This window comes from Callithrix jacchus, chromosome X, assembly GCF_049354715.1.
Source record: "Callithrix jacchus isolate 240 chromosome X, calJac240_pri, whole genome shotgun sequence".
NCBI lineage: Eukaryota > Metazoa > Chordata > Mammalia > Primates > Cebidae > Callithrix > Callithrix jacchus.
In genome coordinates this window covers 54906942-54979030 of record NC_133524.1, presented here as the reverse complement: position 1 = coordinate 54979030, position 72089 = coordinate 54906942, and the positions used below count along the sequence as shown (strand labels likewise).

Genomic DNA, 72089 nt, shown 5'->3' with positions numbered 1-72089 from the left:
ATATTGATTGAACTTATACAGCAGCACTGTTTTAGATCCTCGGAATACAGATGAGGCTTCTGTTCTCATTTTTGAAGAGGAGGCAAACAATAAACAATTACATAAATGAGCAACGCAATTTCCAACAGTGACAAGGGCTATGCAGGGAATAAAAAGGAGTTATATAACAGAAAGCAGTGGGGCAAAGAGTTGAGTGGGCTGTTTCATACTGCGTGGTTTGGCAAAGGCCTCTCTGAAGAAGTGACAATTGAGTGAAGACAATGACAAGAAGTAGCCAGCCACTGGAAAAGCAAGGGGGAAAACATTACAACGAGAAAGGGCTCTCTGTTTAAAGCTGGCAAAGGAAAAATAGAAAATAAATAAATAATTAAAGAGAAGGAACACTCAGTGCAAAGGACCAAAGGTGAGAACAACCTTGGCATGTTCCAGAAACAGAGGCCAATGCAGCTGGGGCTCCATTCCTTTACATTAAAAGGAAGTAAATGAAAGGAAAAGTGGAAGGAGCTGATTGATATTCAGATCAGATTATGTCTGTATTGATTGCTTTTCTTTTGTTTTTTTAATATGACAAGCTTGTGGTCATTTTTTAAAATAAAAATAATGTATTAATGCTTTAAAAATAAGATTAAGAGAATCTGACAGACCAGCTCCATCACTGGCTGTGTCACCTTAGTCAAGTTAATCTCACTAAGCCTCAGTTTCTTCATTTGTAAAATGAGGAAAACCACACTCACCTCAGAGGGCCGAAGTGCAAATTAAATTAAACCTATTTAAAAGGCTGCTTTTGTTAAGACACTTTTGGAGGCAAGGAACAGAAACCCAATGAAGCTGCACCACGAATCAGAAATCCAAGAGCAGGAAGTCAAGTACAGATAAAGCTTATTAAGCCTGGAGCTGCAGGAAATTTCTGGATGAGGCATAGACCTCTGCTCTAGAGCTTTACCATTAATGTAATTAATCTGCACTACATGTCTGCTTCTCTCTGTACATCTGCCCCAGCTTCCTCATTCAACCAACCACCTTGAACTGTTCCCCTAGAATTTTAACAGGCACTTGACCTGGTTCATAATGTGGCACCCACCAACCTAGCATCCAGGTCTACTGGACCTGTCAGCTCAGCTCCCCACAACTAACTGGCAACTCCCCTCTGGATCTCTTATTTCACATTCCCAAGAGAGCAATCTGATTGGCCCATCTCATCTTCTAAAGCTGGGCCATACAACTCACATGTTGTGGGCTGGCCTTGGATTAGATGCTGTATCCTAAGAAAAGAGTGTATGTCATACGTAGCTAATCCTTGCTTGATCATTTGGTAGGAGCTGTAAGCAGAGCCAATACTCCCAGAAGGGGGTGTAAAGACAGCCAGCAAGAAGTGAACATGGTAGGTGTTCAACAAATATTCATAATTATTAACAGTAACATTATGCCACCTCTTGCAGGATGCCTTCCCAAAACTCTCACGCTTCCCAACTTTTTCACCCAGATCAGAACCCTTACTGCAGGAATCATCCAATTAAGAAATCAATGAAATTTCTTTATACAGGACAGACTTTTATGGCCTTCTAGGTATAAAGCACTGTGCTGGGCACCAGGAGGAAGGATACACAAATGAATGAGGCCTTTACCCTGCCCTCAAGGAGCTCTGAGGGTATTAAAAGGTAAAAGGCAACCTGAGCCATGAGAAATCCACAGATAGGGAGCTCAGAGAAGGGCAAAACCTTCTCTGAAGGAAAAGGTTGTTTATCCATATGTATGCCTGTCTCCTGGATACCTCCCTTTAGATGTCCCAAAGGCACCTCGAACTAAATGTATTTAAAACTGATCTCATCTGCTCCCTCCCAAACCTGTCCTTCTTCTCAGATTCCCCATCTTAGCGAGGCAAGTTCATCCAACCCAGTTGCTCAAGTCTGAAACCCGAGCTACACCCGCTCACAATGTCAGCTGTTGCAGTTGCTAAAGTTGTACCCAAACCTTTGGTGTGTGCTTGCCTTGCCCCAAAGGTCAGAACTAATAATAAACTCGAGCATTGCTGCAGGATACGGAAATTAAAACCAGACTGGAAACAGACAAGACCCGGAGTCCACCAGATTTGATTTCGGATTTGGCCTCGGATGTCAACGGGTATGATCCCTTTCAGGAACGTGGGTCTGCAAGAGCCTAAAACCTGTTCATGACATTTTCCCGGTAATTCTGCCCCAAATCAATATTCACCCGCCCCTACACACACAGGAAAACTCTAAGCATAAAATTATTCCTTGCAGAGCTATTTTTTTGATGGTCAAACAGTAGAAAGTAGTTTTAATATCCAAAGAAAAGAAGGCTTAAGTGAATTGCGGCACAGCTGTCTGATGGAACATCCTACAACCATTGCTGAGAGAAGATGGCTGTGGAGATTCTATGGCAACAGAGAAAAATTATTATGTAATACTAGGATACAGGGTTATGTGTACACTCTGCAGCAATGTAAAAACTGCGTGTGCTCAAGCTCTGACGACGGACATTTAAAATTTCTCCCCTATTACTAATTTTTAAAAAGGCCTTAACTTTATTGTCATGTGTGAGTCCCTCTGAGTTTGGGGTTTTGAGTTTGTTTATTGTTTTTGTTTTTTCAGTCTTTCCCTTCCTTCCTTCCATCAATCAACCACCTTAAAAACCAGGCCCTCCACTAGGTGCTGGTGATTCAAAGGTGAATCACCCACAACTCTTTCTCTGGGATGTCAGGGCAGAAGAGGAAACAGATACAAAAATAAACAGTTTCAAAAATATATGGGCCAGACTGTGTGGGCCCACTGGTGGACGGGCGCAGGCACGGTCACCCCCTGGCGGCCACTCGACTACCAGCTCTTGGGTGGCTCTAATCACTGCCTGGACAGAGGCTTCCACTCTCGGTGGCCAGGCCCAGCCTCGTTCTCCGAGAGCGTCTAAAGACTCCTCCCTCTCCCTCTTTCTGGGGCCCTCTAGCCCCTAGCAAGCGTCTCAGCCCCGGCCAGGCCCAGCCTCCTCCGACCCCGTTACTCTCACTGGAGCTCCTCCCTCCCGAAGGCCTCACTCCAGCTCTGAGCTGCAAGATTACGTCATTGTCAACGGTTCGCTTGCGCCCTCACCACTGGCCAACTGGCACACCCCTGCCGCAGGCGGGGCGTAGCTTCTGGCTGCGGGGTTCTCCCTTTTACTTTCCTGATTTTTTGTTTTAAAGTGGAGACACATTACTTGTAAGAGACAGACGTTGGTGGCTTTAGGAGAAAATGGGAGCCAAGAAAAGCTGCAAAGCTCAAGGATCACGACCGCTTTCTCGCCCTTGTCCCACTCACTTCCGAAACAGATAACGCCCCTTTCCGACTCCTTTGACCTTCACACTCCAGGAGTGAGAATCGAAGCCCCGCCCCGTGTGCGTCTAGTCCCAAGATACCCGGCTGCGCTTGCGAGTGCAAGTACACTGGGGCGGGGCTGACGGGAGGCTGATGCAATCGAGTCAGGCGGGCGGGGCACGTCGGATGAAAATGGGTACAGGGAGAGAATTACTTCAGCAGGCTTAGTAACCCTATTCAAAGTGAAACTTGAGTATATAAGAAGTAGTTTGTGCCTGGTTTGGAGAGCTCTTTGTCTATTAAAATTTTTAAATGTAACACCTGTAATCCCAGCACTTTGGGAGGCCAAGGTGGGAGGATAGCTTGAGTCCATGAGTTTCAAACCAGCCTGGACAACATAGTGAGAACCTCCCCCCCCCCCGCCCTCGCCGCTGTCTATTTTATTTGTTAAAAAATTGGCCGGGCGCGGTGGTGCGCCTGTAATCCCAGCACTTTGGGAGGCCAAGGCAGGCAGATCACAAAGTCAATAGATGAAGACCTTCCTGGCCAACATGGTGAAACCCTGTCTCTACTAAAACTACAAAAATTAGCTGGGCGTGGTGGCGCGCGCCTGTAGTCGCACCTACTCGGGAGGCTGAGGCAGGAAAATCACTTGGACCCAGGAGGTAAAGGTTGCAGTAAGCCGAGATCACACCACTGCACTCCAGCCTGGCGACAGAGCAAGACTCCATCTCAAAAAAATTATTTTAAATTTACATATCCTATTGGCTCAGCAATCCCATTTCCATATATACACATCCAAGACTCCTAGAGAAGTGTATCAGGATCACCTAAGGGCTTGTTAAAACACAGATTGTTATGCCCTGCCTACTATCAGATTCTGATTCAGTAGTGTCGGAAAGGGGCCTGAAGAACTTGGGTTTCTAACAACTTCCAGGGTAATGCTGGGGCAAACTGGTTCAAGACCACACTTTAAGAACCTTTGTCGGGAGGACAAAAAACTCCAAGGAGCCTTATGAACAATTGTAAGCCGTGCTGATTTGTTGGCAGTAATGAAAATTTGAAAGTATCAGTGGGGGGGCAGGAGATGGTTGACATGATATGACTTGCCAGTTTAAAATGGGCTATATATAGGCCAGGAGCGATGGCCCTCATTTGTAATCCCAGCCTTTTGGGAGGCCAAGGCGGGTGGATCACCTGAGGTCAGGAGTTCAACACCAGCCTGGCCAACATGGTAAAACCTCGTCTCTACTAAAAATACAAAAATTAGCGGAGTGTGGTGGCATGCACCTGTAATCCCAGCTACTCCAGAGCCTGAAGCAAGAGAATCGCTTGAATCCGGGAAGCGGAGGTTGCAGTGAGCCGAGATCGTGCCACTGCACTACAGCCTGGGCAACAGAGCCAGACTCAATAAATTAAAAATACATACATATGTACATATGTACATACATAAAATGGGCTATATATAAACTGACATGGAAAGATATCGAAGGTGATGATAATAGTAGTGGGGGTGGTGATGGTGATGATGATACTTAACGTTTATTGAGCACTTACACTGTACCAGGCACCGTGTGAAGGATTTTACATTTATTATCTCATTTTCTACATCAATTCTCAGGAGTATGGACTGTGTCTAATTCACTGTATATTTTTAGTCCAGAACAGGGTCTGGCACCCAGGATTTTATCAGTAAATGTTTTTGGCCTCATGTGATCAGATCCAGTCCCAAGAGTTTAGGACTCCACAGGCCAAACAATATTTCAAAAATTGCAAGAGATGGATAAAATATTGCAGAAGAAGGAAACTCAAAACAAACTACTGCCTCCATAACCATCATTTTCAGAAAGAAAAGACAATTATACATAATCCCCAAGTAAGGGACAAACTTTTCAATTTATCTTTAATACAAAAATTTTTAACATATGCAAAAGTAGAAAGAAAAGTGAATGAACCCCCCTACTGCCTTTCACCCAGCTTCTCAATTATCAATTCATGGCCAAGCTTCTTATGTCTTTAACTCCAACACACATCGTATCCCAGATGACTTTGAAGCAAATCCCAGACACCATTTTCTCCATCAATATTTGAGTTCATGTGTTTAAAATACAAGGACTTTTTAATAATAATAACTACAATACCATAGAACATCTAAAAATTTAAGAATAATTTCCTAATATTATAAAACATTCCAAGTATTTAAATTTCCCTGATTTATACATAATATCTTTTGCAGTTTTTGCACAAATTAGCAAGTAAATAAGATAAAGCAGAGGCCTTTAAATAAAATATACACTAAAGTGTCCTTTTTATCTTCATTTTACTGCAGATTGGCAAAAACTATATCAGGCCTTTGCACAAGATCACCGACCAGTATTGGGAACTACTGGCATAGCATTCATTCAAAAGTAGTGAGGTATATATGTGTGTATGTGTGTGTGTGTGTGTGTGTGTGTGTGTGTGTATGTGCATGTATATGTATATGTGTCTATATACATATAAACAAAATATGTGTGTGTGTTTACACACACGCACACATACAGCCTGACACCTCTAGTGGGACACAAGGGTGAATAAGACAGATACAGTTCCTGTACTCCTGGAGCCAACTTTCTAGTGAGAGAAAATAGTAACCAAATCTAGAAATAAATTAAGAATTTAATTTCAGGGTCATAGTATGTACGATGAAAAAAATAAAGAAAGAAGATAAGGCAATAGAAAATGACAGACAGTACATTGGCAAAATGATGAAGTAGGCAGCTCCAAGCTCTTGTTCCCCTACAGAAACTGATAATCAAGCAGAAACTGACAGAACCAACTTTCTCAAAACTCTGCAAACAGAGAAAGGTTTACAGCAACGAAGAAAATGCTGAATAAAGAAAAAGGCAATAACAGATGCCAGTGAGGTTGCAGAGAAAAGGGAACACAGACACTTATGGTGGTGAGGAAGAAACCCCTCTTTCCTGTCTCTTGTCTCGAAGAAGGAGGAAGTAAAAGTTGAGACATAGCAGGCATAAGGTCAGTGGCCTGGAGGTTAAAGATTAATCCCCCCAACACCCTTAAGATCTCAGGCAATCTTAAGGGTGGGGGCAATATGGAAAAATGCTCTCTATTGTTCCCATTCAATCTTGCTCAAACCCCCAGGCTTACTTCATGGATCACAACCCCCTCACATGTACTTTGTAAAACTGTAAACCTTTTCACATGTAATATCTAGAGTTGTAAGCCTATATAAAGGCAGAGGTTTCCTTTGTTAGAGGAGCTTGGCTGTTAGGCAATTAAGCCACCTTGCTCCCAGTGGAATAAATCACCCATTCCTTCCCAGTTCGGTGTTCCAGAGGTCTGTTTCTCGTGGCTGCTCCCTACTACAGTGGGAATGTAAATTAGTTCAGCCACTGAGCAAAGCAGTTTGATTTCTCAAAGAACTTAAAACAGAGCTACCATCTGACTGAGCAATCTCATTACTGGAAATCCCATATACCCAAAGGAAAATAAACCATTCTACCAAAAAGAGGCATGCATGTGTATGCTCATCACCATGCTACTCAGAATAGCAAAGATACAGAATCAACCTAGATGTCCATCAACAGTGGACTGGATAAAGAAAATGTGATACGTACACACTGTGGAATACTGTGCAGCGATAAAAAAGAATGAAATCATGTCTTGCAACAATATGAATGCAGCTTGAGGTCATCATCTAAGCAAATTAACACAAGAACAGGGAAGCAAATACCACATCCCACTTATAAGTGGAAGCTAAACATTGAGTACACGTGGACATAAAGATGGGAACAATAGACACTGGGGACTACTAGTGGTGGGAGGGGGAGGAAGCCAGGGTTGAAAAACTACTTATTGTATACTATACTCACTACCTGGGTGATGGGATCATTTGTACACCAAACCTCAGTGACATGCAATTTACCCGTGTAACAAATTTGCATATGTACTTCTGAACCTAAAGTAAAAGTTGAAAAAAAAAAAGAAAGATAAAGGCAACTTTGAAATGGTAAGAAAGCTTTATGGCATTTTTACTTGCTCTTGCCCCACCCCCTCTCCAGTGCAGTCACGGTCTTGAATAGGAAAGTCCACAGTCTCATGAAGGAAACTTGTCCCTGATTCTGGAGGAAACAGAGCAGACCTTATTTGCAAATTGTTGTGTATGTATAGTCTAACCTGCCTGGGGCTAAAAGACTGACACAATGTATTGATCTGTGTTTCACCTCACTCAGAACTGAGGCTGGAAAATGGCAAGCTCAAAATCAATGCAAGAAAAACTAGCAATATGCAGATGCTCAGGGGGAAAGATTGTGATCAAAACATAAAATAGACCACCTAAGGACTGACAGCAAGAGCTTAGGAGAGTTTATTTTGGAAATTAGGACATTCAAAAGAAGCTACATATATGGGGGAACTTAGAAAGCCATGTGCATACTCTACACAAGACACATTCTCAGAAAAAAACCTGCGAAAACCCTTAACATTTCACCCCGGGCTGAGTCCAATGCTTACTACAAGCCTAGCTAGGTGCTAAAAAAAAATGCCCTTATACAAAGTGATTCTGCGAAGATGGAGGGGGTAATTTTTGTTTGTTTGTATTTTTAGTCCTGACATTCAAGGAAATCCTATCAAAACACTAGCTGAGCACAAACTGAAAAACAAAGATGTCAGTGACTACACATACATAAAAATAGTCTAGCCGGGCGTGGTGGCTCAAGCCTGTAATCTCAGCACTTTGGGAGGCCGAGGTGGATGGATAACGAGATCAAGAGATCGAGACCATCCTGGTCAACATGGTGAAACCACGTCTCTACTAAAAAAAATACAAAAAATTAGCTGGGCATGGTGGTGCGTGCCTGTAGTCCCAGCTACTCAGGAGGCTGAGGTAGGAGAATTGCCTGAACCCAGGAGGCGGAGGTTGCGGTGAGCCGAGATTGCGCCATTGCACTCCAGCCTGGGTAACAAGAGCGAAACTCCATCTCAAAAAAAAAAAAAAAAAAGTCTTTCTAAAAATACTTTGGGAAAGTCACTAAACAAATGGACTACTGTAGTCTTCACATAAATTAAATAAACAGTGAATTCAGATGAAAAAGGAGAATTTAATATATACCATTAACATTTTATGATATTTAAACACATAGCTTTCAAGAAAAAATATCACAGAGCTTACAAAGAAATAGGAAATTATGGCCCATTTACAGAAACAAACTAAATTGACAGAAACTATTCCTGAGGAAGTTCAGACGTCAAATTTAATAGACATACACTTTAAAACAATTGACTTAAATATGCTCACAGAACTAAAGGAAAACATGAACAAATAACTAAAGGAATTCAGGAATGTGATGTATGAGCAAAATTAGAATATCAATTTAAAAGACAGAAAGCATAAAAAAGAACCAAACAAAAATTTTGGAGCTGAAAAATACAATGATTGAAATGAAAAATTTACCAGAGTTATTGAACAGCAGATCTAAGAAGGCACAGTAAAGAATCAGTGAACTTGAGGATAGGACAATCGAAATTATCAAGTCTGAGGAGTAGAAAAGAAAAATAATAGGCTGGGTGCAATCCCAGGGCTTTGGGAGGCAAATGTGGGTGGATCACTTGAGTTCAGGAGTTCAAGACCAGCCTGGCCAACATGGCAAACTCCTGTCTCTACTAAAAATAAAAAAATTAGTCGGGCATACTGGCAGGCACCTGTAATCCCAGCTACTCAGTAGGCTGAGGCAGGAGAATCACTTGAACCCCCAGGAGGTGGAGGTTGTAGTGAGCCAAGATCGTGCCACTGCACTCCAGCCTGGGTAACAGAGCAAGATTCTCTCTTAAAAAAAGAAAGGAGAAAGAATTAATAAAAGTGAACACAGCTTAAGGGACCCATAGGACACCATAAGCTAACCTACATACATATTATTTGAGTCTAAGAAAGAGAAGAGAGAACAAAATAATATTTGAAAAAATAATGGCCAAGGATGTCCCAAATGTGAAGAAAAATAAGAATCTACAAATCCAAGAAGGTGTATAAGCTCCAAGCAGCATACTCTTGGAGAGGCACACACTGAGACACATTAGAGTCAAACTGTTAAATACAAAGACAAAGAGAATCCTGAAAGCAGTAAGAGAAGTGACTCATTACATATGATCCTTGATACAATTGACAGTTGATGTCTCACCAGAAATCATGAGGGCCAAAACACACTAAGATGACATACTTTAATGCTGAAAGAAAAAAAGCTATAAGCCAAGAATTATCTATCCAGCTGCAGCAGGCAGGAAGGAGTGAGGCCTGACAGCCCTGCTTGCTTTCTCAGCTGGAAGATTTGCAGCCAGGGGCAAGATCTCAGCCTGCACACTAAAGGCCTGGATATAAATTTAGCTCTATTGGCTGTTGGAGGAACATGGCGGAAGTGAGATTGGCCTTGTGGGAGCTGAGTGAGGCCTGTCACTGTTGGCTTTTCCCCACTTCCCTGGCAACCTGTATGAAGGAGCAGAGGTACCCATAATCCCCCTTGGGACAGAACTCCATTGGCCTGAGACCCACACCCCTCCTCCATCCCTCACAGCGGCCACAGCAAGTCCCACCCAAGGAGAGTCTGAGCTCAGACATGCCTAACCCTGCCCCCACGTGATGATCTTTCTCTGCAAGCTCTGACAGCTGAAGACAAAAGACATAAAACTCATGGGTGCTCTATGGCCCTGCCCATCAGCTGAGAAACCTGAATACTTATCCAGGTGACCTTAAGGCAAGCTTGTATCCCCCTATACTACCACAGCTGATGCTTTCTTGAAAGCACCATCTGGCTGAAGACCAATCAACTCAAGCCATTACAGCAACTCATAACAGAACAACCCTGCTCCAATGAAGGAGAAAACAATAGCTAATTCCACTGCCTGTAACAGTCTGACTAACCAGAGGTCCAGAATCTGTCCACGTGACAACTTTATGGCTAGCATAAACACCATTTGAGAAAACCAGCACACTAAACAAAACTATAACCAAGGACTCTCACAGAGTCCACTTTACTACCCCACTACCTCCACTGCAGCAGGTGCTGGTATTCATGGCTAAGAGACCTGAAAGATGGATCACATCACAGGACTCTTTGCAGACACTATTGAGTACCAGCCCAGAACCCAGTAGAAGAGGAGCAATAACAGCCACTGCACTCTCAGGAAGCCCCATCCTTAGGAGAAGAAGGATAGCACCCTATCAAGGGACCAACCCATGGGACTAAAGAATTTGAACAGTAGCCCTTGAGTCACTGATCTTCCCTCTGACATAATATACCAAAATGTGAAGAAATCTAGAAAACCAATTCTGGTAATGTGAAAAGAACAAGGTTCTACAGTACACCCAAAAGATCACACTAGCTCACCAGCAATGGATCAAAACCAAGAAGAAATCTCTGAATTGCCAGAAAAATAATTCAGAAGGTTGACTATTAAGCTACTCAAGAAGGCACCAGAGAAAAGTGAAAATGGACTTAAGGAAATTAATAACATAATACGGGATATGGACAGAAAATCTCCATACAAATAGGTAGCATAAATAATAAACAATCACAACTTCTGGAAATGAAAGACACATTCAATGAAATGAAGAATACACTGAAAAGCTTCAACAATAGAATCGAACAAGTAGAAGAAATAATTTTACAGCTCAAAGACTTTTGAATAAACCCAATCCAACAAAGGCAAAGAAAAAAATAATCCAAAAAAGAACAAAGCCTCCAAAAAGGTTGAAATTATGTTAAAAAACCAAACCTAAGAACACTGATTATGTGTTCCTGAGGAAAAAGAGAAATCTAAAATTTGGAAATCTTATTTCAGGGAATAATTAAGAAAAACTTCCCTGACCTTGCTAGAGATCTAGACATCCAAATACAAGAGGCTCAAAGAACACCTGGGAAATTCATCATAAAGAGGTCATCACCTAGATACACAGTCATCAGGTTATCTAAAATCAAGATGAAGAAAAGAATCTTAAGAGCTGTGAGGCAAAAGCATCAGGTAACCAATAAAGGAAAACCTATCAGATTAACAGCAGGGTTTCAGTAGAAATCCCATAAGCAGAAGGGATTGAGGTCCTATTTTTAGCCTCCTTAAACAAAATTATTATCAGCCAAGAATTTAGTATCCAGTGAAACTAAGCTTTATAAATGAAGGACATTTAACATCTTTTTCAGACAAACTGATGCTGAGGGAATTTGCCACTACCAAGCCAGCACTGTAAGAATTGCTATAAAGAGTTTTAAATTTTGAAACCAAACCTCAAAATATACCAAAAATAAAACCTCCTTAAAGCATAAATCTCACAGGGCCTTTAAAACAATAACACACTGGAAAAACAAGATATTCAGGCAATAAGGAACGTGATGAATAGAATAGTACCTCACATCTCAATACTAACATTGAATGAAAATGGCCTAAATGCTCCACTTAAAAGATACAGAATGGCAAAATAGGTAAGAATTCACCACTCAAGTACCTGCTGTCTTCAAGAGACTCAACTAACAAATAAGGATTCACATAAACTTAAGGTAAAGGGGTAGAAAAAGATATTCCATGCAAAAGGACACCAAAAGCTAGCAGGAGTCGCTATTCTTCTATCAGACAAAAGAGACTCTGAAGCAATGAAAGTTAAAAAAGACAGAGGTACCTTACATAATGATAAAAGGACTAGTCCAACAGGAAAATATCACAGTCCTAAATATATATACACTTAACACTGGAGCTCCCAAATTTATGAAACAATTACTACTAGACCTAAGAAATGAGATAGATGGCAACACAGTAATAGTGGGGGACTTCAATATTCCACTGATGGTACTAGACAGGTCATCAAGACAGAAAGTCAACAAAGAAACAATATACTTAAGCTATACCCTTGAACAAATGGACTTAATGGATATTTACAGAACATTCTACCCAACAACTTTAGAAAATACATTCTACTCATCAGCACATGAAACATTCTCCAAGACAGACCATATGATAGGCAACAAAACAAGTCTCAATACATTTCAGAAAATTGAAATTAGGCCAGGAGAGGTGGCTTGTGCCTGTAATCCCAGCACTCTGGGAGGCCAAGGCAGGCAGATCACAAGGTCAGAAGTTCCAGACCAGCCTGGCCAACAAAGTGAAACCCCATCTCTACTAAAAAATAAAAAATTAGCCAGGCATGGTGGCAGGTGCCTGTAATCCCAGCTACTTGGGAGGCTGAGACAGGAGAATCACTTGAACCTGGAAGGCAGAGGTTGCAGTGAGCCAAGATTGTGCCATTGCACTCCAGCTTGGGTGACAGTGCAAGACTCCATTTCAAAAATAAAAATAAAAAATAAAATAAAATAAAAATTAGACACGAGTGGTGATGGACACCTGTAATCTCAGCTACTCGAGAGGCCGAGGCAGGAGAATCACTTGAACCCAGAAGGCAGAGGTTACAGTGAGCCAAGATTGCACTGTTACACTCCAGCCTGGGTGACTAGTGACACTCTGTCCCAAAATAGAAAGAAAGAGAGAAAGGAGGGAAGGAGGGAGGGAGGGAGGGAAGGAGGGAAGGAAGGAAGGAGAAAGAGAGAAAGAAAGGGAGGAAGGGAGGAAGAAAATTGAAATTATACCAAGTACTCTCTCAGACAACAGTGAAACAAAACTGGAAATCAGTTCCAAAAAGAACCCTCAAAACCATGCAAACACATGGATACACACACACACACACACACACACACACACACTCACTCCATGGAATACTACTCAGCCATAAAAAGGAACAAAATAATGGCATTTGAAGCAACCTGGATGGAGCTGGAGACCACTGTTCTATGTGAAGTAACTCAGGAATGGAAAACCAAACATCATATATTCTGACTTAAAAGTGAGAGCTAAGCTATGACAACCAAAAGGCATTATACAAACATTTTGGGGATTTGCGGGAAAGGGAGGGAGGTGGGTGAGGCACAAAAGACTACACATGGGGTACAATGTATACTACTTGGGTGATGGGTGCACCAGAATCTTAGAAATCACCACTAAAGAACGTATCCATATAACCAAACACTACCTGTAACACCATCTGTTCCCAAAAAACTATTGAAATAAAAGTAATAAAATAATAAGAGGAATTTTGGAAAGAGTAAAACACATGAAACAAACAATATGCTAATAAACAATCATTGAGTCTGAATAAATTAAGAAGGAAATTTTTTTTAATTTCTTGAAACAAATGAAAATAGAAATGCAATATATCAAACTTATGGCATAGAGCAAAACACTGCTAAGAGGAAACTTGATAGCAATCAATGCCACATCAAAAAAATTAATTTCAAGTAAGCAATCTAATGACGCATTTCAAGGAACTAGAAAAGTAAAAACAGACCAAAACCATAATTAGTGGAAGGAAAGAAATAATAAAGATCAGAGCAGGACTTCACAAAACAGAGGCTTTAAAAAAGCACCACAAATGATCAACAAGAGAATAAGTTGGTTTTTTGAAAAGATAAACAAAACTGATAAATCACTACCTAGACTAACTGAAAAAAAAGAGAGAGAAGACCCAAATAAAGTCAGAAAAGAAAAACGAGACATTACAACTGATACTTCAGAAATACATGAGGAATTTAATTTTGTCTGGGTGCAGTGGCTCACACCTGTAAACCCAGCATTTTGGGAGGCTGGCGTGGATGGATCACTTGAGGTCAGGAGTTTGAGACCAGCCTGGCCAACATGGTGAAATCTCATCTGTACTAAAAATACAAAAATTAGCTGGGCATGGTGGCACACACCTGTAGTCTCAGCTACTTGGGAGGCTGAGGCAGGAGAATCACTTGAAGCTGGGAGGCAGAGCCAAGATCATGCTACTGCACTCCAGCCTGGGTGAGACTCCATCTCAAAAAAAAAATTACAAAAGATTATTAGATGCTGTAATAAACAACTATGTGCTAACAAATTGGAAAACCTAGAAAAAATGGATAAATTCCTGGACATATATAAACTACCAATAGGGAACCAGGGAAAAATAAAGAATTTGAACAGAACAATAACAAGTAACAAGATTGAATCAGTAATCAAAGTCTCCCAACAAAGAAAAGTCCAGGACCGGGGGAGGATCCAAGATGGTCAAATAGAAACAGCTCTGGATTGCAGTTCCCAGTGAAAACACAGAGGCTGAGTGATCACCACATTTCCAAATGAATTTTTACTGCCCACAGACCAGGAGATTCCCTGGGCAGAAAAGCACCATGAGTCTCCAGCACAGTTGTTTCAGCTGGTGCAGCGGGTCTTCACACAAATCCAGGCACTGTTTCAACTGGCGACTGGAATGCCTGGCAGACAGAGTCACCTGTTCAACTGAAAAAAAAAAGGGGGCTGAAACAGAGAGCCAGGTGATCTGGCTTGGCTGGTCCCAACCCAACAAAGACCAGCAATCTGAAACGCTCTGGATTGAGAGTTCCACAGCAAGCACAGCTGAACCTGGGATGGTCCAGCTCTGTGGGATGAAGGGCATCCACCATTACCGAGGCAGTCCACTACTACCAAGGCAGTATGCCATTACAGAGACAGTCCGCCATTACTGAGGCAGTCCGCCATTGCAGAGATAGTCCACCATTACTGAGGCAGACTGCCATTATTGAGGCAGTTCTAATTATACCCCTATAAACAAAACTGCAAGGAAGTTCACATAGTAGCTGGGCAGAGCCCATGGCAGCTCAGCAATGCTTCATCTGGCAAACTGTGAGAAGGCTACCTCCTCACTGGGCAGGATATCTCTGAAAAAAAAAGCAGCAGAATGACAGGAACTTATAAATAAAAGTCCCACCTTCTTGGGACAAAGCACCTGGAAAAAAAGGTGGTTAAATTCCGTTGCAGCAGACTTAAACGTACCTGCCCAGCAGCTCTGACCAGAACAACAGAGCTGACAGCTCACCACTTGAGCTCCCATAAGGGACACACTGTCTCCTCAAGCAGCTCCCCAACCCCATATAACCAGAGACACCTCATAAAGGAGAGCTCAGGCTGACATCTAACAGGTATCCTTCTGGGACAAAGAGAAGAGAAGAAGAAACTGGCAGCAACCCTTACTGTTCTCCAGCTGCTGCAGGTGATCCCCAGGCAAGCAGGGTTTGGAGTGGACCTCCAGCAGTCCTACAGTAGGGAGGCCTGACAGTTAGAAGGAAAACTAAGAAGCAGAAAGAAATAACTTCATCAGCAACAAAAAGGACGTCCACTCAGAAACCCCATCTGAAAGTCACCAACCACAAACACCACAGGTAGATAAATTCACAAACATGGGAAGAAACTAGTGCAAAAAGGATAAAAATACCCAAAACCAGAACGTCTCTCCTCCTCCAAGGGATCACAACTCCTCTCCAGCAAGGGAACAAGGCTGGATGGAGAACGAGTCTGATGCACTGACAGAAACAGGCTTCAGAAAGAGGGTAATAACAAACTTCTCTGAGCTAAAAGATCATGTTGTAACCCAATGCAAAGAAACTAAGAACCTTGAAAAAAGGTTTGATGAAATGCTAATGAGAATAAACAGCTTAGAGAGGAATATAAATGAATTGATGGAGCTGAAAAACACAACACAAGAACTTCGCAAAGCATACACAAGTTTCAATAGCTGAATCAACCAAGCAGAAGAAAGGATATCAGAGATTGAAGATCAACTCAATGAAATAAAACAAGAAGTCAAGATGAGAGGAAAAAGAGTGAAAAGAAATGAACAAAGCCTCCAAGAAATATGGGATTATGTGAATAGACCTATTCTACGTTTGATAGGTGTACCTGAATGTGACGAAGAGAATGAATCCAAGCTGGAAAATACTCTTCATGATATTATCCAGGAGAAATTCCCCAACCTAGCAAGGCAGGCCAATATTCAAGTCCAGGAAATACAGAGAACACCACAAAGATATTCCTCAAGAAGAGCAACCCCAAGGCATATAATAGTCAGATTCACCAGGGTTTAAATGAAGGAAAAAATGCTAAGAGCAACCAGAGAGAAAGGTTGGATTACCCACGAAGGGAAGCCCATCAGACTCACAGCAGATCTCTCAGCAGAAACGCTACAAGCCAGAAGATAGTGGGGATCAATATTCAACGTCTTTAAAAAAAACAACTTTCAACCTAGAATTTCATATCCAGTCAAACTAAGCTTCATAAGCAAAGGAGAAATAAAATCCTTTATGAACAAGCAATTGCTCAGAGGTTTCATCACCACCAGGCCTTCTTTACAAGAGCTCCTGAAAGAAGCACTAAACATAGAAAGGAACAACCAGTACCAGCCACTCCAAAAATGTACCAAATGGTAAAGAGCATCGACACAATGAAGAAACTGCATCAACTAATGGGCAAAACAGCCAGCTAGCATCAAAATGGCAGCATCAAATTCACACATAACAATATTAACTTTAAATGTAAGTGGGCTAAATGCCCCAATCAAGAGACACAGACTGGCAAATTGGATAAAAAGTCAAAACCCATCAGTGTGCTGTATCCAAGAAACCCATTTCACATGCAAGGATACACATAGGCTCAAAATAAACGGATGCAGAAAGATCTACCAAGCAAATGGAGAGCAAAAAAAAGCAGGAGTTGCAATCCTAGTCTCTGATAAAATAGACTTTAAAGCAACAAAGATCAAAAGAGATAAAGAAGGGCATTACATAATGGTAAAAGGATCAATGCAACAAGAAGAGCTAATGATCCTAAATATATATGCACCCAATACAGGAGCACCCAGATACATAAGGCAAGTTCTTAATGACTTACAAAGAGACTTAGACTCCCACACAATAATAGTGGGAGACTTTAACACCCCACTGTCAATATTAGACAGATCAACCAGACAGAAAATTAACAAGGATATCCAGGACTTGAGCTCAGACCTGGACCAAGCAAACCTAATAGACATCTAAAGAACTCACCTCCCCAAATCCACAGAATATACATTCTTCTCAGCACCACATCATACCTACTCTAAAACTGACCACATATTTGGAAGTAAATCACTCCTCAGCAAATGGAAAAGAACAGAAATCATAACAGTCTCTCATATCACAGTGCAATCAAACCAGAACTTAGAATTCAGAAACTAACTCAGAACTGCACAACTTCATGGAAACTGAACAACTGGTTCTTGAATGTTGACTGGATAAACAACAAAATGAAGGCAAAAATAAAGATGTTCTTCGAAACCAATGAGAATGAAGACATAATGTACTAGAATCTCTGGGACTCATTTAAAACAATGTCTAAAGGAAAATTTATAGCAATAAATTCCCACATGAGAAGCAAGGAAAGATGTAAAATTGACACCCTATCATCAAAATTGAAAGAGCTACAGAAGCAAGATTAAAAAAAACTCAAAAGCTAGCAGAAGACAAGAAATAACTAAGATCAGAGCAGAACTGAAGGAGATAGAGACACAAAAAAAAAAAACCTTCAAAAAATCAATAAATCCAGGAGCTGGATTTTTTAAAAGATCAACAAAATAGACAGACTGCTAGCCAGATTAATAAAAAAAAAAGAGAGAAGCATCAAATAGATGGAATAAAAAACAATAAAGGGGATATCACCACAGATTCCACAGAAATACAAACAACCATCAGAGATTACTACAAACAACTCTGTGCACATAAACTAGTAAACCTGGAAGAAACGGATAAATTCCTGGACACTTACACACTCCCAAGTGTAAACCAGGAAGAGGTTGAAACCCTGAATAGACCAATAACAAGGGCTGAAGTTGAAGCAGCAATTAATAGATTACCAACCAAAAAAAAAAGCCCAGGTCTAGATGGGTTCACAGCCAAAGTCTACCAGGCATACAAAGAGGAGCTCTTTCTGAAACTATTCCAAACAATCTAAAAAGAGGGAATCCTCCCCATATCATCTTATGAGACCAACATCATCCTGATATCAAAACCCAGCAGAGACTCAACAAGAAAAGAAAACTTCAGGCCAATATCCATGATGACAACAGACTCAAAAATCTTCAATAAAATATTGGCAAACCGATTGCAACAGCACATCAAAAAGCTTATCCATCACGATCAAGTAGGCTTCATCCTGGGGATGCAAGGCTGGTTCAACATACACAAGTCTGTAAATGTAATTCACCACATAAACAGAACCAAATACAAAAACCACATGATTATCTCAATAGATGCAGAGAAGACCTTCAACAAAATTCAACAGCCCTTCATGCGAAAAACTCTCAAGAAACTAGGTATCAATGGAATGTATCTCAAAATAATAAAAGCTATTTACGACAAACCCACAGCGAATATCATACCGAATGGGCAAAAACTGGAAGCATTTCCTTTGAAATCTGGCACTAGACAAGGATGCCTTCTCTCACCACTCCTATTCAATATAGTATTGGAAGTTCTAGCCAGAGCAATCAGGCAAGAAAAAGAAATAAAGGGTATTCAAATAGGAAAGGAGGAAGCCAAATTGTCTTTATTTGCAAATGATATGATTGTATATTTAGAAGACCCTATTGTCTCAGCCCCAAATCTCCTGAAGCTGATAAGCAAATTCAGCAAAGTCTCAGGATACAAAATCAATGTGCAAAAATCACAAGCATTCCTTATTATGCAGCCATCAAAAACGATGAGTTCGTGTCCTTTATAGGGACATGGATGAACCTGGAGACCATCATTCTCAGCAAACTGACACAAGAACAGAAAATGAAATACCGCATGTTCTCATTCATAGGTAGGTGTTGAACAATGAGAACACATGGACACAGGGAGGGGAGCACTACACACTGGGGTCTCTTGGGGGGAATAGTGGAGGGACAGTGGGGGTTGGGGAGTTGGGGAGAGATAGCAGTGGGAGAAATGCCAGATACAGGTGAAGGGGAGGAAGGCAGCAAATCACACTGCCACGTGTGTACCTATGCAACTATCTTACATGTTCCTCACATGTACCCCAAAACCTAAAATGCAATAAAAATATCACAAGCATTCCTATACACCAATAACAGACTTAAAGGGAGCCAAATCAAGAATGAACTGCCATTCACAATTGCTACAAAAAGAATAAAATACCTAGGAATACAACTAACAAAGAGAATAAAATACCTAGGAATACAACTAACAAAGGATGTAAAAGGACCTCTTCAGGGAGAACTTCAAATCACTGCTCAAGAAAATAAGAGAGGAAACAAACAGATGGAAAAATATTCCAAGCTCATGGTTAGGAAGAATCAATATTGTGAAAATGGCCATAGTGCCCAAAGTAATTTATAGATTCAATGCTATCCCCATCAAGCTACCAATGACCTTCTTCAAAGAAGTGGAAAAAAACACTTAAACTTCATATGGAACCAAAAGAGAGCCCACATAGCCAAGTCAATTCTAAGCAAAAAGAACAAAGCTGGAGGCATCATGCTACCTGACTTCAAACTATACTACAAGGCTACAGTAATCAAAACAGCATGGTACTGGTACCAAAACAGAGATATAGACCAATGGAACAGAACAGAGGCCTCGGAGGCAACGCCACACATCTACAACCATCTGATCTTTCACGAACCTGACAAAAACAAGCAATGGGGAAAGGATTCGCTGTTTAATAAATGGTGTTGGGAAAACTGGCTAGCCAGGTGCAGAAAGCAGAAACTGGACCCCTTCCTGACACTTTACACTAAAATTAACTCCAGATGGATTAAAGACTTAAACATAAGACCTAACACCATAAAAATCTTAGAAGAAAATCTCGGCAAAACCATTCAGGACATAGGCATAGGCAAGGACTTCATGACTAAAACACCAAAAGCATGGGCAACAAATACCAAAATAGACAAATGGGATCCAATTAAACTCCAGAGATTCTGCACAGCAAAAGAAACAATCATTAAAGTGAACCGGCAACCAACACAATGGGAAAAATTTTTGCAATCTACCCATTTGACAAAGGACAAAGAACTAAAAATCTACAAAGAACTAAAACAGATTTACTAGAAAAAAAAGAACAAACCAAATCAAAAGTGGGCAAAAGATATGAACAGACACTTTTCAAAAGAAGACATAAATGAGGCCAACAAACATGAAAAAATGCTCATCATCACTGGTTATTAGAAAAATGCAAATCAAAACCGCATTGAGATACCATCTCACGCCAGTTAGAATGGTGATCATTAAAAAATCTGGAGACAACAGATGCTAGAGAGGATGTGGAGAAATAGGAACACTTTTACACTGTTGGTGGGAGTTTAATTAGTTCAACCATTGTGGAAGACAGTGTGGCAATTCCTCAAGGACCTAGAAATAGAAATTCCATTTGACCCAGCAATCCCATTACTAGGGATATACTCAAAGGATTATAAATTGTTCTATTATAAGGACCATGCACATGTATGTTCATTGTAGCACTGTTTACAATAGCAAAGACTTGGAACCAACCCAAATGCCCATCGATGATAGACTGGTCAGGGAAAATGTGGCACATATACACCATGGAATGCTATGTAGCCATAAAAAATGATGAGTTTGTGTCCTTTGTAGGAACATGGATGAACCTGGAAACCATCATTCTCAGCAAACTGACACAAGAACAGAAAATCAAACACTGCCTGTTCTGACTCAAAGGCAGGTGTTGAACAATGAGAACACATGGACACAGGGAGGGGAACATCACACACTGAGGTCTGTGGGGGTGGACAAGGGGAGGGACAGTGGGGGGTAGGGAGTTGAGGAGGGATAACATGGGGAGAAATGCCAGATATAGGTGATAGGGATGGAGGCAGCAAATCACATTGCCATGTTTGTACCTATGCAACAATCCTGCATGTTCTTTACATGTACCCCAGAACCTAAAATGCAATAAAATATATATATAATAAAATAAAATAAAACTGGAAAAAAAAAGTCCAGGACCAGGTAGCTTTATTGCTGAGTTATATTAAACTTATAAAGAAGAATTAACAACAATTATTCTCAAACTATTCCAAAAATCCAAAGAGGAGGAAATTCTCCCTAACTCATTCTACAAGGCCAGCATTACCCTGATACTAAAACCAGAAAGACACACACACACACACACACACACACACACACACAGCAAAACTAAGTGCAATATCACCAATAAACATAGACACAAATATCAAAAAATAACAACACATCAAAAAAATACTTCACCATGATCAAGTTGGCTTTATCACAGGGATATAAGGATGGTTAAATGCATGCAAATCAATAAATGTGATATATCACATAAACAGAAAGAAGGACAGAAACCATGTGATGCAGAAAAAGCATTTGATAAAATTCAATATCCCTTCATGATAAAAACTCTCAACAAAATAAGAATACAAAGAACATGCCTCAACATAATAAAGCCCATATATGACACACCCACAGCTAACATCATACAGAATGGAAGAAAACTAAAGGCCTTTCCTCTAAGAACTGAACAAAGCAAGAATACCCATTTTCACCACTCTTATTCAACATAGTACTAGAAGTTCTAGCCATAGCAATCAGACAAGGAAATAAATAAAAGGCATCCAAATGAGAAAAGAGAAAGTCAAGTTGTCCCTCTTTGCAGACAACATGACCTTATATCTAGAAACCCCTAAAGACTCCACCAAAAAACTCTCAGAACTGATAAACTAATTCAGTAAAGTTGTGGGATACAAAATCAATATATATAAATCAGTAGCTTTTCTATACACCAATAACAAGCAATGTGAAAAAGAAATCAAGAAAGCAATCCCATTTACAAACACTGTAGAAAAATTAAATACCTAGGAATAAATTTAACTAAAGAGATAAAAGAGCTCTACAAGAAAAACTACAAAACCCTGATGAATGAAATTGAAGAGGACATAAACAAATGGAAAAACACCTCATGCTCATGGATCAGAAGAATCACTATTGTTAACATGACCATACTACTCAAAGCAATATAAAGATTCAATGCAATCCCTATCAAAATACCAATAACATTTTTCACAGAATTTTTTAAAAATCCTAAAATTCATATGGAAGCACAAAAACCCACGAATAAATAAAGCAATCCTGAGCAAAAAGAACAAAGCTGAAGGCATCACACCACCTGTCTTTAAATTATACTACAAAGCTATAGTAATGAAAACAGCACAGTGATGGTATAAAAACAGACACATAGACGAACAGAACAGAATAGAGAACCCAGAAATAAATCCACATATTTACAGTCAACAGATGTTTTACAAAGTTATCAAGTACATACATTGGGAAAAGGGCACCCTCTTCAATAAATTATGCTGGAAAATCTGGATATTCATATGCAGCAGAATGAAAATAGACCACCATCTCTTGCCATATACGAAAACCAATTCAAATGGATCAAAGACTCAAACATAATGCCCAAAAGTATAAAAGTACTAGAAGTAAACACAGGGGAAACACTTCATGACATTGGTCTAGACAAAGATTTTATAGCTAAGATTTCAAAAGCACAGGCAACAAAAATAGACAAATGGAACTACATTAAACTGAAAAGTTTCTGCACATCAAAGGAAAACAACCAACAGAGTGAAGAGACAGTCTGTAGAACAGGAGAAAATATTTGCAAACTATTCATCCAACAAGAGATGAAAATTCAAAATATACAAGGAAATCAAACAACTCAAAAGCAAAAAATAATAGTAACCCAATTTTTAAATGGGTAAAAGAACTGAAGAGATATTTCTCAAAAGAAGACATACAAATGGCAACAAACGTGAAATAAAATGCTCAACATCACGAATCATCAGGTAAATGCAAATCAAAACCACAATGAGATACCATATCACCTCAGAATGGCTATTTTCAAAAAGACAAAAATAACAAATGCTGGCGAGGATGTTAGTGGAAGTGTAAATTAGTGCAGCCATTATTTTTAAAAAATCATACGGAGCTTCCTCAAAAAACTAAAAATAGAACTATCATATGATTCAGCAACTCTGGATTATTTAACCAAAGGAAATGAAACCAGCACATCAAAAAGATACCTGCATGTCTATGTTTATTGCAGCATTATTCACAATAGTCAAGATGGAATCAACTTAAGTTTCCATCAGTGGATGACTGGATAAAGAAAATATGGTATATATACACACAATTGAATACTACTCAACCTTAAAAAGAATGAAATCCTGTCATTCGTGGCAACATGGGTAAGCCTACATAATAAGTCAAGTGAAATAAGTCAGGCATATAAAGATAAATACTGCACATTTTCACTCATATGTGAGAGCTAAAAAAAATTTGAGTTAATGGAAGTAGAGAATAGAATTGTGAGTATTAGAGACTGGGAGGGGGAGGGGAGGCTGGGGAGGGTTTGGTAAACAGATACGAAATTACAGCTAGAAATGAGGAATGAGTTCTATCGTTTTGCAGCACTGTAGAATTAATATGGTTAAACTACAATTTATTGTATATTTTCAAAAAGCCAGAAAAGGCAATTTTGAATGTTTCCAAGACATATTTAAGGTGATGAGTATTTTAATCACCCTGATTTGATCATTATACATTGTATATATGTATATGTTGTATACAAGTGCTGGAAAGGACATCCTCTTCAATGTTCCATTGTATACATATGCTGAAACATACATGTGTATATGTATATAAGCGAGACTCCATCTCATTAAAAAACTCCTGCAACTGAACTACGAAAAGACAACCCAATTTTAAAAGGACTTAAATAGATACTTCTCAACAAAAAGACATACAAATAAACAATAAGCGCATGAAAAAATGCCCAACATTATTAGTCATTAGAGAAATGCAAATCCAAACCAAATCACTATATACCTAGTAAAATGTGTGTAATTTTTTAAGAAACAGGCGTCACTCTGTCAAATATGATAAGCACTCTAAAAGTAAGGTAGAATAATAATCTCCTTGTGTGCTTTGTATGTTGAAATTATATTAGGCAATTAAAGTAAAAATGTGTATGTGCACCACAAGAGAAACTGCTGAAAAAGGAACCAGAGAAGACTGAAAGAATTTTTTCCATGGTTCCTGTCATTTTACACCACAGAAGATAACCTGTGTTCATGTGATGAAAACTGTTGTGCATGTGCTGAAAACTGAGATGTGGATGGAAATCTAAAGATTATTTTCCTACAATTTTTTATTTATTTAATTTTATTAAGAGAGGGCCTCTCAGCCGGGTGTGGTGGCTCACACCTGCAATCCCAGCACTTTGGGAGGCCGAGGCAGGCAGATTACAAGGTCAGGAGACCAAGACTACCCTGGCCAACATGGTGAAACCCCATCTCTACTAAAAATACAAAAAAAATTGCTGGGTGTGGTGGCACACGCCTGTGGTCCCAACTACTTGGGAGGCTGAGGCAGGAGAATTGCTTGAACCCAGGAGACAGAGATTGCAGTGAGCCGAGATCGCGCCACTGCATTACAGCCAGGGCAACAATGAGAGACTCCATCTCAAAAAAAAAAAAGAGAGAAGACCTCTTTCTGTTGCCCAGGCTGGTGTGCAGTAGCATGAGCAGGACTGACTGCAGCCCCAACCTCCTGGGCTCAAGCAATTCTCCCTCCTCAGCCTCCCAAGTAGCTGGAACTACGGGTTCAGGCCACCGTGCCTGGCTAATTTTTGTACAGATGGGATTTCACCATGTTGCTCAGGCTGTGTGTTCCAATTACTAGTGATGTGTAACAAATTACCCCAAAACTTAGTGGCTTAAAACAACAATTTTACTTTTCTCACAATTTTTGAGTCAGGAATTTGGGAAGGGCTCAAGTGGAAAATGTTCTCTTTGGGTCTTTCTTGCAGTTGTAGTCAGATGTCAGCTTGGGCTACAGTCATCTGAAAACTTAACTGTACTGGATGTCCAAGATGGCGCACTCAAATGGTTTACAGTCAATACTGCTTGTCAGCTAAGAGCTCAACTGAGCTGTTGACCAGAGTTTCTACATTTGGTCTCTACAGCATTGCTGTCTCAGTTGGACTTCTTAATGGCAGCTCAGGGCTACAAGTGTGAGTGTTCCAACTAATCAGGCAAAAGCTGCATCATTTTATATGACTTAGCCTAAAAGGTCACACAGCCATCATTTCTGCTATATACTAGCTACTGATAAATTCACAAGCCCACTCATATTCAAAAAGAGGAGAATTTGACTTCACCTCTTAATGGGGGAATGGTAAGGTCTCACTGTAGAAAAGTATATCGGATGAGAGAGACTGCTGCAGCCATTTATTAAAAAGATAATCTGCCATTGTGTGGCTGTTTCCTGCCAGGACTTTGACTAATAAAGTTTTTCTTCCAGAAAAATCTTTCTTGATCTTTAAAAGAAACATAGAAAAAGGAAGGTCCACTTTATGCCCTTGGACACAGCTTTCTTCATGTGTTGTCTGGAACTGTGACAGCCATTGTGAAACCATGAGGAAGCTCACCTACAAAAAAGGCAGACAGGCTTTTAACCAAAAGACAGGCAATAACAAATGCTGGAGAGGATATGGAGAAAAGCAAAACTCACATGCTGTTGATGGGACTGTAAACTCGTACAACCAATATGGAGAACAGTTTGGAAGTTCCTTTAAAAACTAAACACAGAGCTACTATATGATCCAGCAATCCCGCTGCTGGGTATACATTCACAAGAAAGGAAATCAGTATAAGGAAGAGATATCTGCACTCCCATGTGTGTTGCAGCTCTGTTCATAATAGCTAAGATTCGGAAGGAGCCTAAGTGTCCATCAACAGATGAATGGATAAAGAAAATGTGGTACATATGCACAATGGAGTACTATTCAACCATAAAAAAGAATGCGATCCAGCCATTTGCAACAACATGAATGGAACTGAAGGCCATTATGTTAAGCAAAATTAGTTAGGCACAGAAATACAAACATTACATGTTCTCACTTATTTGTGGGAGCTAAAAATGTTTAAAATTGAACCCATGGAGATATAGAGTAGAATGATGGTCACCAGAAGCTGGGAAGGGTAATAGGGCTGGGGGGTGAGACAGAAGTGGGGATGGTTAATGGGCACAAAATAAAAATAGGAAGAATGCATAAGATCTAGCATTTGATAGCACACCAGGGTGACTATAGTCAATAATCATTTAGTTGTACATTTTAACTAAAGCAGCCAAGCGTGAGGGCTCACACCTGTAATCTCAGCACTTTGGGAGGCCGAGGCGAGTGGATCGGCTGAGGTCAGGAGTTCGAAACCAGCCTGGTTAACATGGTGAAACCCCGTTTCTACTAAAAATACAAAAAATTAGCCAGGCGCTGTGGCGCATGCCTGTAATCCCAGCTACTCGGGTGGCTGAAGTAGAATTGCTTGAACCTTCTGAATGAATTGAGCTGAGATTGTGCCATTGCACTCCAGCCTGGACAACAAGAGTGAAAACTGACAAAGGAATAGAGATTCAAGCACCACATGTTCTCACTCATAGGCAGGTGTCGAACAATGAGAACACATGGACACAGGGAGGGGAGCATCACACACTGAGGTCTGTGGGGGTGGACTAGGGGAAGGACAGAGGTGGGTAGGGAGTTGGGGAGGGATAACATGGGAAGAAATGCCAGATATAGGTGATGGGGATGGAGGCAGCAAACCACATTGCCATATAGGTACCTATGCAACAATCCTGCATGTTCTTTACATGTACCCCAGAACCTAAAATGCAATAATATATATATAATAAATAAATAATTTAAAAATTAAATAACCAAAAGAGTATAATTGGATCGTTTGTAACACGAAGGATAAATGCATGAATGGATGGATACCCCATTTTCCCTGACGTGATTAATACACATTGCATGCCTGTATCAACAAATTTTATGCACCCCATTAGTATATACACCTACTATGTACCCACAAAAATTAAAATAAATAAATAAAACAGGCAGACACATTTCAAATAGCCAAGTGGAAAGGTGGAAACAACCTGGGACCTTAATGGCCTCAGTAAGCCTCAAGATTCATTAACCCTGAAGCTGCACTGCCTCAGATTTCTTGTTTTGTGAGATAGTGTCCTTATTGCTAAACCCACTATGTTAGGGGTTTTCTGTTTCTGCTAGCCAACAGCACCCAAAAAAATCTAACATCTTTGTACCAGTGCCTGGTTCACTATAACCTGCATCATCCTCTAGCAATGCTAATGGCTGCCTCAGTTTTTCTGTGGACTTCCCAGATTATAATCAGCACCAGGTAACATCCATATCCCTAGACCTGTTTCCCATTGAACTCCATCCCCATATCATTATTTATACCTCAGGAAACAAAGCATCCTCAATCGAGGGTATAGAATTGTGTAAAACAGGCTGGGCACAGCAGTTTGGAAGGCTGAGGCAAGAGGATTGCTTGAGCTCAGGAGTTCAAGACCAGCCTGGGCAATATAATATGACCTTGTCTCTCAAAATTAAAAAAAAAATTAAAAACTGTGTAAAACAGAATGTATAAGCCCCTTTCTTCCCTACTCCTGTAACTCCTACTCCCAAAGTTAATGTTTGTACCTATATTTTCTTTTCTTTTGAGACGGAGTTTCACTCTAGTTACCCAGGCTGGAGTGCAATGGCGTGATCTCGGCTCACCGCAACCTCCGCCTCCTGGGTTCAGGCAATTCTGCTCCCTCATCCTCCTGAGTACCTGGGATTATAGGCACGCGCCACCATGCCCAGTTAATATTTTGTATTTTTAGTAGAGACGGGGTTTCACCATGTTGACCAGGATGTTCTCGATCTCTTGACCTCGTTATCCACCCGCCTCGGCCTCCCAAAGTACCGGGATTACAGGCGTGAGCCACCATGCCTAGCTGTACCTATATTTTCAAAAGTTTTTATATATATACAAAAAATAATTTCTTTACAGAAATGAGATTAACACAGTTGTGAAACTTTCTCTTTTTGTCATCAGCGGGGCGTGGTGGCTCATACCTGTAATCCCAGCACTTTGGGAGGCCAAGGTAGGTGGATCACAAGGTCTGGAGTTTGAGACCAGCCTGGCCAATATAGTGAAACCCCGTCTCTACTAAAAAAAAAAAAAAAAAATAGCCGGGTGTGGTAGCACATGCCTGTAATCCCAGCTACTCGGGAGGTTGACGCAGGAGAATCACTTGAACCATTGTACTCCAGCCTGGGTGAAAGAGCAAGACTCTGTCTCAAAAATAAATAAATAAAATAAATTGTCATCTTTCCATGTCATCTTATACAGATACTTTATTCTTTTTAGAGGCAGCTTAGTAATCCTTTATGTGTATACTGTATATACCATTACTTACTTAATAATTTCATTGTTGACAGACATTTAGATTGTTTCCAATTCCTTATTATGACAATAATGTAGTAAGTGTATTTGTATATGTACTTGTGTATTTCTGTAGAATAAAATCTAAAAGTGCATCAAAGGGTGTGCAAACTTAGTATTTTGATACCTGCTGCCAAATTGCCTCCTAAAGGTTCTGCCAGTTTACACTCCCACCATCTCTGTATGGATGTCCATTTCCCTTCACTAAAACCCTAGGTTTTAGCAAATCCGTTATGTGAAAACTGGTATCATGGTGCTGTAATTTGCATTGTAATTATAAGTGAGATTGAGCCCCTTCTTAGATATTTATTGGCCATTTGTGGGTTTTTTTTTAAACAGGGTCTCACTCTGCCACCCAGGCTGGAGTGCAATGGCACAATCATAGCTCACTATGGACTTGAACTCCTGGGCTCAAGGGATCCTCCTGCCTTGGCCTCCCAAGTAGCTGGAATGACAGGTATATGCCACCATGCTTGGCAATTTTTTTTAATTTTTTCGTGGAGATGGCATCTCACTATGTTGCCCAGCCTGGTCTCCAACTCCTGGGCTGCAGAGATCCTCCTGCCTCAGCCTCTCAGTGTGCTGGGATTACAAGCATGAGCCATCATGCCCAGTCCAGTCCATTTGTGTTTCTTCTGGGAATCACCTATTTGTGTTCTTTAGTCATTTTTCTATTCTGATCTAGTGCTTATTCTTGAGCATGGAAGTCATGTGATCAGAACTAGGCTCCAAGAAGATCAATCTTATTGCAGGGAAAATGACTAGAGGCAAGATTACCACATCACCTAGAACATGGAAAAGAGAGAATTAATAAGCCTTGAAAGGAAAAGGCTGAGTTTAGGCTGATGCTCAAGCTTTTGTTTGGATAACTGAGCAGCTATTTGCTGACTTGGGAAAGTCAGGAGGAAGAGCAAGTTTAGGAGGACTGGGGGATGAAGATAAGTAGAGTTTAATATATGCTGAGTTTCAGATACTTGCAAGACAGCAGGAGCAGATAATCAGGAGGTCTTCATATATAAATGTGTAGAGGTCAAGAGGGAGAAATGAGCAAGAGGAAGAGATATAGGAGCCATCAGCATAAAGAGGAAAACTGAAGCCAGCTCCCACATGAGGCCTCTCCAGCATGGGAAAGCAGGGGGAAAAATAAAATTTTTAAACTGAGAACTAATTTTTTTTTTTTGAGACACTCTCAACTCTGTCGCCCAGGCTGGAGTGCAATGGCACGATGGCAACCTCCACCTCCTGGGTTCAAGCGATTCTCCTGCCTCAGCCTCCTGAGTAGCTGGGATTACAGGTAGGATCCACCACACCCAGCTAATTTTGTATTTTTAGTAGAGATGGGGTTTCACGATGTTGGTCAGGCTGGTCTCAAACTCCTGACCTTGTGATCCACCTGCCTTGGCCTCCCAAAGTGCTGGGATTACAGGCATGAGCCACTGCGCCCAGCCTAAAATTTTTTAAAGTACTCAAATTTAGAGAATAGGAAGGAAAAGAACATATAAAAGAGACTGAGAAGGACCCATGAAGAAGACTGAAAGAGACCCACTGGAGTAGTGGGAGAACCAGTGTCTTAGTCTGTTGGGCTGCTACAACAAAATACCATAAACTGGATAGCTTATAAATAACAGAAATGTATTTCTTACATCTCTGAAGATGTAGAAATCCAAGATCCAAGTGCTGGCAATTTCAGTATCTGGTGGGGGCTCATTCCCCATAGATGGTGATTTCTAGCTGTGTTCTCACACAGTGAAAGGGACAAACAAAATCCCTCAGGCCTCTTTAATAAAGGTACTAATCCCTCATGATTTAATCGCCTCCCAAAGGCTCCACCTCTCAATTCCATCACCTTAAAGGTTAGGTTTCAACATAAGAATTTGGGGGCAGTGGGGATACATTCAGTCCCCAGCAACCAGAGAAGTTTCTGAAAGCCAGAGTAAGCTTCTGGTGGGGCAGCAGGAGCAGAATTGTTAACAGAGATAAATGTGATGACAAATTAAGGAGAGAGAAAACATAGCTAAAAGCCACTGAATTTAACAAGTAAGAGATAGTTGGTTGATGGTGGTACATCCAATTATAGTAGAAGAGCAGAGGGAAAAGCCAAATCACAGTAGGTTGATGAGTGGGTAAAGGGTGAGGAAATACAAGTGTGGACAACTCATTCAAGAAGTTGTTTTGTGTAAAGGAAAAAGGACATGGGGAACTAGCCAAAGGAATGTGGGTTTCCTTTTTGCAAAGGAAAAATACTGAACATCTTCCAATGCTAATAAAAGCTTGCCAAGAGATAGACAGGTTGAAACTTCTGAAAAGAAAGGGATAATTGGTGAAGCAGCTAAAAAAACAGAAGAGGATGGGATCCAGGCACAAGTGGAGAAGTTTTCTCTTTCCCCAGATTCTTTGCACATGGATTTGAGATCTAAAGAACAGCCTTCTTCTTGGTTAAGAATAACCTTTTCCAGGAGACCAACTCAAGATGGCGCGGTGAGAACAACCCAGGATTGAAGCTCTCGGTGAACGCGCGGAGGGAGAGTCAGGTCCGCATTTCCAGATGGATCTTTGTTGCCCACAGAACGGGGAAATTCCCAGGTATAAAAGATACGTGGGACGCCAGTGCAGCGGTTTTGGCTGGTGCAGCCAGCGGCCGGTGCAGCCAGCAGCTGGCACTGTAGCGCAGCGGAGCTCCACAGCACTCCGCAGAAAGTGCACTGGTCCGGGTGTCCTGTTGAACCGGCAATCTGAGACTTGAGAGGGCAGACTGGCATATCCATCTGATTGAACGAGACTTGGACAGTGAGCCAGGCCAGAAGTTTCCAGGGAAACAGCGTTTGGGCCAGGGCAGTGGGACAAACAAAACGGTGATTCCAAACGCTCCGGGTGGAGAGTTTCACTGCAGGCACAGCTGAACTGAGGACGGTGCAGCTCAGTGGGGGAGAGGCATTTGCCATTACCGAGGCAACCCGCCCCTATGAGGTACACTCCCATTGCTGACAGAGCCTGCCATTGCCGAGGCAACCCACCACAACAGAGAGACTCTGCCCCAGAGTGTAGCCCGTGGCAGCAGGGCGGAGACGGCAGCAGCAGGGCAGAGCCTGACACAACAGGGCAGACCTCACACCAGCAGGGCGGAGCCTCGGCAGGCAAATAGTGACTAGACTGCCTCCTAGCTGGGCAGGACAGCACAACGGACACTCATAAAGAAAACCCCAACCCCCGAGACAGAGCATCTGAGAAAAAAAGGGGTTTTATTATGAGTTCTGCTGCAGCACAATTAAATGTAGCAGCCTAACAGCCCTGAATGAACAACAGAGCTCACAGATCAGCACTTGAGCTCCTATAAAGTACAGACTGTTTCCTCAAGCAGCTCCCTGACCCCTCTATATCCAAAAGACTGACATTTGGCAGGCATCATTCTGGGACAAAGATAGCATAAAAAGAAACTGGTAGCATCCCTCACTGTGCCACAGCTGCTATAGGTGCACCCCAGACTAGCAGGGCCCGGAGTGGACTTCAGCAGTCGTACAGTGGAGGGGCTAGACTGGTAGAAGGAAAACCAAGTAACAGAAATACTTCATCATCAACAATCTGGGCGTCCACTCAGAGACCCAATCAAAAAGTCAGCAACTACTCAGACGACAGGTGGATAAATCCACAAAGATGGGAAGAAACCAGCACAAAAAGGAGGAAAACACCCAAACCAAGAACACCTCGACTCCCAGAAAGGACCAAAACTCCTCACCAGCAAGGGAACAAAGCTGGACGGAGAATGACTGTGACGAAATGACGGAATTAGACTTCAGAAGGTGGATAATGAGAAACTTTTGTGAGCTAAAAGAACATGTTGTAAATCAATGCAAATAAACTAAGAACCTTGAAAAAAGATTTGAAAAAAGATTTGAGGAAATGATAACAAGAATGGATAACTTAGAGAGGAATATGAATGAATTGAAGGAGCTGAAAAACACAATACGAGAACTTCGCGAAGCACGCACAAGTTTCAACAGCCGAATTGACCAAGCAGAAGAAAGAATATCAGAAGTCGAAGATCAACTCAATGAAATAAAATGAGAAACCAAGATCAGAGAAAAAAGCGCAAAAAGGAATGTACAAAGTCTCCAAGAAATGTGGGACTATGTGAAGAGACCTAACCTACGTTTGATAGGTGTACCAGAATGTGACGAAGAGAATGAATCCAAGCTGGAAAATACTCTTCAGGACATTATCCAGGAAAATTTCCCCCACCTAGCGAGGCAGGCCAACACTCAAATGCAGAAAATACAGAGCACACCACAAAGATATTCCACAAGAAGAGCAACCCCAAGGCACATAATCATCAGATTCACCAGGGTTGAAATAAAGGAGAAAATACTAAGGGCAGCCAGAGAGAAAGGTCGGGTCACCCACAAAGGGAAGCCCATCAGACTCACAGCAGATCTCTTGGCAGAAACTCTACAAGCCAGAAGAGAGTTGGGGCCAATATTCAACATCCTTAAAGAAAAGAACTTTCAACCCAGAATTTCATATCCAGCCAAACTGAGCTTCATAAGTGAAGGAAAAATAAAATCCTTTGCGAACAAGCAAGTACTGAGATTTTGTCACCACCAGGCCTGCTTTACAAGAGCTCCTGAAAGAGGCCTACACATAGAAAGGAACAACCAGTACCAGCCATTCCAAAATCACACTAAATGCTAAAGAGCATCAACATAATGAAGAATCTACATCAACTAACGGGCAAAACTGCCAGCTAGCATCAAAATGGCAGTATCAAATTCACACATAACAATATTAACCCTAAATGTAAATGGACTAAATGCACCAATCAAAAGACACAGACTGGCAAATTGGATAAAAAACAAAAACCCATCGGTGTGCTGTATCCAGGAAACCCATCTCACATACAAGGATACACAAAGGCTCAAAATAAAGGGATGGAGGAAGATTTACCAAGCAAATGGAGAGCAAAAAAGAGCAGGAGTTGCAATTCTCATCTCTGATAAAATAAACTTTAAAGCAACAAAGATCAAAAGAGACAAAAAAGGCCATTACATAATGGTAAAAGGATCGATACAACAAGAAGAGCTAACAATCCTAAACATATATGGACCCAATACAGGAGCACCCAGGTACATAAGGCAAGTTCTTAATGACTTACAAAGAGACTTAGACTCCCACACAATGGTAGTGGGAGACCTTAACACTCCACTGTCAATAATAGACAGATCAACCAGACAGAAAATCAACAAGGATATCCAGGGCTTGAACTCAGACCTGGAACAAGCAAACCTGATAGACATTTACAGAAGTCTCCACCCCAAATCCACAGAATACACATTCTTCTCAGCACCACATCACACCTACTCTAAAATTGACCACATAATTGGAAGTAAAGCACTCCTCAGCAAATGCAAAATAACTGAAATCATAACAAACAGTCTCTGAGACCATAGTGCAATCAAGTTAGAACTCAGAATTCAGAAACCAACCCAGAACCGCACAGTTTCATGGAAACTGAACAACCTGGCTCTTGAATGTCGACTGGATGAACAATGAAATGAAGGCAGAAATAAAGAAGTTCTTCAAAACCAATGAGAACGAAGACACGACATGCCAGAATCTCTGGGATACATTTAAAGCAGTCTCTAGAGGAAAATATATAGCAATAAGTGCCCATATGAGGAGAATGGAGAGATCCAAAATTGACACCCTATCGTCAAAATTGAAAGAGCTAGAGGAGCAAGATGCAAGATCAAAAAAACTCAAAACCTAGCAGAAGACAAGAAATAACTAAGATCAGAGCTGAACTGAAGGAGATAGAGACACAAAAAACCCTTCAAAAAATCAATAAATCCAAGAGCTGGTTTTTTGAAAAGATCAACAAAATAGACAAACCACTAGCCAGACTGATAAAAAAGAAAACAGAGAACAACCAAATAGATGCAATAAAAAATTATAAAGAGGAAATCGCCACAGATTCCACAGAAATTTAAGCCATCATCAGAGAATATTACAAACAACTCTATGCACATAAACTAGTAAACCTAGAAGAAATGGATAAATTCCTGGACACTTGTGTCCTCCCAAGCCTAAACCAGGAGGAAGCTGAAACTATGAATAGACCAATAACAAGGTCAGAAGTCGAGGCAGCAATTAAGAGCCTACCACACAAAAAAAGCCCAGGTCTAGATGGGTTCACAGCCGAATTCTACCAGACACACAAAGAGGAGCTGGTACCATTCCTTCTGAAACTATTCCAAATAATCCAAAAAGAGGGAATCCTTCCCAAATCATTTTATGAGACCAACATCATCCTAATACCAAAACCCGGCAGAGACCCAACAACAAAAGAAAACTTCAGGCCAATATCCATGATGAACATAGATGCAAAAATCTTCAATAAAATATTGGCAAGCCGATTGCAACAGCAAATCAAAAAACTTATCCATCATGATCAAGTAGGATTCATCCCGGGGATGCAAGGCTGGTTCAGCATACACAAGTCTATAAACATAATTCACCACATAAACAGAACCAAAAACAAAAACCACATGATTATCTCAATTGACGCAGAGAAGGCATTCAACAAAATTCAACAGTCCTTTATGCTAAAAACCCTCAATAAACTCAGTATCGATGGAACGTATCTCAAAGTAATAAAAGCTATTTACGACAAACCCACAGCCAATATCATACTAAATGGGCAAAAACTGGAAGCATTCCCTTTGAAATCCAGCACTAGACAAGGATGCCCTCTCACCACTCCTATTCAATATAGTACTGGAAGTTCTAGCCAGAGCAATCAGGCAAGAAAAAGAAACAAAGGGCATTCAAATAGGAAAGTAGGAAGCCAAATTGTCTCTATTTGCAGACGATATGATAGTATACCTAGAAGACCCCATCGTCTCAGCCCAAAAACTCCTGAAACTGATAAGCAACTTCAGCAAAGTCTCAGGATATAAAATCAGTGTGCAAAAATCACACGCATTCCTATACACCAATAATAGACTTAAAGAAAGCCAAATCAAGAACGAACTGCCATTCACAGTTGCTACAAAAAGAATAAAATACCTAGGAATACAACTCACAAGGAACGTAAGGGACCTCTTCAAGGAAAACTACAAACCACTGCTCAACGAAATAAGAGAGGACACAAACAGATGGAGAAACATTCCATGTTCGTGGTTAGGAAGAATCAATATCGTGAAAATGGCTATATGGCCCAAAGTAATTTACAGAATCAACACTATCCCCATCAAGCTACCATTGACTTTCTTCACAGAACTGGAAAAAAACACCATGAACTTCATATGGAACCAAAAGAGAGCCCGCATAGCCAAGTCAATTCTAAGCAAAAAGAACACAGCGGGGGGCATCACACTACCGGATTTCAAACTATACTACAAGGCTACAGTAATCAAAACAGCATGGTACTGGTACCAAAACAGAGATCTAGACCAATGGAACAGAACAGAGGCATCAGAGGCAACACAACATATCCACAACTATACAATCTTTGATAAACCTGACAAAAACAAGCAATGGGGAAAGGATTCCCTGTTGAATAAATGGTGTTGGGAAAACTGGCTAGCCATGTGCAGAAAGCAGAAACTGGACCCCTTCCTGACACCTTACACTAAAATTAACTCCAGATGGATTAAAGACTTACACATAAGACCTGGCACCATAAAAACCCTAGAAGGAAATCTAGGCAAAACCATCCAGGACATAGGAGTAGGCAAGGACTTCATGAACAAAACACCAAAAGCACTGGCAACAGAAGCCAAAATAGACAAATGGGACCTAATCAAACTCCACAGCTTCTGCATGGCAAAAGAAACAGTCAATAGAGTGAATCGGCAACCAACAGAATGGGAAAAAATATTTGCAGTTTACCCATCTGACAAAGGGCTGATATCCAGAATTTACAAAGAACTCAAACAGATTTGCAAGAAAAAAACAAACAAGCCCATTCAAAAATGGGCAAAGGATATGAACAGACACTTTACAAAAGAAGACATATATGAGGCCAACAATCATATGAAAAAATGCTCATCATCACTGGTCATTAGAGAGATGCAAATCAATACCACATTGAGACACCATCTCATGCCAGTTAGATTGACAATCATTAAAAAATCTGGAGACAACAGATGCTGGAGAGGATGTGGAGAGAAAGGAACACTTTTACACTGCTGGTGGGAGTGTAAATTAGTTCAAGCATTGTGGAAGACAGTGTGGCGATTCCTCAAGGCCTTAGAAATAGAAATTCCATTTGACCCAGCAATCCCATTACTGGGTATATATCCAAAGGACTATAAATCGTTCTACTATAAGGGCACATGCACACGAATGTTCATTGCAGCACTGTTTACAATAGCAAAGACCTGGAACCAACCCAAATGCCCATCGATGATAGACTGGTCAGGGAAAATGTGGCAAATATACACCATGGAATATTATGCAGCAATCAGAAATGATGAGTTCGTGTCGTTTATAGGGACATGGACGAACCTGGAAAACAGCATTCTCAGCAAACTGACACAAGAACAGAAAATGAAATACGGCATGTTCTCACTCAAAGGCGGGCGATGAACAATGAGAACACAGGGACACGGAGGGGAGCACTACACACTGGGGTCTATTGGGGGGAATAGGGGAGGGACGGGGGGAGCTGAGGAGGGATAGCATGGGGAGAAATGCCAGATGTGGGTGAAGGGGAAGAAGGCAGCAAATCACACTGCCACGTGTGTACCTATGCAACTATCTTGCATGTTCTGCACATGTACCTCAAAACCTCAAATGCAATTTAAAAAAAAGAAACTGTGGTGTATATATATATATATATATATATATATATACCCACACACACGATGGAATACTACACAGCTATAAAAAGGAATGAATTAATAGCATTTGCAGTGACCTGGATGAGATTGGAGACTGTTATTCTAAGTGAAGTAACTCAGGAATGGAAAACCAAACATCATATGTTCTCACTGATATGTGGGAGTTAAGCTATGAGGATGCAAAGGCATAAGAATGATACAATGGACTTTGGGGACTTGTGGGGAAGAGTAAGAGGGGGATGAGGGATAAAAGACTAAAATATGGTGCAGGATATACTGCTCAGACGATGAGTGCACCAGAGTCTCACAAATCACCATTAAACAACTTACTCATGTAACCAAATATCACCTATACCCCAATAATGTAAGGAAAAGTAAAAAATAATAAATGAAATTGTTAGTTTTATTTATAAATTTATAAATGAATGTTTATGTTACATAAATTCCATCTCAATAAAAAATTTAAAATTAAAAACCTGAAGTGTGATACATATAAAGGGAATTAAAATAATGACATGTATCTCCACATGGCTACTGTCAGGGAAAAAAAGAATGACATGACTACCCAGGTACTCAATATCATATTACCCTAGAAGCCCTCCCCAATACACACAGCACTCCCTCTATGCAAAAATAACCACTACCCTAAATTCTGTAGTTTCTTGCTTCTGTTAGCTATGTTTGTATCCTTATATAATATCTTGTTTTACCTGTTTCTTAATTTTATATAAAAGATTATTTTGTTTTCTTTTATGATTTGCTTTTATTTATTTTTTAATTTTTATTTATTCATTTTTTTAATAGCGCTTTGTTGCCCAGGCTGGAGTGCAGTGGCGCGATCTTAACTCACTGTAACCTCCACCTCCTGGGTTCAAGTGATTCTCTTGCCTCAGCCTCCCAAGTAGCTGGGACTACAGGCATGTGCCACCATGCCCAGTTAATTTTTTGTACTAGTAGAGATGAGGTTTCACTGTGTAAGCCAGGGTGGTCTTGATCTCCTGACCTCATGATCCACCCACCTCAGCCTCCCATAGTGCTGGGATTACAGGCATCAGCCACCGCACCCGGCCATGACTTGCTTTTTCAGTTAACATTATGTTTCTGAGATTCATCCACATTAGCCCATGTAGCAGTAAATTATTCATTTCACTGCTATGTGCTTCATTGTTTAAATAAACCACAATTTATTTATTCATTCTACTTCTGATGGACTTTTATAGTGCTTCTACTTTTCTATTACAATGTTACAATAGGCATTTTTTTAAATTGTACTTTAGGTTCTGGGGTACATGTGCAGGTCATGCAGCGTTGCTGTATACGTGCATACAAAACCAGGTGGTTTGCTGCTTCCATTCCCCCTTCATCTATATCCGGCATTTCTCCCCATGCTATCCCTCCCCACTCTCTCCACCCCCCGCTGTCCCTCCCCTAACCCCCCCCACCAACTGCCCCCCAGTGTGTGATGCTCCTCTCCCTGAGTCTACGTGTTTCTCATTGTTCAACACCCACCACAATAGGCATTTTTATACATGATCCCTCATGTAAATAGGTGACAGATTCTCTAGAGCTGTGTTGTTCAATAAGGTAGCCACCAGCTACATGTGACTATTGAATACTTGCCTTTATTTATTTATTGAAACAGACTCATAGATTCCTATTTTTTTCAATGGTTATAATCTGTTAACATTTTTATTTATTATGATTATTAAATGCCTCAGATCTGGCCACTGCAGACTCCTTCAAGGTGACTCCTATGTCCTCATGACATGCCCCTATCATCTGGAGAACATTTCCTTACTTTCTGACACTACAAGATGTTCCAGCCTTATAACTTCCCTGATCCAGCCCTGGAATCTACTATTACTCCAAGGGATTCTGAGCTCCTTTTTAGTCAGAAGTGATACTTAAAATCTAAGATCTGGGTTTGGTGTGCCTGTTGCTGCTATAGGGAATTTTTTTCTTTCAATTCAGCAAGGAAGTCAAAATGAGCGAGTTTTCTTTCTGTCCTTCTGCTTGGCAGGGTTTATTTCTCCTTTACCCTTACACTAAGGTGCAGTCTTTGCATATTTCATCTTTTTTCTGCTTAGTGGTTCTCCTATTAGATTTCCCACTGTGGGTAGGCTCCAAGCACAAATAATAACAGCTGTATGAATTTGCAAAAATATAAGTATCTTCATCACTAAGAACAAGATACATAGAACAGTCAGGCATAGGGACTTATGCCTATAATCCCAGCACTTTAGGAAGCCAAGGCCAGAGAATCACTTAAACCAGGAGTTTGAACCAGCCTGGGCAACAAAGCAAAACCCTATCTCTTCAAAAAGTAAAAAAAATTAGCCAGGCATGGTGGCATGCACCTGAAGTCCCAGCTACCTGGGAGGCTGAAGCAGGAGGATTGCTTAAGCCTGGGAGGCAGAGGCTGCAGTGAGCTGAGATTGCACCACTGCATTCCATCCTGGGCAACAAGAGTGAGACTCCGCCTCAAAAAAAAAAAAAAAATGACCTGGCATAGTAGCACACACCTGTAGTCCCAGCTACTTGAGAGGCTGAGGTGGGAGAGTTGCTAGAGCCTACGAGTTTCAGGATACAATGAGCTATGATCAAACCACTGCACTCCAGGCAGCAGGCTCAGACCCTGTCTTTTAAAAAAAGAGAGAGAGAGAGAGAGAAGATTTCTCTCACGAATTTCCCTCATGCCCCTTCCCAGTCCTATTCCCTAAGTGTAGACACTCTCTTCTTTTTTTTGCTTTTTCTTCTGTTTTAGTCTGTTTTCATACTATCTTGACTTCTAATATCATAGGTTAGTTTTTCTTGTTCTTAAAGTTCATTTAGATGGAACCATATACTATATACTCGTCTGTGCCTGCCTTCTTTCACCTAGCACTACGATGCATCCATGTTACAGCATATTCCCATCATTTGTCCTCTTTTAATTCTCAGTAGTATCTCATTGTATGAATACACTCTACCTTGTTTTGAGGATTTATCTGCTTCTTAATCTAATGGTGGTTCAATACAGCATTTTAAACTATCCAATTTTCTTTACATTCTATTAAAAATTTTAGTTGTTCAAATCAGGCAGGTCATTCAGGTTATCATGCAACCCAAAATGGAAGCCCATCTGAAATTATTTGATTTAGAAAATTTGTTTCCTCAATTTCTGGTAAATTGCTGTGCAAATGCAGTTTAAAGACCCAATTCACCTAGAACGCCAATGATCAGCCCCTCCTATATAGAAATTTTCTACTGAAAATCAGGATGTAAAACTAAGTGCAAGTGCAAGTCTAAAAGGCATGGGTATAGAATCCACTGGCCCAGCAACAAGTCCTAAGGGAAGTATAGTATCACTAAATATAGTATCAAGAGTTGATCATTAAAGGATATGGGGAGGTGATGAGGAGCAGAGGGGGCATTGCAGTTAAAGAGAGGAACACGGGCAAAGGCAAAAAGGAATAGCACACTGAGGGTTAATAATAAGTAAGTGAAAGATCAGGCCTGAATAAATTATGGGAGTAGCATCTCATCACCCAAGCTAATTTCATTCACCCCAATACTATGGTTCCCCTAAAAATGTTAGGAATAAAAGGCAGGAATTGAGTGCCTCATAAGAAATGTTTCTAAGATCAGCACACTTATCTAGTATAGCACCAATATTGAGACTGGAGCTGTGATGGGGCCTGAGTCAAGGCCAGTAACAGATTAAGTGAAGATAGGAGGCCGAAGATGGGGCCATGTTTGGGCCTCCGGGAGTGAAAGGCAGAGCTAGGCCAGATTTGGAGCCAGCAGCAGACCTCGGACTGGAGAAGTGGTCAGGATTTGGTTGGATGGACAAAGGGTCAGGACTTCATTTGTATATGGGACAGAGATTAGGAGTGGCTTTTATCTAGAAGAGTTCAAACATGAGTTGAATTTGGGTCTAGGTTAAGTATAAAAAATTAGAATTGGCTGAGCACTGTGGCTCATGCCTGTAATCCCAACACTTTGGAGACCGAGACGGGCAGATCATCTGAGGTCGGGAGTCCGAGACCAGCCTGGCCAACATGGAGAAACTCCATCTCTACTAAAAATACAAAATTAGCCGGGCATGGTGACATATGCCTGTAATCCCAGCTACTTGGGAGGCTGAGACAGGAGAATCACTTGAACCTGGGAGGCAGAGGTTGCAGTGAGCCAAGATCATGCCATTGCACTCTAGCCTGAGCAACAAGAGAAAAACTTGGTCTCAAAAAAAAAATTAGAATTAGGCTTCGATAAGGGATTTTGACTGTGTCTTTATTCATTTATGTAAACGTGAATTCATAGTTTCCTATTTTATTCAATAGGTCACACCTGCTAGAATCCCTTTCACAGGATGTGGTTCTGGTAGGAGGTAGGAATGAGCAGGAAGTAGCCCTCATCCCTCACTGTGCAGGGTCACATTTCTCAGGCCTGGGCTCCTCTGTTCCCCACCAGACACATACAGCCAGACAAGCTATACTTCCTGGGATCCTGCCGCACACACACCAACCAGGCAGTGAATAAGCCCAGGCCAAATCAACTAAGATAATTTCTAACATATATTGGGTTAGCATGCTGGACACTGTCCTAAGCATTTTACATGCACCCATCTGTTTAATTCTCAAAGTAACCTATTTAGGTTGGAACTATTATTAGTTCTCATTTACAAATGAGGTTAAGAAAGGTTAAGGCATTTTCTCAGTCATGTGGCTGGTAGAAGAAACTGGATTTGAACCCAGAAGTCAAATTTCAGAGTTCTGCTGTTCATACTACATAGCTTTAAAAAGTTGGAGTCAATGTTAAACAACCTTCATAATCCCAACAGACACACACACACACACACACACACACACACACACACACACACACCTGCACAACTGGTCTACCTTCTGCCATGCCTAATCTATTATCCTACCACTTCACTGGCTTTTCGGAGACTCCTAAAAATTCCAAGCTCATTCCCACTTCAGGTCCTTCAAACTTGCTGGCCCCTATGCCTGGAGTGCTCTTTCCCCAGACCTTTTTATAACTGAATCTTTATCTGTTAGGTCTCCATTCAAGCATTACCTCTCAAAGAGACCTCTGCTGACTAGCCTAATTTAAACAGAGTGCCTACCAGTCCACATAGCTAGATCCTAGAGTCACTCTCTTATGCTCTTCCTCTGGTTTATTAATCAATGCACTTATTCCCAACTGACTTGATATAATAATCTTTTAGATGTTTTTTCTTACCCACACTACAGTATAATGATTTATTTAGTCTTTACTTCCTCCCACTAAAATGTAAAACCCATGAGAGCAGGAATTTTTATCTGTTTTTATTGCCAGAATTATTCTACTACCTGGGACAGTGCCTGGCACATATTTCCTTTTTATATTTATTCTTCTGTTTGTTTTCTTGAAAGGTGGTCTAGCTCTGTCACCCAGGCTGAGGTGCAGGGGTGCAATCACAGCTTACTTGCAGCTTTGACCTCCCCAGACTCAGGTGATCATCCCACCTCAACCTCCCAAGTAGCTGGGACTACAGGCATGCGCCACCACATCTGGCTAATTTTTGTATCTTTAGTAGAGACAGTTTCGCCATGTTGCCCAGGCCTCGAAATCCTGGGCTCAACAGATCTGCCTCCCTTGGCCTCCCAAAGTGCTAGGTTTATAGATGTGAGCCACCACTCCTCGCCCCTTTTTAAATCTTTTATTTGGAAACAATTTTAAACTTACAAAGGGAAAACTGCAAGATAAATACAGAGACTCCCATGTATTCTTCACTCAGAGAGGACATTCAAGTTTCACCGACTATTGCAATAATGGCAAAAGGGCAAAATGTTAAGATCTGTCTGGTGCTTCCCCATGATTAGATGCAGGTAAAGCATGTTTGGCAGGAATACTATGAAAGTGATGTTGTACGCTTCACAGTGCATCATATCAGGAAGTACATATGTCAATATGTCCAACTGCTGATAATGTTAAGCTTGATTTCTTGGCGGTATTTGCCAGATTTTCCACTATAAATTTATTCTTTTACCTAATTAATTTGTTTGTAGAAAGATACTTCGAAGCTATGCAAATATTCATTTATCATCCCACTTTCACCCTTGTTTTAGCAATTATTGATGTTTCTGCCTGAATTAACTATTACTATGATGGTTACAAAATAGATATTTTCAATTGTATTATTTCTTCTACACTAATTAGTTGTCCTTATAGTAGCAAGGAAGAGCTTTCTCTTCTTTCCAATGACTTACTGTTTATTTATTTATATGAATGTGAACTCATTGTTTTCCATTTTATATTACATTAATATATTAACTATATCAATGTTATATTATTAATATATTAATATATTTATACTATTATTTATTTTGAATCTCATATTATCCCAGGTATGTCTAGTGAGAGCACCTTCAAATTTACTTCAGGGTCCTTTTGTCATAGCTTACAGTTATTTGAGTCCCTTCTTATTTTCTGGCAGAGCAAGATGTTCTAGGCTTATATTATTATTGTCACATAGCACATTAATTACCACAAAATTAGCAGCTTAAAATATTACACACTTATTCCTCACAATTTCTGTAGGTCAGGATTCCAGGAACAGTTTTTTGTTTTGTTTTTAGTAGAGACGGGGTTTCACCATGTTGGCCAGGCTGGTCTTGAACTCCTGACCTCATGATCCACTTGCCTCGACCTCCCAAAGTACTGGGATTACAGGCATGTGCCACTGCACCCAGCCAAGTCCAGGAACAGTTTATCTGAATCCTCTGCTTAGGCTTTAGCAAGGTTGAAATCAAGATGTCAGCCAAGCTGCCTTATCATCTGGAGGCATGAGTGGAAAGAATTCACTTCCAAGTTTTCTAAGATTGTAGGCAGGCTTTGTTTTCTTGTGTCAATAGGACTGAGGACCCCGGCTTCTTGCTGACTCTTGGCTATTAGCAACCAGAGGCCTCCTGCAGTTCCTAAAAGCCACCTGCAGAGACTACCTGAAGTACCTTGTCACATAGGCTTTTCCAACATGGCCACTTATTTCATCAAAACCAGAAAAGTCTCTAGAGTCTCCATCCTAGCAAGAGTTTTATATAATATAACCTAATGGTGTGAGTGACATCCCATCACTATTGTCATATTCTATTAGTTAGAAACAAGTTATGGGTCCTGTTTGCACTAAAAAGTGGAGGTGGTATCATGGTACCAGCAGGCAGGTATCATGGAGGAGGTGCTTTAGAGATTGTGAGTCTGTCCACCACGAGGCTCATTTTGCATTTTTCCCAGTGCTAGCCTTAGAATAAGCCATTTCTCCAATGATCTTTGGTTCCTTTTAGTGGAGAATGGTATTGAGAAGTCAAGATCTGGGCACTAGATACGTTCATTGCTACTAGAGTGTTGCTGCTTCCAGACTCCTTCCAGATAGAGCTAGAAAACAGATAGCTAATATGTAGGTAAGTAGATAGACTGTTTATAGATATACATATGTGTGTATTCTGTATACACATAAACATTCATATTTATATTAATTTATATCTATATTTCTACATGTAGAAAACCATGAGTTCACACTGTTTCCAATCCCTATATTATATACCAGGGTTAATTCTAGTTATGACCCTTTCCATATTTTTAACTCCCTTCTCTGACGAGAAACATAGATTTTATTATCCTCAAAATATTTTCCTGTTTTTCAACCCCCCTGTAGGTAACCAATCTCCTGAGCCAAGTGGGCTGGCACCCTGCTTTGCTCCCTCCCTCAATCACGCCCCCATCCTCCAGGGCCACCACTCACTGTTACTTTCTTTGCTTCGGTCACAAAGCCTGCCAGGCTGCCAGCCCACTCTGCAGCTGCCACTCAGGCCCTGATCTCCAATGCACCACTGTCAATCTCTTAATATTTCTAGAATAAGTAAATAAGTAAATCAAAAAATACAGCATATTCTCTTTGCTACCTCAGCCATACGGCTGCCAATTCCATTCAATTCTAGCTCTGCCAGTAAAAACTTATCTCCATTTTTGCAGCCTAGTTCACGTCCCATCATTCCCAACTGAGGTTAATGTCCACCTGCCACTTTTCCCCTGCCACTTTTCCCCTTCTTATCTATCCTACCTACCAAATCAAGTCTGAATTTCAGCTTTAATCATATCCCACTCCTCTATTCCAGAATATTCAGTGACTCACCAAGGCTCACTGGAGAAATGGTAGAGCCCCCAATCATTGTGTTAAACCTTCCTAAACCTGGCACTCTTGGCATCCTCTTCTACCTTTCCTATGCTCAGGTTAGACTGGTTTACACAACAAAAATAGAAGCCATCAGAAGAAAATTCCCAGTTTCTCACCATATTTGCCCACCTACTCACACATATGCCAATCCTATTACTGTGGATTATAGGTTGCTGCTCCTAAGGCCCACCTTTCTACTTGGACACCTGATCCCACCCCCTTTTACTTCATCCACACATCACTCCAGCAATTCTCCTATCTCTCCTTAATTACATTTAGCAATATATAAAAAGAATAAAACTTCACAAGCAAATGAGGTATGTCTTGGGAATGCAGAACTGGTTCAATCAAAAATGTAACCCACCATATGAGACCGATTAAATTTAAAAGACATAAATTATTTTATCAATTGATGCAGAGAATCAACTGAAAAAGTTCAACATCCATTCATGACTTTAAAAAAAAAACAACACTCAAGGCTGGGCGCGGTGGCTCACGCCTGTAATCCCAGCACTTTGGGAGGCCGAGGCAGGTGGATCACGTGAGGTCAGGAGTTCGAGACCAGCCTGGCCAACACGACAAAACCCGTCTCTACTAAAAAGTACAAAAATTAGCCTGGCATGGTGGTGGGCGCCTGTGATCCCTGCTACTTGGGAGGCTGAGGCAGGAGAATCACTTGAACTGGGGAGGCGGAGGTTGCAGTAAACTGAGATCACACCACTGCACTCCAGCCTCAGCAACAGAGCAAGGCTCTGTCTCAAAAAAAAAAAATCCCACATACACACTCAGCAAACAGGAATAGAAGGGGATTTCTTCAACTTGATAAAGAGAATCTATGGGCTGGGAGCACAGGCTCATGCCTGTAATCCCAAAACTTTGGAAGGCCAAGGCAGGCAGATCACTTAAGGTCAGCAGTTCAAGACGAGCCTGGCCAACAACCTGGTGAAGCCTCAACTTTACTAAAAATACAAAAATTACCTGGGCATAGTGGCACATACCTGTAATCCCAGCTCCTCAGGAGGCTGAGGCAAGAGAATCGCTTGAATCCAGGAGATAAGAGTTTGCAGCGAGCCAAGATTATACCAGCTCATTCCAGCCTGGGCTACAGAGTAAGTGAGATACCGTTTCAAAAAAATAAAAAAAGAAGACATGGAAGAAAATCTTTATAGCATGGGCATAAGTAGAGAGTTATTAGACAAAAAAAAAAGTAAAAAAAAAAACAAAAAAAGAGTTATTAAACAAAAAGGCACAATCTAAGTAAGATATAATTGATAAACTGGAATTCCTCAAATTGTAAAACCTTTGTTCTTAGAAAATCACTGCTGAAAGAAGAAGATATACTACCAAGTGAGAAATAATATTTGCAAATCACATATTCAACACAAAACTTGTAGCCAGAGTCCACAAAAATCAATAATACAAAAACAAATAATCCAATTTAAATATGGGCAAAAGACCCAAGCAGACACTTGACCAAAAAGGATACAGTATGGCAAATAAGCAAAAGAAAAGATATTCACCATAATTAGCCATTACGGAAATAAAAGTTAAAAGTACAATAACTACTGCCACATACTATGACAATACCTAAAATTTAAAAATACAATATCAAGTGCTGGTGAGGATGCAGGAGAAATCTCAAACCTTGCTGGCAGCTATGCAAAATGGTAGAACTGCTCTGGAACACAGTTTGGCAGTTCCTTATAAAGTTAAACATATACTTAACATATGACCCAGAAATCCCATACCAAGTATTTACCCTAGAGAAATTAAAACTATGTAAATAAAATCCTGTATACAGATGTTTTTAAAAACTCCATTCCTCATCATCAAAAATGGAAACAATGTAAATATCCTTTAATGACTGAATGTATAGACAAGCTGTGGTATGTATACCCATATAATGGAATATTAATCCAGAAGATAAAGAAACAAGTTACTGATACACAGACCAACTTCAATGAATCTCAAAGGCTGAACACTGAACAAACAAAGCTATTCCCAAAAATCACTTCTTTTTATAATTCCATTTATATAGTAACAGAAAACAGACCAGTAGTTGTCAGAATTTAGAAATGAGGAAAGGGTATGACTACAGAGAAATAGCACACAGCAGTTTGGGGGTTAATAGCACTGTTCTGTATCCTGGTTATGGTAACCAGTATTAACATGTATGTGTTAACCTATCTACATGTGTGTGAAAGTTTATAGGACAATAAACAAAAAAAATTATAAGCTAATTTTAAAAATAAAAGTTAAAAGGTAATTTTGAAAACAAATGACTTCTGCTAACAGGACAAGAAGAATTAAATTAAATGCAATTTTCTCTATTTATCCACTATAAACCCTAGATCTTATACATAAAACAAAGAAGGCTCTGAAAGGTGGAGAGAAATAAGCATACTGGCTAGAGATGTTGGAACCTCAGGAAATATAAGATGTTAAGTTCTCTGGATTTTCTTTTCTTATTTGTAAACTCTTACTGAAATATAAATCACATAGCATATAATTCACCCATTTAAAGTGTACACATCATTGGTTTTTAGTATATTTACAAGTTTGTATAACCACTATCACAATTAATTTTAAAACACTTTTATGAGCCCCAAAAAACTCCATACCATTAGCAGTCATTTCACATATGCCCACAACTTACCCCCCAGGTCTAGAGAGCTATGAATCTATTTTATGTCCCCATATATTTACCTATTCTGGACATTTCATATAAATGGAATCATACAGTATTTAGTCCTCTGTGACTGCCTTCTTTCAATTGGCATAATGTTTCAAGGTTCATCCATGTCGTAGCATGATCAATACCTCATTTCCTATTACTGCTGAATAATATTCCATTGTATGGATATACATTTGGTTTGCCCATTCTTCAGTTGACAGACTAAACTGTTTCATTTTTTAGCTACAATAAATAATGCTGGTACAAACACTGGTGTACAAATTATTGTCTGGACATCTGTTTTTATTTTTCTTGGGCTTATCCTTAGTAGTGGCATTGCTGGGACTTACAGTACCTCTTTTTGAAGAACTGCCCAACTGTTTTCTAAAGTGGCCACGTCATTTCACATGTGGGTAGCAATAACAAGGAAATCCAACGTCTCCCACTAGAGAGGTATAAGTGAAAGCCTAAGCAGGGAGACAGAAGTGCCCTCCTTGCCCAGCAATAATAAGAGCCTCCCCCTGGGAGTCATGGAAGGCTAAGTGAAGAACCTAGACTTCTTCTCACACCTGGCAGTCATGAGGCAAAGCATCCCCACCCACTTCACCCAGCAGAGCAGTGTCACAGGAATCCAGATAAAGCAGATTGGAATAAAATCTAGAGTCTCACAACCTAATTCCCAAAATGTCCAGAGTTTAATAAAAAGTACTCATCATAACAAGAACCAGAAATAATTCAAACTGAATGCAAAAGACAACCACTAGATGCCAACACCAAGATGAGAGATTTTTTAATTATCTAAGATTTTAAATTAGCCATCATAAAATTGCTTCAACAAGCAATTATGAATGTGCTTGAAACAAATGAAAAAATAGAAAGTCTCATCAAAGAAATATAAAGCCTCTACAAATAAATAGAAGATAAGAAGAAAAAAATGGAAATTTTAGAATGGAAAAATATATTAACCAAAATTTTAAAATTCAGTGAATGGTCTCAACAGAAAAATGGAGGGGACAGAGGAAAAAAACCAGGGAACTCAAACATTGAACAGTAGAATTATCCCATCAGAGAAACAGAGAGAAAATAGAGTCAGAAAAATGAACAGAGCCTCAGGAACTATAGCAAGAGAGAATAATATATAACATTAATGCCATCAGATTCCTGAAAGGACAAAAGAATGAAGAGAGAGCTAAAAAAAAAAAAAAAAAAAAAAAAAAAAAAGGCCAGGCATGGTGGCTCACGCCAGTAATCCAAGCACTTTGGAGGCCAAGGTGGGCGGATCACCTGAGGTCGGGAGTTCAAGACCAGCCTGACCAACATGGTGAAACCCTGTCTTAATAAAAAAATAAAAATAAAAAAAAGAGTAGGCCAGGCACAGTGGCTCATGCCTGTAATCCCAGCACTTTGGGAAGCCGAGGCGGCTGGATCACAAAGTCAGGAGATGGAGACCATCCTGGTGAAATGGTGAAAGCCCATCTCTACTAAAAATACAAACAATTAGCTGGGCATGGTGGCCTGTGCCTGTAGTCCTAGCTACTTGGGAGGCTGAGGCAGGAGAATCGCTTGAACCTGGGCGGCGGAGGTTGCAGTGAGCCGAGATCATGCCACTGCACTACAGCCTGGGCGACAGATGGAGATTCTGCCTCAAAAAAAAAAAAAAAAAGAATATTCAGAAATAATGGATATATATTTCCCAAATTTGAAAACAAATAAATTTACAAATTCAAGAATTCACAAGAACCCCAAACTTATCATAGTCAAACTGCTGAAACCAAAGGCAAAGTCTTGAAAGCAGCAAAAGAGAAACCAAACTTACCTATGGGGAAAAACTATTATAACACACAGATTTCTCATACATAGATAATTTTCTGTATATGTATACTCAAGATTCAGATTTATATCCATTTTACTTCCCCCTAAAGAAAATAGTTTAACATTTCTTGAAGGGTATGTTGCTGCTGATAAATTTCTATATTCCTGTGTTTCTGAGAAAATATATCTTCTTCACTTTGGGAGGATAATTTCACTGGATATAAAATTCTAGGTTGGTGGGTTTTTCACCTCAATACTTTAAATATTTCACTCCATACTCTTCTTGCTTGCATCATTTCTGTCAAGACATCTGCTGTAATTTTTATTCTTGTTCCCTATAGAAAACATTTTTTGGTCCTCTGGTTTGAGATTTTCTCCTTGTATTTAGTTTCCTTCAGTTTGAATGTGATACATCCTTGGTTAAGTTTTGGTATTTATTCTGCTTGCTATTCCCTGAGAATTATGGATCTCTGGTTTGGTGTCCATCATCAACACTGGAAATTTCTCAGCCATTGTTACTTCAAATATTTATTCTGCTCCATTCTCTTTCTTCTCTGCATATTCCAGTTACGTTCATGCTACATCTTTTTTTTTTTTTTTTTTTAATTTTTTATTGGATTATAGGTTCTGGGGTACATGAGCAGAGCATGCAAGACAGTTGCGTTGGTACACACATGGCAGTGTGCTTTGCTTTTCTTCTCCCCTTCACCCCATGCTACATCTTTTTGAGGTAGTCTACAGCTACTGAATGTTCTGAATTTCTAAAATCCTTTTATACCTAGCAATTAATATTAGAATTGCCTATTGATATCTCTTTAACCTGAGTCCTACCCCAGCCATAATGAATTTACTGATAAGCCTACCTAAAATATTCTTCATTTCTGTTAGATTCTTGGCATTTCATTTTCATCCCTTTGAAGAATTTATATGTCTCTATTTATATTATCAATCTATTCTTTCATGTTTTCTAATTTTTCCACTATAGCCCTCAATATGGTAATCATAAATATTTTAAGCTCCTGTCTGAAATTCCATTATCTGAGTTTGGGTCTGATATTTGCCTGGTCCTTTGAACCTGCTTTCTGATGTGCCTTCCAATTTTCCATTAAAAGACAAACATATGGTATCAAGTTATACATGCTGAGGTAACATACCTTTAGTATAAGAATGTATATTCTGGCCGGGCGCAGTGGCTCACGTCTATAATCCAAGCACTTTGGAGGCCAAGGCGGGCGGATCGCCTGAGGTCAGGAGTTCAAGACCAGCCTGACCAACATGGTGAAACCCTATCTTAGAAAAAAAAAAATAATTTATGTTTGTCTGGTTACAAGTTGGGCTCTTTTACGTTTCCTGTAACTATTGGTGCCAGAGGCTTCATATACCTCAAATGACCCTTGTTTTTGTCACTCCTCTCATCTTGACTTTGTGCCTCCCTAAATACTCCTCCTCAGAGAAAATCTGTTTCAGATAAAGGAAAACTAAGAGGATTTGTCAACAGAGGAAGGCAGAGAAAAAGAAAACAAAGAAAATAGATAGAAAATTAAAAGTTAAGTAAGGAACTTATGACCTAATATAGCAATAATTATAGTAAGGTGGTGGAGCAAGATGGTAGAATAAAAGCCTCCACCAATTGTCCCCCTTGCAAGAACACCAATTTAACAACTAACTACACACGACAGAATACCTTCGTAAGAACAAAACGTCACGTAAGCACTCACAGTACCTGGTCTTAACTTCATATCGCTGAAACAGGAATTGAAAAGGGAGCAGAAACAGTCCTGAAGCACCAGCACCACCCCTCCAGCATACCCTGGCAGTGGCAGCAGGGTACAGAAGGCATTCCTGTGTGCTGGCGGTAGGGAGAGTGCAGCAATTGTGAAGCACTGAACTCAGTGCTACCCTATTGGAGCAGAAAACAAAACCAGACCAGACTCAGCTGATGCCCACCTATGGAGGGATCAATGAAACCAGCCCTCGCCAGAGGGCAATCAACGATCCCAGCAGTCGGAATGAGTTCCTGCAAGCCTAGCCATCATGGGCTAAAGTGCTCTGGGCCACAGATAAATTCGAAAGGCAGTCTAGGCCACAAGGACTGCAATACCTGGGCAAGTCCTAGTGCTGAACTGGACCCAAGGCCAGGGAATTAGGGGAGCACATGACCCACTAAGATGCTACCCTGGGTGGCTAAGGGAGTGCTGGCATCACTCCGCCCCTCACCACAGGCTGCACAGCTTGCAGCTCCAAAAAAGATGCCTTCCTTCCACTTGAGGACAGGAGACAGAAGAGGGGGAAGGATTTTACCTTGCATCTTGGAAACCAGCCAGCCACACAAGATAGGGCACCAGTCAGAGTTGTGAGGCCCCTTTCCAGGTCCTAGTGCCCATACAACAGTTCTGGACACACCCGGGCCAGAAAGGAAGCCACTGCCTTGAAGAGAAGGGCCCAGTGTTGGCAGTATTAATCACCTGCTAACAGAAGAGCCCTTAGGCCCTGAATAACCAGGTGCCTTGGGTGAGACTCTGAGACTTGCTGGCTTCAGTTGAGACTCGGCACATTACCAGCTGTGATAGCTGTGGTGCAAGACTTCTCTTGAGAAAAGTGGAGGGAAAAATAAAGGGGACTTGCCTTGCACCTTAGATACCACTCCACCACAGGGAGGTAGAGTACCAACCAGGCTCTTGGGGTTTTCAGTTCCAGGAGGATATGACTCTTGGATGGCATTTCTGGACCTGCCCTTTGCCAGAGGGGAACTCAATGCCCTAAAGGGTGAATCCCAGGCCAGGAAGAATTTACCACAAACTGACCTAAGAGACCTTGGGCCATTAACGGAACATAGGCAGTAGGCTGGCAGTACCTTCCAGTTTCCAGATGACAACCAGGTATACTTCTAGGATTTTTGACTCTAGTCCCTGGCTCCCCTATGGCAACACTGGACCTGCCCAGGGTGTGGGGTAACTCACTGCCCTGAAGAGAAGGACACAAGCCTGGTTGGCTCTGCGCCAACTGCTGGGTGCAGTGGCACAATCTTGGCTCGCTGTGACCTCTGCCTCCCAGGTTCAAATAATTCTCCTGCCTCAGCCTTCTGAGTAACTAGAATTACAGGTGTGCACCACTATGACCAGCTAATTCTTGTATTTTTAGCACAGACAGGGTTTCCTCACATTGGCCAGTATGGTCTCGAACTCCTGACCTCAAGTAATCCACCCGCCTCAGTCTTCCAAAGTGCTGGGATTACAGACATAAACCACCATGCCCAGCCTGGTTCCATATTTGTAATCCATCAGTGGAACCCACCACGTCAACAGACTAAACAAGAAAAATCATATAATCATATCAACTGATGCAGAAAAGCACTTGAGAAAATTGAATACCTATGAATGAGAATTTTTAAACTCTCAGAAAAAATAGTAATAGATGGATATTTTCTTAATTTGACAAAGAGCAACTAAAAACAAACATACAACTAACATTCCAAAAAATGGTAAAAGACTGAATGCTTTTCCCTAAGATATAGAACAAAGCAAAGATGTCTCCTCATACCACTTCTATTCAACATTGTACTGGAAGTTCTATGCAATAGGCAAGAAAAAGAAATGGGAGACATACAGATTGAAAAGAAAGACAAAACGCCGTCCAGATTTGCAGAGGACATGGTAATCTACATAGAAAATCCCAAAATAGCTACCAAAAAAACCTCCTAGTACAAATCAGTGAGTTTAGCAAAATCACAGATTATAAGATAAACATACAGAAATCAATTATATTTCTGTATAAAAGCAACAACCATGTGGAAACTGAAATTAAAAGTACAACCCTGGCTGGGTGCAGTGACTCATGCCTGTAATCCTAGTACTTTGGGAGGCCGAGGCAGGAGGATCACCTCAGTTTAGGAGTTTAAGACCAGCCTGGCCAACGTGGTGAAACCCTGTCTCTACCAATGATACAAAACTTAGCCGAGCATGATGGTAGGCGCCTGTAATCCCAGCTACTCGGGAAGCTGAGGCAGGAGAAGCGCTTGAACCCGAGGCGGAGGTTGCAGTGAGCTGAGATCACGCCACTGTACTCCAGCCTGGGTGACAGAGTGAGACTCTGTCTAAAAAAAGAAAAAAGATAGAAAAAGAAAAAAAAAAAAAAACCTTATTACAATTGTTCCAAAAATTGACACACTCAGATGTAAATCTAACAGAACATGTATAGGAATTATGTTCTGAAAACCATAAAACACTGAAGAATAAAATCGAAAAAGACCTAAATTAGTGGAGCAATACTATGTTCAAGTTTTGGAGTGCCTATTATAGTTTATAAAATAAACGTAATTATCTCAAATTAATACATGACTTTAATAAAATTGCTATCAAAACCCAAAACACAACATTGGAGCTCCCATATATATAAAGCAAATACTATTAGGCATAAAGTGAGAAACAGACTCCAATAAAAAATAGGAAGAAAATTCAATGCCACATCCTCAGCATTGGACAGATCATCCAGACGGAAAAACCAACAAAGAAATATTGGATTTAAACTTCACTCTGTAACAAAGGTACCTAACAAACATTTATAAAACATTTCATGGCTGTCCTTGGGCCCCATGGCAGTATATGCTGCCACTAGTGTTAGTGGGTCCAAGAAGGCTGATTCTTGACCTTCAGATGGCTTGCTCAGGTACCAGAAATGGCAGCAGTGGACCAGGTGGATGGGTAGGTCCTCGAACCCTTGGGCGGTGTTCATGGCATGGGTGATAGTAATCACAGTAGTGGGAAAACCCTCTGAAATTCAAGTGGTCAGTGAGCACTAGCGTTGGAACTAGCTGCGATGGGTTGGTTGGCCTCGTCCTCAAACCTACAGGTGGGGTGTGTAGGTGGGTGCCAGCAATGGCTGTAGCAGCAGGTTGAGTGCGCCTGATCTCAAACACCAGGAGGAATGCTTAGGTGCCACTGGTGGTGGACTGGGCCGGGCCACCCTCAGACTCCTGGATGGTGTGCTCAGGTGCAACGAGGCTGGATCCAGGCTGAGCTGTGCCTTCAGGCGACTCAATGGTGCTACAGATACCGTCTGTGGTATGCAGAAGTGAAATGAGGCCCAGGCTGTTGGCAGAATGCTCAGGTAGAGGCGGCAGCAGCTGCACTGTGGCCCTGCTACTGGGGAGGACAAGGTTGCTTTCCCTAGGAGTTCCCATTGGTAAGAAGCTGAGGGGTGCGGGTGTCTTGGCCCACAGCAGTTTGCAGCCATAGAGGTTGCAGGAAGTAGAATTTGTCCTTGGGGCAAGTGAGAACACACAGGCACCCCTCTCCAGGGAGTGCAGGATTGCTGCCTCAGCCCTGGTTACAGAGCAGGATGCAGTCCACTGTGGGCTGGGCTCTTAAAATGGCACAGTGCCGCCACCACTGCTTAGGACTCAGGGGCTTGTGGGACCTCCCATGAGTGCTTCCTCTGGAGCAATACCTTCATGAAGTTTCCAAGGAGCTCCCTATGTTAGTCTCAGGGCTCATAAGGGTCAAGGGGCTCTCCTATAGCTAGGATTGTAGGAGTCCATGGTGGGAATGTGGACTCCTGGGGTCTCTCACTTATCCCTTTCCTGCATTGGAGAGTCTCCCCCAGCTCCCAAGTGAGCTTGGCCCAGTAGGATGCTTCGTTTCCTTCTCCTTCCTAGCTTTAGGTGTTTCCTGTCACTTCTCTGTTAAATTCCTGTGTTCTCTCTTGGATAATCTATTTGAAGTGTGATTATCTCCTCAGTATTTTGGTTCTACTTAGTGGAGAAGGCTAGTAGGAGATGCCTCTAATCAGCCATCTTGAAACCCGTGACCCAAAAAAAAATCTTGAAAGAAACAAAAATGGAAATACAACATACCAAAACGTATGGCATGCATCAAAAGCAGTTCTAGCCAGCGCGGTGGCTCACGCCTGTAATCCGACCACTTTGGGAGGCTGAGGTGGGTGGATCACCTGAGGTCAGGAGTTCAAAACCAGCCTGGCCATCAAGGTGAAACCCCATCTTAAAAAAAAAAAAGAAAAGAATCCCAGCACTTTGGGAGGCCGAGGCAGGTGGATCATGAGGTCAAGAGATCGAGACCATCCTGGTCAAAATGGTGAAACCCCATCTCTACTAAAGATACAAAAAATTAGCTGGGCATGGTGGCGTGTGCCTGTAGTCCCAGCTACTTGGGAGGCTGAGGCAGGAGAATTGCCTGAACCCAGGAGGCGGAGGTTGCGGTGAGCCGAGATCATGCCATTGAACTCCAGCCTGGGTAACAAAAGCGAAACTCCGTCTCAAAAAAAAAAAAAAAAAAAGAAAACAAAACAAAAGCAGTTCTAAAAAGAAAGTTTACAGCAATAAATACCTACATTGACAAAAAAGAAAGATCTCAAATAAACAATCTAACTTTACACCTCGAGGAAACAGAAAAAGAAGAAACTGAGGCCAAAGAAAGTAAAGATTAGAGCAGAAATAAAAATGAAACAAAGATTAGAAAAACAATAGAAACAATGAACAAAATTGAGTTGGTTTTTTAAAAACATAAGCAAAATTGATAAACTTTTAGCTAGACTAAGAAAAAGCATGAAGACTTAAATAAGATCAGAAATGAAAGGATATGATATTACAACTGATATTGCATAAATATAAAAGATTGGAAGAGACTACAATGAACAATTACATGCCAACAAACTGGATAACTTAGAAGAAATGGATACATTTCTAGAAACATAAACCTAATATGACTAGATTATGAAGAGGTTGAATATCTGACCAGACCCATAGTTAGTAAGAATATTGAAGGCCGGGCGCGGTGGCTCACGCCTGTAATCCCAGCACTTTGGGAGGCCAAGGCGGGTGGATCACAAGGTCAAGAGATGGAGACCATCCTGGTCAACATGGTGAAACCCCGTCTCTACTAAAAATCCAAAAAATTAGCTGGGCATGGTGGCGTGTGCCTGTAAGCCCAGCTACTCAGGAGGCTGAGGCAGGAGAATTGCCTGAACCCAGGAGGTGGAGGTTGCGGTGAGCCGAGATCGCTCCATTGCACTCCAGCCTGGGTAATAAGAGCGAAACTCCATCTCAAAAAAAAAAAAAAAGAATATTGAATCCGTAATCAAAAAAATATCTGAACAAAGAAAAGACCAGGGCCATATGGTCTCGCTAGTGAATTATACTAAGCATTTAAAAAGACTTAAGACAATTTTTTCTCAAAATCTTCTAAAAAAATAAAGAAGGGAGAATACTTCCAAACTCATTTTATGAGGCCACAATTACCCCAATAAAAAGCCAAATAAGGATCCTACAAGAAAAGAAAATTGCAAGGCAATATCCTCAATGAACATAGATGCAAAATTCTCAACAAAATGTTAGCAATTCTCAAAAAGACAAAAAATAACAAGTTTTGGTGAAGATTGGTAAAAAAAGAACCCTGGTACACTGTTGTTGAAATGGAGGCCAAGTATGGTGGCTCACATCTGTAATCCCAACACTTTGGGAGGCCAAGGCGGGTAGATCACCTGAGGTCAGGAGTTTGACACCAGCCTGACCAACATGGTGAAACCCCATCTCTACCAAAAATACAAAAATCAGCTGGGCGTGGTAGTCCACGCCTGTAGTCCCAGCTATTCGGCAGGCTGAGGCAGGAGAATCACTTGAACCTGGGAGGCAGAAGATGCGTTGAGCCAAGATCTCACCCCTGTACCCCAGCCTGGATGACAGAGCAAGACTCCATCTCAAATTAAAAAAAAAAAAAAAAAGTATTACCATTTGACCCAGGAATCCCACCACTGGATATATATTCAAAGGAAATTAAATCGGTATATTGAAGAGCTATCTGCACTACCATGTTCATTGCATATTATTCACAATAGCCAATATACATTAACAACCTGAGCAATCAACAGATAAAGAAATAAAATATATGTACAATCATGTCTGCATAACATTTCAGTCAACATAGACCACATATATAATGGTAATCTCATAAGATTATAATTGGAATGTTCCTAACACAAATAAATGATAAATGCTCGAGGTGACAGATATTCCAATTACCCTGATTTGATCTTTACAAATAATATGCTTGCATCAAAAATTACATGTACCCCATAAATATGTGCAACTATCATATATCCATAAAAATTAAAAAAGATATAAACATGGCTGGGAGCAGGGGCTCATGCCTGTTAACCTCAGCACTTTGGAAGGCTGAGGCGGGTGGATCAGCCCAGGAATTTGTAACCAGCCTGACTACCTGGTGAAACCCCGTCTCCAATAAAAGTACTAAAATTTAGCTGGACGTGCTCGCTTGAACCCAGGAAGCAGAGGCTGCAGTGAGCCAAGATTGTGCCACTGCAATCCAGCCTGGGTGACAGAGACTCTCTCTCAAAAAAAAAAAAAAAAATCTGTAGAAGAAAATACTGTAGTTCCATGATACTAGCTGTGGACCTGTTGCATATGGCTTTTATTATGTTGAGGTATGTGTTTCCATACCCAATTTTGTAGAGTTTTTTTCATGAAAAGATGTCGAATTTTGGCTGGCTGCGGTGGCTCACATCTGTAATCCTAGCACTTTGGGAGGCTGAAGCAGGCAGATCACTTAAGCCCATAAGTTAGAGACCAGCCTGGGCAACATGAGAAAAAACCCATCTCTATAAAAAAAAAAACAGAAAAATTAGCTGGGAGTGGTGGCAGGCAACTGTAGTCCCAGCTACATGGGAGGCTGACATTGGAGGATCACCTGAGCCTGGGGAGTTCGACGCTGCAGTGAACTATGATCGCACCACTGCACTCCAGCCTGAGTGACAGAGTGAAACCCTGTCTCAAAAAAAAAATTATATAAACATCAACCCAAAATGGATACAAACTTAAATGTAAAACCTAAAATCATAAAGCTTATAGAAAATATAGGGCAAAATCTTCAGAATCTAGACCCAGGCAAAGAATTCTTAGACTTGACATCAATGATCTATAAAGAAAAAAATCAATGGCCGGGCATGGTGGCTTACATCTGTAATCCCAGCACTTTAGAAGGCCGAGGTGGGTGGATCACCTGAGGTCAGGAGTTTGAGACCAGCCTGGCTAACATGGTAAAACCCCATTTCTACTAAAAATACAAAAAATTAGCTGGACATGTTGGCACACGCCTGTAATCCCAGCTACTTAAGAGGCTGACATAGAAGAATCGCTTGAATCCCGGGAGGCAGAGGTTGCAGTGAGATGAGATCATGCCATTGCACTCCAGCTTGGGCAACAAGAGTGAAACTCCATCTGAAAAAAAAAAAATCAATAAATAGGACCTCATCAAATTTTAAAACTTTGGCTCTGTGACTCTATTAGAAAGATGAAAAGACAAGCTATAGGCTGAGAGAAATTATTTGCAAACCACATATTCAACAAATGACTATTATCTAGAATACATAAAGAACTCTCAAGACTCCAGAGTAAATAATAACAATAAATCCAATTAGAAAATGTGCAGAAGATATGAATACACATTTCACTGAAGAGAAAATACAGGTGACAGATAAATACATAAAAGATGTCCAATATCATTAGCCATTAGAGAAATGCAAACTAGAGGCCGGATGCAGTGGCTCACGCCTGTAGTCCCAGCACTTTGGGAGGGCAAGGAGGGTGATCATTTGAGGCCAGGAGTTTGAGACCAGCCTGGCCAACATGGCAAAACCCCATTTCTACTAAAAATACAAAAATTAGCCGGGCATGGTGGTGCATGCACTTGTAATCCTAGCTACTCGGGAGGCTGAGGCAGGAGAACTGCTTCAACCTAGGAGGTGGAGGTTGCAGTGAGCCAAGACGGCACCACTGCACTCCAGCCTGGGTGACAAAGCAAGACTCCATCTCAAAAAAAATAAAAAAGAAATGCAAACTAGTACCACAATAAAGTATCACTACACATCTAACAGAATGGCTATAATAAAAACTAATAACACCACCAAATGCTGGTGAGGATGCAAAGAAACTATCACTTATAGATTGTCAGTGAAAATGTAAAATGGTACACCTACTGTCTATTTGCATTATAAAGGAATACCTGAGGCTAGGTAATTGATAAAGAAAAGAGGTTTATTTGGCTCATGCTTCTGCAGGCTGTACAAGAAGCATGACACCAACATCTAATTCTGATGAAGGCCATCAAGCTGCTTCCACCCATGGTGGGAGGCAAAGGGGAACCAGCATGTACAGAAATCACACGGCAAGAGAGTAAGCAACAGAGAAGGGAGGTTCCAGACTCTTGTCGACAGCTCTCCTGGGAACTAATACAGTGAGAACTCATTCAGCAACCCCCAACAGAGAGAGATTTAATCTATTTATGACGGAAATGCTCCCATAACCCAGACACCTCTCATTAGGCACCACCTCCAACTCTGGGGATCAAATTTCAACATGATTTTTGGGGAACAAACATCCAAATTATAGCACCTATTCTGGAAAACAGTTTGGCAGTTTCTTCAAACAATAAATATAAAAGTACTCCTGGCTGAGCGCAGTGGCTCACGCCTGTAATCCCAGCACTTTAGGAGGCCAAGGTGGGTGGATCACCTGAGGTCGGAAATTCGAGACCATCCTGAGCAACATGGAGAAACCCCGTCTGTACTAAAAATACAAAATTAGCTGGGCGTGGTGGCGCTTGCCTGTAATCCCAGCTACTCTGATGGTTGAGGCAGGAGAATTGCTTGAACCTGGGAGGCGGAGGTTGTGGTGAGCCGAGATCTCAACATTGCACTCCATCCTGGGCAAAAAGAGTGAAACTCTGTCTCAAAACAAAACAAAAGCAAAAAGCACTACTACTCCTATTGAACTCAGAAATTGCACTCTTGGGCACTTATCCCAGAGAAACTAAAACAAGTTCACACCAAAATCTGCACCAAAAAAATGTTCATAAATGTTCATCCTACCTTTATTGATAAAATTGGAATGAGCCCTAATGTCCTTCAACAGATGAATGGTTAAGCAAACTAGTACATCTATACCTGAATGATATTCAGTAATGAAAAGGAACAAACTATTATTTGTTGCAACAACTTGGACAAATCTACAAGTAGACTAGTAGCTGCCAGGGTTTAAGGAGGGAGTAACGACAGCAGAGAGGTGGGCGGCTATAAAAGGGTGACACTGACGGAGAATACCAGCTCATGCCTATGATCCCAACACTTTGAGAGCCCGACAGGAGGATCACTTGAGGCCAGGAGTTTGAGACCAGCCTGAGCAACAGCAAGACTCAGTCTCTACAAAAAGTAATTTAAAAATTTTAGCCAGGTGTGGTGGCATGGACCTGTAGTCCCAGCTACTCCAGAGGCTGAGGTGGGATGATCACTTGAGCCCAGCAGTTCAAAGCTGCAGTGAGCCAAGATGGTGCCTCCGCATTCCAGCCTGGGTTACAGAGTGAAATCCTGTCTCTAAAATAAAAATAAAATCAAAATGTTTTGTATTTTGACTTTAACAATATCAATAATCTGTTAGTTATATGGTATTATAGTTTTGCAAGATATTACCATTGGGGGAAAATGGGTAAAGGTTACAGGGAATCTCTCAGTATTGTTTTGTACAACTGCATCTAAAAATAAGAAGTTTAGGCTGCACGCTGTGGCTCCTATAATCCCAGCACTTTGGGATGCTGAGGCTGGTGGATCACCCAAGATCAAGAGTTGAAGACCAGCCCGGCCAACATGGTGAAACTCCATCTCTACTAAAAATACAAAAATTAGCCGGGCATTGTGGCGCACACCTATAATTCCACCTATTCGGGAGGCTGAAGCAGGAGAATCGCTCAAATCCAGGAGGCAGAGGCTGCAGTGAGCTGAGATTGTGCCACTGCACTCTAGCCTGGGCAACAGAGTGAGACTCCATCTCAAAAATGAAAATAAAAATGAAAAGTTTAATTAACAAATACATAGGAGTTAGCCAGGTGAAAAGGTACCAGAGTCGGAGAAAAGATGTATGGTAGACTGATTCCAGAAATGGTCTCCATAGTTCATGCCTCTCTCCAACCACACTCCCTGCAATGTGACTTCACAGCTCCTCCCATCAAAAAGTGGTATCTATTTCCCCACTTCTTAAATCTAGGCTGGTCTTATGAATTGCTTTAGCTAGTACAGCACTGAACTTGCACCAGTTCTAAGCCCAGGCTCAGGGGACCTTTCGCCAACTCACCATCTTGGACCCTTGCAACAAATATGGAAACAAATCCAGGTTTACATGCTGGAAGATGAAAGACACATGGCTCAGCTGTTCTCCAGGACTATGGCTGTCAGCTAGCCTACTACCAAACAGTGAGTGAGGTTATCCTAAACCAGTTAGCCCCTAGATGACCTGCCAGCTAACCACAGGTGCTTGAAGCAGCCTATCTGAGGTCACGTGGGCCTGCCCAGGCCAGAAGAACTGATCAGGCGACCTGCAAACTCGTAAGCTAAATAAATACTTATTGATTCATTAAAAAAAAAAAAACCTCCCAGGCTAAATGTTTTTGTTTATATAAGATTCTCAAAATGTCAAAATTTTAAGGATGAAAAACAGGGAAGTGGTCTCTCAGGGTGAGGAATGGTAGGGGAGAAGGTGCACATAACTGTAAAGGGATAGCATATCTGTATGGTGATGAACAGTGGCAGTAATTACACCAATCTATATATGTAGGAAAATAACATATAAATATATATACACACCCCATCAAAATCAATTTTCTAGGTTTGATAATGTATTGTAAGTACATAAAATTTAACCATTTGGGGAAATTGGATGCAAGTAACATGGTACTTCTATATTACTTTTACAATTGCCTATGATTCTATAATTACTTTAAAATTAAAAATTAAACTACTGATTCATGCAACGGTACAGATGAATCTAAAATACATTTTGCTAAGTGAAACAGGCAGATCCAAAAGGATCCATGTATTGCCATATACTAGCAATGCAAAATTAGAAATTAAAAAAAATTTTTTTTGAGAAATTAAAACCCTTTTTTTTTTTTTTTAATAAGATGGGGTTTCACCATTATGGCCAGGCTGGTCTTGAACTCCTGACCTCAGGTGATCCACCCACCTCGGCCTCCCAAAGTGCTAGGATTATAGGCGTAAGGCACCGCACCAGGCCGAGAAATTAAAAACTTTTAAGGGACAATTTACAATAGCACAAAAGCTAGTTATAAATCTAACGAAGTGCGTGTAGAATCTCCTGAAAACTACAAAAGATTTATGACAGATATCAGAGATATAAATAAATGGAGAAGCTGAGAGCAATGTCTCACATCTGTAATCCCAGCACTGTGGGAGGCTGAGGCAGGTGGATCACATGAGGACAGGAATTTGAGAACAGCCTGGACAACATAGTGAGACCTCATCTCTACAAAAAATTTTAAAGTGTGGTGACACATGCCTATAGTCCTATCTACTTAGAAGGCTAAAGCAAGTTTGAGGTTACAGAGCTGTGATCACATCACTGCACTCCACTCCAGACTGGGCAACAGAGCAAGACTTTCTCCCTAAAAATATTTTTTAAATAAAAATGGATGGACAGGCATGGTGGGTCACACCTGTAATCCCAGCACTTTGGGAGGCCAAAGCAGGCAAATCACTTGAGGCCATGAGTTCGAGATCAGCCTGGCCAACATGGTGAAACCCTGTCTCTACCAAAAATACAAAAATTAACCAGGCATGGTTGCAGGCGCCTGTAATCTCAGCTACTCAGGAGGCCGAGGCACAATAATTACCTGAACCTGGGAGGCAGAGGCTGCAGTGAGCTGAGATTGCACCACTGCACTCCAGCCTGGGTAGCAGAGTGAGACTCTGTCTCAAAAATAAATAAATAAATAAATGCTAAAACAAAAAATAAAGGGAGAGATACATGTTTATTGGTTAAAAGACTTGATGTTGTTAAGATGGCAGGTCCCCCCAGTTTGGAGTTTCAACAAAAATCTCAATAAAAATTCCAGCAGAATTTTTTGTAGATATCCTCAAACTGATTCTAAAATGTATACGGAAAAAAAACAGAATAGCCAAAACGATTTTGAATCAAAATAACAAAGTTGATGAATTCACACTATTTAATATCATGACTTACCAAAAAGTATAGTGTGGTATTGATGAAAGGACAGATGATACAATAGAGATATTTCAGAATCAGAAAGAACAATGATAAAATAGAGATTTCAGAAATAGACCCACATGAATATAGTCAATTGATTTTTCAGAAAAGTGAAAAGGCAATTCAATGGAGAAAGGATAGTCTTTTTTTAAATAGTGCTGAAAAAATTGGGATTGCAAACAAACACATTTTATAAGAAATTTTTTTTTTGAGACAGAGTCTCGCTCTGTTGCCCAGGCTGGAGTGCAGTGGTGCAATCTCAGCTCACCACAACCTCCACCTCCTGGGTTTAAGCAATTCTCCTGCCTCAGCTTCCCGAGTAGCTGGGACTACAGGCACAGGCCACCATGTCCAGCTAATGTTTCCGTTTTTAGGAGAGACGGGGTTTCACCACGTTGACCATGCTGGTCTCGACCTCCTGACCTCGCGATCCGCCCACCTTGGTCTCCCAAAGTGCTGAAATTACAGGCATGAGCCACCACACCCACCTAAAAGAAAAATCTTTAACCTAAACCTCACCATTCAGCTATGTATGGAGGCTTATGCCTATACTCCCAGCACTTTGGGAGGCCGGGGCAGGAGGATCTCCTGAGCCCAAGAGTTCAGGACCAAGACCAGCCGGTGCTACATAGCAACACCTCATCTCCACAAAAATAAAAATACAAATAAATTAGCCAGGTGTGGTTGTGCATGCCTGTGGTCCCAACTACTTGGGAGGGAGATAGGAGGATAGCTGGAGCCCAGGAGGTCAATTGCACCACTTCACTCCAGCCTGGGCGGCAGAGCAAGACGCTAACTCAAAAACTTACACTAAATTAATTTAATACCTCGCAATTTATGTAAGAAATCAAAATGGTAATAGACTTGACTTTAAATTATAACGTTATAGAACTTTAGGGAAAAAATAGGAGACTATCATTGTAACTTTAGGTAAAGCAAAGACAGATCTCTGAGACAGAACACCAGAAACACAATTCATATAAAAATGATAAAGTTCAACAAAATTTAAAACCTTTGCTCCATGAAAGACATAGTTAAGAGAATAAAAAGCAAGCCACAGACTATGCAAATCACATATAAGGCAAAGGACATATATGTAGAATATATAAAGAATTCACAAAACTCAGTAACAAAACAACCTATGTTTTAAAAACAAGCCAAATATTTAATCAGATCCTTCTTTATAGAAGATATATGAATATCAAATAAGAACATGAAAAGCCAAACATCATTAGTCATGAGAGAACTGCATATTCAAACCACAATAAGATACTATTACAGAACTATTAAAATGGGTAAAGTTAAAAATAAATAAATTAACACCAGTTAGTGCTGGAGAAGATGCAAACTGGAACTCCATACATTTTTGCAGTTTCCAATAACAGAGAATATATACTTACTATATAACCCCAGAAATCCAAATTATAGGCATTTATCCAATGGAATACAAATTCCACCATCTGTGACATCATAGGTAACCCTGGAGGACGTGATGCTAAGTAAAACCGTTTAGACACAGAAAGACAATTACTGCTTGATCTCACTTCTAAGTGAAATCTTAAAAGTCAAACTCTTAGAAACCATACAAAGGTGGTTACTAGAAGCTGGAGGTGGTGAAGAAAATGGAAAGATGTTGGTCAAAAGGTACAAACTTGCAGTTATAATATGAATAATTTCTGGAAACATATGGTACAGCATGATGACTATAGTTAATAATAATGTATTGTGTATTTTAAATTTGCTATGAGAGACCTTGAGTATTCTCAGCAAACAAAAAAACAGTTCCTATGTGAGATGATGGTGTTAATTAGCTGGATTGCGATAATCATTTCACAATGGATATGCATATCAAAGCACCACATTGTACACCTTGAATATATACAAGTTTTACTTGTCAATTACACTTCAAAAGCTGGGGAGGGAGAAGGTAGAATATTATTCAGTCTAAATGGAAGAAGATTATGAACTGTTACAACATGGATGAACCTTGAAAACATTACGCTAAGTGAAATAAGCCAGTTGCAAAAACAGAAATATTCTATGATTCCACTTCCTTGAGATATATGAAATTCATAAAGCTAGACAGCAAAAGGGTGGTTACCAAGGACTGGAGGGAAAGGAGAATGGGGAGCTAGTGTTTAGAGAGTACAGAGTTTCATTTGGTAAAGATGAAAAAGCTCTGGAGATAGATGCAGTGATGATTCAAAACAATGTGAGTGAACTTAATGTCACCGAACTGTCCTCCTAAAAATGGTTAAAATTGTAAATTTTATGTTACGTAGTTTTTTCCACAACAAAAAAGGTGGGAAAAACGGGGTAGAGAAACACAAAACACATGAGATATATAGAAACAAATAATGTAATGGCATATGCAAATTCAACTATATCGACAATATATAAAATATAAATAAGGCCAGGCATGGTGGCTCAAGCCTATAATCCCAGCACTTTGGGAGGTTGAAGCAGGCGGATCACCTGAGGTTGGGAATTCAAGACCAGCCTGACCAACATGGAGAAACCCTGTCTCTACCAAAAATACAAAAAAAATCACCCAGGTGTGGTGGCACATGCCTGTAATCCCAGCTACTTGGGAGGCTGAGGCAGGAGAATCACTTGAACCTGGGAGGTGAAGGTTGAGGTAACCCAAGATCACGCCATTACACTCCAGCCTGGGCAGTAACAGCAAAACTCCGTCTCAAAAAAAAAAAAATTAAATAACTTGAAAAATATAGACACATTCCTAGAAAAACACAAATTACCAAAACTAACTCAGGAAGAAATACAATAAATACAAAATCTGATAGAAATTGTATAACAAGTAAAGATAGTGAAGCACAAATCTTGCCTCAAAGAGAAGTCCAAGCCCAGCTTGCTTTGCTGGTGAATTGTGACAAACATTTAAAGAATAAACAACAAGGCCGGGCTCACACCTGTAATCCAAGCACTTTGGAGGCCAAGGTGGGCGGATTACCTGAGGTCAGGAGTTCAAGACCAGCCTGACCAACATGGTGAAACCCCGTCTATATAAAAAAATTTAAAAATTTTAAAAAAAAAGAATAAACAGCAATCCTTCACAAATTCTTCCAGAAAATAAAAGAGAAATTAACACTTCCCAACTTATTCTATAAAGCTAGCATTATTCAGATACCAAAAATAGAGACATCACAAGAAAACTATAGACGAATATCCCTTTTGAATAGACATAAAAATTCTCAAGAAAATAGTAGCAAAATGAATCCAGTGGCATATGAAATGTATTACACACTATGTCTAAGTGCTATTTACTCCATGAACATATAAGGCTGGTTTAACATTCAAAGATAAATTAATGCAATATGCTATGTTGGTAGAATAAAAACAAAACCTATAAAATAATCTCAATAAATGCAGAAAAAGCATGTAACAAATGAAACACTCAATCGTGATTAAAAATTTCTCAACAAACTAGAAATAAAATGGAACTTCCTCGGCCTGATAAAGGGTATCTACAAAACCTAAAATAGACATCATATTTGATAGTGAGAGACTGGGTGTTTTCCTCCTAAGGTTGGAAATAAGTCAATGGTGTCTGCTTTCACTCCTTCTACACAACATTGCCCTAGTCAGTGTAGTGAAAGAAAAAGAAATTAAAAACACATCGATTGTAAAGGAAGATGTAAAACCATTTTATTCACAGATGATATGATCCTGTATGTAGAAAATCCTAAGTAATCCATTTTTTAAAAACTATTAAAACTAATAAACAAGTTCACTAATGTTGAGGAAACAAGATTAATTATATATTGGCGATAAATCATGCAAAATTAAATTCCATTTACTATAACTAAAAAAAAGAAAATACATAGGAATAAGTTTAATAAGAGAAGTGCAAGATGAAGTAATGGACTGTTTTGCCCTCCTATCTGAAAGAACCAAAATAAATCTAGACAAAATACATGAAACAATGGTTATCAAGAACTGGACATTAGGCAATGAAGGACAGTGATTCCTGGGAGATAGGATACAAATAAGGTGAGGCCTAGGATTGCCCTACCTAACTGCCTTCAAAGAGCTGCCAGTCCGTGGAACATGAAGAGGGATCTGAAACAGAGTCTGGTAGACTTACTGAGTTTAGGAGATGAATCTGAAAATTCAAGATCAATGCTGTATGAGTTCATTAAAAAAAAGTCTCTGAGATAACAGGGCTGCACAGAGAAAAAATGTCAATGATACGCAGAGGCTTCCCTCAAGTATTAATCAGAGTACTATTAAACACATGAGTAAAAGTAAATTAACAAAGGCTGGCAATCTGAAAAGATGAGAGAAAACGGTAACTGGTGCTCACGAAGTAGCTGTTACTACCAGCCAAACTGGAAAAACTTACGCTCTGAACCTGCCTGACAAATCATAAAAGCATGACCCAAAAGGATCAAAGAGTTTCTGAATAACTTAACTGCATCAAAGAACAAAGCTCAAAAGTTCGTAAGAACACAAAAAAATGCAAGCAATTAAAATGGCAAAATTCAGCTGGGCGGATCACGAGGTCAAGAGATGGAGACCATCCTGGTCAACAAGGTAAAACTCTGTCTCTACTAAAAATACAAAACTTAGCTGGGCGTGGTAGCGTGCGCCTGTAGTCCCAGATACTCAGGAGGCTGAGGCAGGAGAATTGCTTGAACCCAGGAGGCAGAGGTTGCAGTTAGCCGAGATCGCACCACTGCCCTAGAGCCTGGCGCCTGGCGACAGAGCAAGACTCTGTCTCAAAAAAAAAGAAAAAAGAAAAAGAAAGGCAAAATTCACAGGGCCTGGAATAAAATCAAAGATTACTGGTCATGCAAAAAAAAAAAAAAAAGCAGAAAAATATGACCCATAATGAAAATAATCAAACAAAGCTGACTAAGAACTTCCAAAGATGTTAGAATTAGCAGAGAAGTACATTAAACATTTGTTATCTATATTCCATATGTTCAAACAGGTAAATAGAGGAATAAAAAATATTTTTAAACACCCAAATTTGGCTGAGTGCAGTGGCTCACGCCTATAATCCCAGCACTTTGGGAGGCCGAGGTGGGCAGATCACGAGGTAAGGCAAGACCAGCCTGACGAACATGGTGAAACCCTGTCTCTACTAAAAATACAAAACTTAGCCGGGTCTGGTGGCAAATGCCTGTAATCCCAGCTACTCAGGAGGCTGAGGCAGGAGAATCACTTGAACTTGGAAGGCGGAGGTTGCACTGACCTGAGATCGTGCCACTGCACTCCAACCTGGGTGACAAGAGTGAGACTCCATCTCAAAAAAAAAAAACCTCAAATTCAATTTCTAGAGATGAAAACTACAATGTCTGAATTGAAGAAATACACTGGAGAGATTAACAGCACACTAGACAATGCAGAAAAAAGATTTGTGAACTTAAAGGCATAAAATAGAAACTACCCAAAATAAAACACAGAGGAAAAAATACAAAAAATGCAAAGAACATCAATGATCTGTGGGACAACTTCAGGTAGCTTCAAATAGGTAACTGGAGTCCCTGAAGGACGAAAGCAGGGGAAGAGAAAAAAAAAATTGATAAATTAATGGCCAAAATCTTCCAAATTTGATGAACTCTATAAACCTAAATATCCAAGAAGTTCAATAAACCCCAAGCAGAAAAACATGAAAGAAAAAAAACCCCACCAAGGCACATTATAATTACATTGCTCAAAAGTGATAAAGATTAAGAAACATTATCAATCAAAGAAACAAATTAGGATGACATCAGATGTCTCAAGCCAAGTGCAGTGGTACATACCTATAATCTCAGCTGCTCAGAAGGCTGAGGTGGGAAGACAGCTTGAGCCCAGGAATTTGAGACCAGCCTGAGTAACCTAGCAAGACGCTATCTCAAAAAAAAAGGTCAGGCGCAGTGGCTCACTCCCGTAATCACAGCACTTTGGGAGGCCGAGGTGGTCGGATCACCTGAGGCCAGGAGTTCGAGACCAGCCTGGCCAAGATGGTGAAACCCCATCTCTACTAAAAATACAAAAAACTTAGCAGGGCGTGGTGGCGCGTGCCTGTAGTCCCAGCTACTCAGGAGGCTGAGGCAGGAGAATTGCTTGAACCTGGAAGGTGGAAGTTCCATTGAGCTGAGATTGTACCATTGCACTCCAGCCTGGGCAATGGAGCAAGACTATCTCAAAAAGAAAAAAATTAGGATGACATCTTACTAACAACATAATTGAGAAGACCATGAAACAATGCTTTTGAGGTACTGAAAGACAAAAACTATCAACTTAAAATTCTATATGTAGCAAAAATACCTTTCAAAGATGAGGGCAAAAACATATAGTCAGACATACAAAAGCTGAATTAATTCACTGCCCAACAGACTCACAATGCAAAAAATGTTGAAGTTCTTCAGGCAGAAAGAAAATTATACCTTATAGAAGTCTCAGCCAGGTGCAGTGGCTCACGCCTGTAATCCCAGCACTTTGGGAGGCCGAGGCAAGTGGATCACGATGTCAGGAGTTCAAGACCGCCTGGCCAGCATGGTGAAACCCCATCTCTACTAAAAATAGAAAATATTAGCAGGGCATGGTGGCACACACCTGTGGTACCAGCTACTTGGGAGGCTGAGGCAGGAGAATCGCTTGAACCTGGGAGGTGAAGGTTGCAGTGAGCAGAGATTGAGCCAGTGCACTCCAGCCTGGGTGACAGAGTGAGACTCCATCTCAAAAATAAAAAATAAAGAAGAATCTGAACTATACAGATCTTAGAAGAAAACATAGGGTAAAGGCCTCATGACACTGGATTAAACAATGATTTCTTGGATATGACATTAAAAGTATAAGCAAAAAAGGAAAAACTGGATTTCATAAAAATTAAAAATTGTACATCAAAGGACATAATCAATAGAATGGAGGAAAATATTTGCAAGTCATTACCAGATAAAGGATTAATATCCAGGAAAAATATATATAAGGAACTCCTACAACTAAACAACAATAAAATGATGCAATTAAAAAATGGGCAAAGATGAGATCTCTCCAAAGAAGAGATACAAATGGCCAAAAAAACACATGAAAAGATGCTCCACATCACTTACTAGTAGGGAAGTGCAAACCACAACCACAATGAGATACCACTTCACACCCATTAAGATGGCTACTTTTATAAAAAAAAGAAAATAACAAGTGTTGATCAGGATGTGAAGAAATTAGAATTTTTGTGCAACGTTGGTGGGAATGTAAGACGCTGCAGCCACTATGGAAAACAGTATGGAGATTTCTCAAAAAAAGTAATAGAATTACCATACGATCCAGCAATTCCACTTCCTGGGTATATACCAAAAGAATTGAAAGGAGTGACTTGAAGAGATATTTGCAGCTGGGCGTGGTAGCTCTCTCCTGTAATCCCAGCACTTTGGAAAGTTGAGGCAGGAGGATCACTTGAGTCCAGGAGTTTAAGACCAGTCTGGGCAACATAGGGCGATTCTGTCTCTACAAAACTTTGTTTTAAAAATTAGCCAGGCATGGGGGCACATGCCTATGGTCCCAGCTACTCAGGAGGCTGAAGTGGGAGGTTTGCTTGAGCCCAGGAGGTCAAGGCTACAGTGAGCTATGATCACACCACTGCACCCCAGCCTAGGTGACAAAGTGAGATCCTGTCTCAAAAAAAAAAAAAAAAAAGGGAGAGATCTGCATAAACATCTTCATAACAGCATTTTCACAATAGCCGAATGGTAAAAGCAACACATATGTCCACCAGAGGATGAATGGATAAATAAAATGTGGTATATATACACACAATAGAATAATACCCAGCATTAAAAAGAAAAGAAATTCTGACACAGGCTACAACATAGATTAACCTTGAATACATTAAACAAAGTGAAATAAGCCAGTCACAAAAAGATAAATATTATATGATTCCACTATATGACTACCAGAGTATTGAAA

The 72089-nt window shown here is 40.6% G+C and overlaps 2 long non-coding RNA genes across 2 annotated transcripts; both read right to left on the bottom strand.

The window, feature by feature from the left end:
• Window positions 1–24985: 24985 nt before the first annotated feature.
• On the bottom strand, window positions 24986–51382 carry LOC144581196 (uncharacterized). Its single transcript, XR_013531749.1, has 3 exons — window positions 51247–51382; window positions 46605–46708; window positions 24986–25703 (listed from the first exon to the last, which is right to left on the bottom strand). It is a non-coding gene; the product is annotated as an uncharacterized LOC144581196 (long non-coding RNA).
• A 7697-nt stretch (window positions 51383–59079) lies between these two features.
• On the bottom strand, window positions 59080–70696 carry LOC144581195 (uncharacterized). Its single transcript, XR_013531748.1, has 3 exons — window positions 70571–70696; window positions 60725–60822; window positions 59080–59339 (listed from the first exon to the last, which is right to left on the bottom strand). It is a non-coding gene; the product is annotated as an uncharacterized LOC144581195 (long non-coding RNA).
• Window positions 70697–72089: the final 1393 nt, after the last annotated feature.